The sequence below is a fragment of the Microplitis mediator genome, chromosome 8, assembly GCF_029852145.1.
Source record: "Microplitis mediator isolate UGA2020A chromosome 8, iyMicMedi2.1, whole genome shotgun sequence".
In the NCBI taxonomy this organism is placed as follows: domain Eukaryota; kingdom Metazoa; phylum Arthropoda; class Insecta; order Hymenoptera; family Braconidae; genus Microplitis; species Microplitis mediator.
In genome coordinates this window covers 16,255,473-16,327,561 of record NC_079976.1, presented here as the reverse complement: position 1 = coordinate 16,327,561, position 72,089 = coordinate 16,255,473, and the positions used below count along the sequence as shown (strand labels likewise).

Below are 72,089 nucleotides of genomic sequence, written 5' to 3'. Positions count from 1 at the left end.
GTTGACGCCATTATTTGTCTGATTTACTTGATATTGGGAAATGTGACGGTATACTTCCGTCCACAAAAGATTGTTATTTTTGTAAGAACAAAACAATGATGTAAAGGTTTTATAAATCTAGTGAATTTATAAATATATCTTGAGAATTGTTAAGTTATGTTTATAATTTGAATAATTTCTATACTTAAATTAATTATTATTTATTATATTATGTACATTGTACATTCTATAAAAAATATTTATAGTCATAAGATATGAAAATTATTTTAAACGAGTTTAATAGAATGATTAACAATTTGATTAAATTATAAAATTCAAATTCAAACTATTCCTGCCTAAAAACCACTGGTCGGTATAACAAGACTACCAGTCAGTATAGCAAGTTCATATTTGAATACATACATGTCGCTACTTTCGGGTTCTTGTTGTCTGAGTTTTAGTGGTGGGGGATTCCAATCGTTCTTTTCGCATCCAACCTTCATCGCGTCGACATCATTCGGGTATTTTAATTAATAAACGTAAGCATTTTTTTTTCAATCGATAAACAAATTTATGATGTCAATTACTAAAAAAATTTTCACTAATTAATTATGATTATTTTTATAGTGAAAGTGTAAAATAAAATGTGATAATTTACAATGTTTGTGTGCATGTGAATTTTTGTGTGCATGTAAATTTTGTGTACACGTGTTAGGTTATGTGCATGTTTGTGTATTTTTATATTTTTTGTGTGCATGTTGTTGCGTAAATATCAAATGTTGGCGCCAGAACACTTGATAACTCTACGCTCTACAATACCAGAGGTGCTGCTATCGACGCGCCTTCTAATACTCGGAATTTTAACTCGATAGCCAGCTACGCGGCAACTGCCATTATTCTGCAACACTTATTATAGAACACCACGTGCTACCAGCATTATCAAAATTTATTCACATCGGGCAAATTACTCTGCGTCATCAATTATATCATTCTGACCATAACTCGCTGATTCATCAGGTATTTTTTATCATCTACATTTTTCAATTACATGATTAATTTCATACATAAACTCTGTGATCATTTTTGTGTTGATTGCGTGTTAAACTAACCTGCCGGCTATATCTATATATATATACTCGCCATCACGTGACTTTGCAGCCACAAATAATTTATTTCAAATTCACAATTTACTTTTATTACTCATTGCTTAATTATTTACTCGTACTCGATGCCAACTGGTGTGACTGATGTCATCATTCAGTCATCCAGTCATACTTAATCTCTAAAATAAATATCAAATTTTATTTGTGACTGCAAAGAATAATATACGTTCAGGCTCGGCTCTCTACGCATTTTATCATTACTCGGTTCTTACTCGTACTCTACATGTCGCGTACTAAAATTACTTGTGACTTAAAAACTATACTCGAACTATTTGTGATATTTTTGAAGTATTCATTGTTAATAATTTTATTCACTACTGCGCTTTATATAATTATACTAATTCACGTATACGGTGCCGTGTAAAAATATAGTAAAATTGTATTCTATTAAACTCGATAAACTCAATCTTCACATTAACTGCGCTCTATATATGTGTATATAATATTTCATGTGTACGGTGCCATGTAATTTATATTGAACTCAACGAAACTTAAACGCAATCGAATTATGTTTAATAAGTGCTCTGTTATATACTCGTGCTGAACTCATGTAATCAACGCTATTATCTGTGATTTATTTTTATTAAATATGGACAATACACCAAATCAGTGATTTATTATTGCTTTCACCATCCCGATCCAGCCAAATAAATTTTAGTGTAGTTTTTTAAGTTAATATTTTACACATGTGAATATTTTTGTATGTTCGTGAGCTAAAATAAAATTTTTGAAAATGTATTTTTTCCTTTCCCTTTCCAATAATATGCTTTTTGGTTTTTTTTTCTGGTTTCTTTTTTTTGGCCGGTTTTTGTAGGCTTGCCATGATTTTCGACCTAAAAAAAAAAATGGACGGTATAACTCAATTCAGTTTTGTAATCCCAGCACGCTGGTTAAGACACATGAGTGTAAACAATATATACGATATATTGAAGTCACAAATTGAGGCCATTGTTTTCAAGGACGAGTGTTTGCAACGGCAAATTTTCATTGTTCGCAATATTGCGACTGAATTGATAATGCCGTTGCACCAATACTGGTACTTCAGGATACCTGAAGTACCAGATGACCTTGTCATCCGGAACAATTATCTTGTAAATCGTACTGTGAATTATCTACTTTCAAAGCTCATTAACGATCTAACTATCGAATTTCCGAATTTGAGATCGTCATTCAATATTCTTAGCAATCATGATCCCTTCTCCGGAAATAATCGATCTAGTCGACGATTAGGACAGGTAATTTATTGTTATTCTCAATTAAATTATTTAAATGCTAATTATTATATTATTTTATCGTTAGCTTATCATTAACACAATCTGGCATACCGGGCTTCAATCATCACACTCATTCATTCTTCAAAGCCTATCCTAATGTCAATAACCCATACATAAAATCAATAACCTATACATAAAATCAATATCCCATACATACATACATAACCCATAATTCAGTAAACCGCAAATGCTAATGATTGTTTTATTATATTCAATTTTTTTTATTTTTTCCCGATTTATTGTCTACTTCTTTTGTAATATTTTTCCTGATCTTTTTATTACCAATTTGTGTAATTTTTTTTCTTTTGTATAATTTTTTACATGTATTTCTAATCATATTGTATTTGATAATTAAGTTATTAAAAAAATATAATTAATTTGACGTAACATTAAGTTAACTATAATGTTTAAACAGTTATATTCAAATGAATATTAACCCTTCGTCACCCGCATCACTTTTTCATCCTTCGTCACTCGCGCGGTGAGCGCTGCGCCGCCGTGTTAAATCAAGCGCGCTGTTGCCACATTTTTCAGATTGCTAAATCTATATAAAAAATAATCTAAATGAAATTTTTTTTAATAATTAATTCATCGAAATTGAAAAATAAAAGATAGATTTTCCGTTTTGTTTTTAATTTTTTTTATTAGGAATTACTCCGTTTCAATTAAAATTAAATTTTTTTTGACAACAATTTTATTAAAAAAATCCCTTGCTCATAAAATTATTACTCAAATGTATTTTAATAAATTATTTATTGTTGATATTATTATTATTATTATCGTTAATATTATTAATTCTATAATTATTAATAATGCTTCTATTGTTACTAGAATTTTTTCATTACTTTAACTCAAAATTAATTAAAAACAAAATAAAATTCAATTACCTGTTGTGGTTATAACCTCGGAATTCTTCTCGAATATTATACACAAATGACATATAATATAAATATATATTTGTAAATATAATAATTAATATTTAAATAACATATTTTTGTTTGTGACAAAATACTTATTACGCGTAGAATTATTCTTAATTATTAATAAAAAATGTATCTCTATTAAGAGAGAATACCTAAATGTCAAACCTAAATATTTATATATCTATATCGTACAAGAGAATATTACCACACACAAGTTGGCAGCAGCGCGCGGCGGACATTTACCGGTTACTAACTCGCACTGGGCGGCGTCGCGCCGCTTTTCAATTTCTTTCGCATGAAAATATTTTTTTTAACAACATAATTCATTTCTTAGGAGCAGCTAATGCTAGAAATTCTTTTAGAATGTCTAATTCAAGCATTCTAATTTTTTCGACGTCATCCGTCACCATAATTATGAGAAAATTGCATAATCGTAAAAAAGGCGGCGCCGCGCTCATTGAGCGAGTGACGAAGGGTTAAAAAAAAATATTTAACAAACAAATGAACAAAAATATGTTGTAAATAATCTATTCTCTTAACCTATATTTTAATCTATCCTTTGAACTTATTTTTAAGTCAATCTTCCTAATTAATTTATTGATTAATTCTGTCTATTCTTATAACTAGAGGGTGTCCCAAAAGTTCCGGCCCAAACTTTAAGGCCAGATAAAGGACGAAATTCTGGGACGAAAAGTCCTCTGCCGTTTTTTCACCTGACGAACAAGTAAAATATTATTAATTGAAAAAGGTAGCCAATCAGAAGAGAGCATTAGCCCGAACCAGTAAAGTGGGGTGAAAAGTCTGGGGGAAGCTTCAATGCGTGAGCGCTCGGCTGTCGTTCAGCGGCTTTCACAACGCGAGGTGCACGCGAACGGAATTTTTAATTATTTAATTTTTGATCTCTTCGCAAGAATCGAGTCCTGCAAAAAAAACTAATTTTTATTTTCTTATTAACTGACAAACGGTCAGCTGACTGCTACCAGTTTGAAAAATAACAAAGGATTTCTTTAGGAAAATCTAGATTTGCAATTATTTCGCACTTATCAACTGACTAGCAGTCAGCTGATTGCCAACAGTTTCGAGAAAAACTGAGAATTTTTTAAAAATAAGAGTCCAGTCATGCAAAAAAAAAAAAATAATTTGCTCTTATCAACTGATTGGCAGTCAGCTGGCTGTCGACAGGTTAAAGTACGGCTGAGGATGTTTTATCTAAAATTCAGTCCCGCAAAAGAAAAAAATTATTTTGCTCTCATCAACTGACTGGCAGTCAGCTGACTGCTAACAGTTTCGAGAAGAACTGAGAAGTTAAAAAAAAAGTCCAGTCATGTAAAAAAAAAATTATTATTCTCTTATCAACTGACTGGAAGTCAGCTGAGTGCCGACAGTTCAACAATCACCTGAGAATTTTTTTCTAAAGTCCAGTCATGCAAAAAAAAAAAATTATTTTTCTCTTATCAACTGACTGGAAGTCAGCTGACTGCCGACAGTTTAACGAACGGCTAAGGATTTTTTTATCTAAAATTCAGTCCCGCAAAAGAAAAAAATTATTTTGCTCTTATCAACTGACAGGCAGTCAGCTGACTGTCGACAGTTTAACGAACGGCTGAGGATTTTTTCTTTAAAAATCAGGTCCCGCAGAAGAAAAAAATTAATTTGCTCTTATCAACTGACTGGCAGTCAGATGACTGCCGACAGTTAAACGAACGGCTGAGGATTTTTTTCTAAAGGTCAGTCCCGCAAAAAAAAAATCAATCTGCTCTTATCAACTGACTATCGACAGTTTAATGAAATGCTGAGGATTTTTCGGTCAAAATCTAGTCCTACAAAAATTTTACAAAATTGATCTAAAATTTAATCGTTGCATTGCGTGAAGACAGGATCATTGGCAACCATCTCCAAAATACGGTTGCAAAAAGCTATCTGCTGTTCAAAATCACCAGGTCCTAATTTTTGAACTTTAGTTGCGTGGAATGGATGCAATTCTCTTGCTTGAGTTATACGATAAGTTGGCGTATGAGAAATCTGCAACTGACGCTCAAGTTTACGGACACTAGTGTTAGGATCGTTCAGCACTGCGTCAACCACACGATCTTCATTACGCAGATTACGTACGTCTCGAGAACGACCTACACGCTCGGCGCGGGCTGGCAAAATATTCCCAGTATCCCGAAGACGTTGAGCAGCACCGAGAATCACGTGATGGTTTGGATGACGAGCACGGTTTGGGTAACGTTCAGCATACACACGACAAGCATCCCTAGCGTTATAGTGACACTCGCCGTACATCATAATCATGTCCGCATAATCCGAAGCAGGATACTGATTTTCACGAGGCATAGCGAAAAGTAGTGTAGTTATTGAAGATTCAATAGAGACTAACGTTTGTTAATAGTTTGCATCGATAAATTTTGAAAACAAGTGAAAAACGATGAACAGAGAGGAACAATAATTAGTGAAACGAGAAAAAGACAGCGAGTGCCTTGGACACAGCGTCAAATTTCCAAGAAAAACAATTAAATAAAGTACATTGGAGAAGGCAACAAACAGTAAGGAGTAAAAGAGATACAAATATATACTCAGTAGCATTTGAAGAACTACTCGTAAAAATTATACTAAATAACAACTTCGGCAATCGTCCTCTGGGGACTTGGCTGTCGGCATAATGCTAGAAGTGAGTTAATAATAGAATGAAGAAAAAAAACAATCTGTCGCGAAATTTAACTGAGATGAAATTAAATAAAAAATTTCAAACGTCTTATCATATCATGCCAATCAGTCGATAAGAACAAAAAATTTTTTGTTTTCAATTCATGCGAGACTAGATTTTCATAAAAAATCCTCAGCATTTCATTGAACTGCCGGCAATCAGTTAATAAAAGCAAAATAATTTTTTTTTTTGCATGACTGGACTTTTATTTGTGAAAAATCCTCAGATGATCGTCAAACTGTCGGCAGTCATCTGACGGCCAGTCAGTTGATAAGAGCAAAACATTTTTTTTTCTTTTGCGGGACATGATTTTTGAAGAAAAAATCCTCAGCCGTTCGTCAAACTGTCGGCAGTCAGCTGACTGCCAGTCAGTTGATCAGAGAAAAATAATTTTTTTTTTTTGCATGACTGGACTTTAGAAAAACATCCTCAGGCGATCGTTTAACTGTCGGCAGTCAGCTGACTGCCAGTCAGTTGATAAGAGAAAAATAATTTTTTTTTTGCATGACTGGACTTTTATTCTTTAAAAATCCTCAAATGATCTTCAGACAGTTGGCAGTTATATCCGGCTTGCCGTATATTTAAAGGGGCCTCTTTAACGCGCTCGCTGCAAAGTGTAGCGTTAACAATTTTAGGGATAGCAACTTCGGCCAACATCTCGTTGCACGTCGTCAACGATTCCTCCAATCATAGAATTACACTTGACTGTATTTTAAATTCATCCAATTATATATTCTAAATTATTTCCTCCAGAACCGCGAACCGAGGTGATAAAAACAACGAACACCAAGGTGCGGCAGCCTATGACGCTTGAGAAGTTAATGTATCTTCCTTGCTGGCCCGCGTGAGTTCTAAACCGTGTTACGTTTAGGCAACCCTCTTTTCTATTTTCTATTTCTCTTAAAACCGATTAGTTTCGTTTCCATTAATAAAATCTAAACAGTCAAGTATACTATAAAATCCCTCGGGAACATCGTCTCGATATTGCACTCGAGGAGGCGTGGCAAGTTGCTTGTTACCGTTAAAGTTCTATTCAAAATTGTCTCTTTTTAAAAATTATATTTCCTTTTCCGAAAATCACCACACGGGAAGTACCGCTCGCGTAAACACGAGGAGGCTTGGGTGATTTTTATAATAATTGTTAAGTGTATAAACAGCGATTCTCGTCCGAGTGCATTGCTGGAGTCGGGGATTCATACCGAACTCATATGAGCTAAAGACTCAACAAATTCAAAATGTAAAACCTGTAAGTTTAAGTTCTAATAGTTAAGTGCAATCTTTAGAGATTTAAGTGACAGAAAAGAACCTTAGTGTTAAGAACAATTTAACATCTTGTGAACTGAGTACGGCGAGCCCGTAGGCAAATATTGAATAAACATTCATCATTGGGAAAAACCTGCATATTAGATTATTTCTAATATTAAGAACCGCATCCCTTCTTCCTGAACCAATTCATCTTTCGACCAGAGACCAACAGAAGCCGTACCCAGGAGTTTGCAGTCCAAAGGCTACAAAGACCAACTTACAAGTAAGCAGCGAACAACGATAGGTAGGTGAAGTTACCAAATTCTTTAATACATTGCATCCAAATTCTGCATCGAATACACAGAGAGGCCCCTACAGGGTTTATCGTTCGAGTTCTCACAATATAAATAAAACCTAGAGCTAATCCTTTAGGAAAATCACCCTGTTTGCCCGGTGCCTCCCACTTGAGGCCCACGCGACCATTTCCAATAATTTATTATTATTAATTAATTAAATCCGGACATAACAGAGCTGATTTTTTGTGGCAGCGGTGGGATACGAACGATTCTCTCTCCTTCGATCCCGAAATTGGAAGAAAAATCAAAAAATTTCCAAAAAAATTTTTTTCCTTCTCCTTTTGCTAAATTTAAAATTTTGAAAAATTATGAATTTATTTTTTTAAATCCTCTTTGGGTGTGGTCGGACACGTATTCATAAAAATTCTTCATTTATTAAGAAGTCATTTGACTCTTCTTGCTACGGTAATCCGACCCCGCTTCATATTTCCTCACGACAGTCACTGAAAATTGAAATATTATTCTTTAATATTTTATTATAATAAATAAATTTATAAATTAAAATAAAAGTGACCTTCCTACGTTTTCTGCTGACTAAGCTGGTGGTAATCACGTCGTCGAACCATCTTACCCTGTTGGTAACCGTTCAATTATACTCACCTGCACAGGTGCTTATGCACTCACGTTGCTGTCGCGGCTATCCTTGACTTGTAATTGGAGTATCTTCTTTGATGTTTTTTTTTCGTATGCGAATTGGGCGTTGGCACTAAACTATCTGTTCTCCCCTATAAAATTTAGACATCTTTATTCCCAAATTTTTTTTCGGATTATATATTTCTAGAATTATCAACATTTTGTTTTATATATTTATTTTATATGAGATTATCTCAAAATTGATTGAGGTACATCATACGAGTTGGTCACGATCGACTTCTCTGCCTATTTTTGACTAGCTGAGTTGGTGCTTTGGCTAGCACATCTCGGCAGTGAATTGACGAATCACCGCGTGGAAGTTGGGTGCTTAACCAGCACCAATTCTCACTCAGTGAACTCAACTCATGGTTGGAAAAAATAGACATGCGGGTCGCCGTTTCCAATTACAAAAATTGTACCTCGACTATTTGGAGGGTAGAGTGTACCATCAACCTCTAATCGAAACGTGTTAATGGGAAGAAGATTCACCGATTTATACGCCTACAGACCTTAGCTCTAAGAAAAACCTCAACGAAATTCATAAGTCGAAATTAATTTTTAACGTTCTCCACACGATTTGGACTCGGAGCTTAAAGGAAAAAATTTCCCAGTAAAAATCTTAATACAACGAAATTCTCTTTTACATCGTTCTCCCTCTCTCTCTTTCTCAAAACTAATCCACACTAGACTTTGCTTTAAAAATGTTTCTACCTGGAGGTGCCCTCCCAAATGATAGAGAAGACGAAAATCCTGGAGGGGGGGATGAAAATCAAAACGATCTACTAAAAATCTACTTTCACAAATTGACTACCATCCAGAAGGGTACTTTCGAAACACTAGAAAGCTTCTTCTATAGATTAAGAGCAATTCTTCATAAAATCGAATTTTCCGTTCCTGTAGGAGATCGCACGGCAATAACCAATCAAGCACAACGATTCGCGGTCGACACGTTTTTCGACTCCCTCCCAGACTATCTGCAATGTTTGGCCTCTACTCGGGATTACATGAATCTTTCGGAGCTCTTTGAAGCTATTAAAAAACACACAAGGAAATATGATGCGCAAATGCATCAACAGCGAATGAGGCCAAAACCTCAGGCTTACCGACCCGATCCTCAGACCCAGCAGAGTAGGTATCAATCCTATTTTCAAGGGCAGAGCCGAGGGCCCGTCCAAGGCCCCAGCTGGGTGACACAGCCACAGTCTGAATTTTTCGCGGAACCCAGGGCTCTGGCATACGGAGTGATGCCTGAACCCATAAACTACTATGGACAGTTAGGAGGTCCTCAAAACCTCCCTGGCTATCCATACCAGCAACCTCAATTGGGAGCTGAAGAGTTCATAGATCCCGAATACGAACCGGACCAAGCATTGGCCTTCTCGGTAGCGCCTTTTCAAGGTCAACTCCCACATGCCATAATGTACACCTATGTAGATTATCGGAAAGAGGTTTTTAGTGGATTTCTTAGAGAGCTAAATAGTCTTAGGCGCAAGAAGGGTGAATCTCTAGTCAAGTTTTACGTTTATTTGCGAGGTTTACTTTCTCGCTTTAGTCAATATTCTCGTCCGGAAACTTGTGGCTTTGTAGTAAAGAGAGCAGATATAAGAGCTAGTAATGTTTTCTTCGAGAGTATACCACCCTCCTTACAGCCTTTAATTTTAAAATTCGAGCCTCGAAATTTAGAAGACATTTTCAAGACTTTTGTCCACGTATGCTTAACAACCGACTCCTCCCTACCACCATTAGACGAACACGGAAATTATCTCATTGATACATCGTTTGATCAACAGTCGGGGGGACGAACCGATTCGGATAATAATACGGAAGTTCCATCGTTAGGTCAGCAGCTGGGGGGACGAAAAGATTCAGACAGTGATAAAGAAATTTCGTCGTTAGATCAACAGCCGGGAGGACGAACCGATTCGAATAATAATACGGAAGTTCCATCGTTAGGTCAGCAGCCGGGGGGACGAAAAGATTCAGATAGTGATAAAGAAGTTCCGTCGTTAGATCAACAGCTGGGGGCACGAACCGATTTAGAGAGTGTCGAGAGAACGATTTTTAGTAACTCTACGATCCGAGAGGACCCTGAAGCGAAGGAAACAGCCCTTTCGAATACATTTGAATATCACTGTCCGATTTCGCCTTCTGATGTTGGCTTCAAGTCAAATCAAAATTTGGGAAATCAAAATTCCCACGTAAAAATTTATATATCGATGCCGGAAGTTGGTACTAAATCGGAGAAACCAGTTATTTTAAAAGCTTTTGTTCATTGCAAAAATTCTTCACATACTAATAAAAATTCGGATTCCAACATGAAAAATATTTTGAAATGTCAAAATCTTTCAAAAACCACATTAAAAAGATCAGTTACAAGCCCTTTGATTGAAATGGAACAAAGCTCTTTTCAAAATTTAACAGTTAATTCAAGCCGCGTAAAGAATTGTTCAAGAATAAATCATACGACTATTAAACGCTTCCCAATCATTAGCGATTCTACAAAAGTCGGAAAACGACAGAAATCACTTAGTAGGTTAAGCTAGAAAAGAAGTATACGAAACTGCAAGAAATTGAAATTCTTCCTCTCGACTCTATTTCGGGCACCCTTTGGAACATTCAAAATTCGAATGCGTGGCCCTCCAGATCTATCTTCCCTGTTGAAAATCACTCCTTCGAAGAATTTTTCTTTCTGATGATCCAAGGATTGCACTATTGAAATAGTGGCATCATCAGAATATTGAAAAGTTTTAAACGAAATAATTAATTAATGTAACGTGGACCTAAGTCCGCCTCCGCCGACCGGAGCCGAGACCTCACCCTTTCGGGCATACTCGCGTTGCGTAATCCCATCTTTTCTACACTTTCAGCGATACTCTTGGCCGGAGCCTAGAGTGGACATTTACCGGAGGTATAATAAAAAATCCTCATTACGTGTGGTATCTAACCACAGCTACTACGAGTCCAACCGCACGTGGGCCCATAACACTCCGCCCATCTCAAGAAATATAGAGACTCTGGTCGAAGTGGGGCTTGGAATGGGCCCCCCATAGTACCAATTCTGTATTAGTCGACATACCACTTGGTCAAGAGGGGACGTGGTACTCTTTCCCCTGCCTCCCGAAGGAGACACCCAGTTTTGTTTTCATTCATTCGTCACACATTCTCACACACATTCTTTTGCACATTCTTCACACATTCTTTACACATTCTTTACTCATTCTCACACTCACCTAACTTCGGACTAACAACCGAGATGCACAGAGTCCTCACAAGTCGTGAGTTCTGTACACCTATGCCCAGATGCTCCGACAACACCTGGGTGGGTGCCAGTTGAACCGCGGTCTAATACTCCTCTCCTCCTTCCTCTCTGTGTTGAAACTGGCTACTGAGTTTTTGCGACCCTTTGCAAGAATTTGCGACCCTTTGCAAGTCCGTACTTGAAGAGTCTATCCTTAAAACAGCCATGACCGGTTAACATCTGGGTAAGCCAGAAGTTAGGACTGATGTGTTTGCTCGCTAGACGTTCAGTAACGTCTGGGAAAAAGTTGAATGTCATACGTCCGTCGTCCGCTGTGGACCACTGTTTTTGCCATCTGCGAATGGTTTCTTTTCTAAGGGAGACAAGGCCTTCTTCGTCATCTGGCTGCATGGTCACGGTTCCAAGGATTGCCTGTTTGCCAGTACGAAGATTGTAGCGGGCGCAACGTTCATCAATCACAAGCCGAATGGGCACTGCCCCTGCAACTACACAAAGTCCATCATACGATGCCGTCTTGTATGAACACGTCATCGTTACCAGGGCTCGACGTTGCAGGGCCCTAAGAGCCTTTCATTCCTCCACTCCACATAGGTCACTCCAGCCTGCTGCCGCATAAGTGACAACGGGCAGGAAGTAGCCCTTGTAGATGGTGGACATAGCCGGAAAGCGCAGTCCCCATTCAATTCGTGCGAGACGGCGTAAACGACCAAAAGTTTTGTCTAATTTCGCGTGCCTTGTCTTTATGTGTGTGGTTGGTTTGAGGTCCTGGTCGAAGTGTACCCCTAAGTATCTAACGCTCTTTTTGAATGCTGTTTTCGTTTTGCCTATTACGATTTTCGGTAGCTTTGAATCATACTTGGGCTTTTTCTGTCTTTTGTCCTTTCTGTCCTTGTGCTTTCCTTTCGATGTCCACTCGTGAGGCTCCCTCTATGATAACGAGGAGGTCGTCAGCATAGGCTACAAATTTACTTCCGTGATCTGATGATTCTAATTCTTTAAGTAAGTCGTCGAACATAATGTTCCAAAATAGTGACCCTAAGACTGATCCCTGTGGACATCTCCTTGTTGGTTTTTTCTTTTCCCACCCGAATCCCTATGACAGTCCTACTGTCCTATCCTCAAAGTAACTCTGCACTACCTTGTAAACATTCTTGGGGCATTCCCGTTTCTTCAATCCCTCGAGCACTCGCGGCCACCACACGTTGTCAAAAGCGCCGGAAATATCGAAAAGAAGTCCGATTGCCAGATTCTCTGTTGTCGAATCTAGCAAGCGGCGCATCTCAACGATTGCATCTTCAGTCGACCTTTTGGCTATGAAACTAAATTGTTGACTGGAGATCTTGTCCCCAGCTAAGACTGTGGTGGTGAGTCTCGACTTGCCACTCTGGCACTTCTTCGAACGAGCGTGGTGTTGGTCGTCGTCGATGATGATGATGGTGATGTCCAGGTGTCTTCCATTGGTTTGATTTGTTTTAAGACCACCATGGGATTCCCCTCCCATGCGGACCGATCCCGCATATCCAAATGCCGGTCCAATGCGGATAATTTTACATGAGAGGAAAAAGCCATGGTTATTTTTGCTGTTTGAGTCGCTAAACTCTTAGTAGTACCTGTAGGAAAGAAAGTTTGGTGTGGCTGCTACCTGTGAAAGAGAAAAGCATGATTATTAGTGTTTTGGAGAGGGAAGGATAGGGTTAAGTTTTGTCTGTGGACTGATACTTAGACGAGATTCCCCTGAAAAATTTTATACTTATTGCTTTCGCAATTCTATGATAATCAAAAATTTTTGCAGGGCCTGGGCCTATTGGAGGTGGTATCGGTCCACTGTCGACATATAATAGCTTTTGACTATCATTGCATTCAAAAAAATCGATTAAAGTGAAAAAAACTGCCTTAGGTCCAGGGACCATAAGACAGTAAATCCACATATAATCAATTAAAATCGATTAAAGTAAAAAATTTCGCCTTATGTTGCAGGACATAACACTAGTTAATCACTTATATATTCAAAATCGATTAAAGTGAAATGCCTGTCCCCGAAAGGTACAGGCCTTATGTTTCACTACTATTCATTCAACAGTCATTCAAGTTTTCCATATGTTTTGAGTGATTGGAATCACCTTTAGGGTTGGCAGCGTTGGGCTGCCTACCCAAGCCGATATGCGTTCTGCTCTGCCCCACTAGAAGATACTTGTACATCAGCTGATACATACCACTTCACTACTTCCTGCTTGTAGTTTCCGTAACAGAGGCCCACAGCGTTGTACAAGTACAAATTATAACATGCTCATTTTCGGATTGGGGCGGCCTAGAAGCCTCCGAAGTAAACATGCGCCGTTCCTCCTAAGTTACTTACACCAGAATTATTTGCGTGGAAGGAGTAAAGTAGAATGCCTTTCCTGACCCATGTCTCTCCTTCCAACTAAAAGTTGTTCTTTCTAAGGAAGAGACTTGGGACGGCTGAGGAGTACCCGCTCAGGCTTGCGTGATCCTTATGGGTCCGAAAGATCGTGATACTTTGAGGTTTCTAAGCCTCTAAACTTCTAATTGAATACTAACTCAGGTCTGTGTAACTTTCTTGAGTCCACAGAATCGTAGTATTCTTTTGGAGTCTTAGCTCCACTATCGCATGTGTAGCCACACTTGTGTAGCGCCTAGGCCCACAAGATCAGACTACACTTCACTTTAATAACCAATTGAAGTATCTTTTTAAGGAATTCATTAATGTACAAGTACGCCAGTCTTTATATGAATATTGTTCATTCATAAATAATATATATATATATGCGCGCACGCACACGCACACACACACCCCAATGTATTTTTCTCTGGCCCCGACGTTTTTGGGGAGAGTTGTTTATATTTGCCCTCTCAAGAATTTTTAAACTCTTGTTCTTATTTAGTATCAGGAATAATATTCGAAAGTCATAAGTCGTTTAGACGAAGTAAACGACATGACGTCTTAGTTTATTTCCTTGATACACTTTTCACATCAAAGTGCGCGCATACGCATACACACACACACACACACACACATATAGGTATTTTATACCTTTTCAATATATATATATATATATGTATATATATATATATATATATATATATATATATATATATATATATATATATCCTATTATTTATCTATCTATCTAGAACCCTTAGATAGTTAAGTGGACTCTTAGAGACTTCCACTTTCTTGGACGCCTTACAACATCAATAAATCCCTTTGGATCGGCAGTGACATCGTTAGTTTCCCTTTCGGTAATCGTAGTGGCACCACGAAGAGGTCGATGTTTGCTTGCCCGGCCCATTTTAGGCCACTTTTGGGCCTTGCCACCAGTTTTAAACGAAAAGAAGGTGAATTTTATTTTGAATCCCCTACGTTGGTATAAGCTTTATCTTCTCCCCACTCTCTCTCTCTCTCTCTCTCTCTCTCTCTCTCTCTCTCTCCATTCGCCGCTGAGAATTTATAAATTTCGGGAGGATTTATCGAAAGAAGAGTCATTTTTGAGACGAAGTCAGTATCCAAATTTTACTTGTCATGAGCAACTTTACACCAATTCAACATGAACCGATTGTTAAAGTCTCAAATTATTGTTATTATTACATTTTCACGTAATATTAAAATTTTATTTTACACACTTGAAAGAGAAGGGGGGATAGTAATAGTCACATCTAGAATGGATTAATTGACATGTCCCCCATAAATTTTCGAAGGGTAGATTATAAATTTTGATGACTCTCCAAAAATTAAATCTTAATACACTTAACTTCATACCCGAATTTTTTTTTCTCCTGTCGGAAGAGAAGATAAAGAGGGGGGGGGGGGGGTGAAGCTCTATTAGAAGTCTGCTCGAATCTGACCGTATTAGATCCATAAATGACATTTCCCGTAATAATCTAACTCCAAGTTTTAGTTACAGATATTAGTATCACCGGTTAAATTGGATTCTAAAATTTATGCAGCTGAAATGGCACTGCCTGGTCATAATTCAACATATTTTTTTGAGTTCCAAAATTAAAATTTACTCGGGAATTCCATATTGATCAAGGACATTGTGGATTTTAATTTCTGTCTTCGAGTTTCTGCTGACGTTAGAGTTCAATGACAGTCATGGTACAGTCAAGAGAACAATATGACTTACAATCTGTTTTTTATAACCAACAAGAAAGCTGAGGAGGATGTTTCTATCGTATAGGTGATATTGGATAACACAAACAGGAAAGATTGAAACGTAAAATAATCACGGCCACTAACACAGGTATCATAATAGTACTCACGTCATGCATGGGGTAATGATCCACACATGCGAAAAGTATCATCTTTTTCGTACAAGAGTGTAGCCGTAGAGACTTTATAACACCAGCAAGATCTGCAAGAAAAACATTAATAAGGAAAAGTTCTTGGAGAAGATAATATTGGATTCAAGCTTACCTCAGCGATCGTTGAACCGCCAATAGAATTTCACGATGACTTCCAACATTCAAAGAAAAGCAGTGCGTCGCTCTCGACCAGCTACAAAAGGAGTGTTGGGACTCAGACGAATGCACCGCTTAGACGGGCTTCGCCCATGCCATTAGCACGAACAACAGTGAAACGGAGCCCAAAATATTCAAGCCGAAAAAATGATGTCCTCTACCGGCAGTCCACTAGGAATACAGACGTCATCCACACGAACAACCTTGTCGGTATCTCTCCAAAAGAAAAGTATTGCTTGCCTTCCTCCGAAGCACCAGGTTAACAACATCAACTCGAAATTAGAAATATGAAAAAAAAAAAAATAATAATAATAATAACAATAGGCTCAATCAGAAACTATTTGGGACTCTTACCATTCAAAATTATAGAAATGTTTGAAAAAAAAAAAGGAAATAACAAGCATTAAAATTTTTAACAATTTAATGTTAAAATTCTTAAGTAATTAAAATACTATAGATAACTTAAACAGTTAAAAACTGTACAAAATAAAATATTATACAAATTTGGATATAATTTTAGGATTTAGTTAAAAATTCAAGATTTAATTGATTAAATTATTAGAAAATAAGTAAAATAGTTAAAACTATTTAAATAGAATTTTTTTTTTTCTTATACAAAATATTTGTAACAAAATTTAAAACTTAAATTAAATATTTAATTAATTGGACTATAAAAAATCATTTGAGCTTCTGATTAACCAGATTATTATAAATAATTAAAACAGTTCAAAACATGAATTATACAAATTTTCAAACGAAATTCAAGATTCAATTAAAAATTTAAATATTTAATCAATGAAATTATTGAAAAAAATAAGAATAGTTAAAACTATTTTAATCTAAAAATAAAGAAAAAAAAGGTTCATAAAACAAATTTTTGACTTGAGGAATTTAACTAAAACAAATTCAGAAGATCAAAATTTAAATTTTTAATTAATGAAAATTATTGAAAATAATTAAAACAGTTAAAAACTGTTCGAAATATAAAATAATAAAAGTTTGAAAGAAATTTTAAGATTCAATTGAAGATTTAAATATTTAATTAGTTAAATTATTGAAAAATAAGAAAAATAGTTAAAACTATTTCAATTTAACTTTTTTTTCTATAAAAAAATGTTTGATGGAAACACATTTTTTTTTTTAACTAAAGAAATTCAAATTAAAATTTAAGTAAATGATAATTTAAATTTATTATTTATGATGTAACCAATTTAATTGATACGAAAAATGAAAGTAATAAAAGTTCAAGATATAAATTAATATGAAAAACATAACAAAATTAGAAATTTGAACTAAAGATTGAAAATATTTTCCTTTATTGAGTTGAACTCAATATATTTTAAATCAAAATTTGAGTTTTGGAAGTGGTTCAAAAGTAAAGTCTTACCTCTAAAAAATAACCTTCAGTGAATCCTCATGCCGCACAGATGCGAAGTCAAATCATTTTGGGTTACCTAGAGTCCGGGTATTGGCTGTAGAAGTTCCAAAACTGGACCACGTTGCATTTTTCATTTTTTTTTCTTTGTATAAAATACATTGTGTGATGAATTCGTTTTTATATCTGTTTGTTTTTTTTTTTTCGAATATACAACACTGAGAATAAATAGATCACTGTACACTATTTGATGATACACTTACACAATATATTCCAAAAAAAGCAGAAAAGACGCAAAAGAAAAAAGAAACGTCTAAATTTCGGTGAATATTGCAACTTGAAATTTATGTTTCTGTTAAAAGGATTTTAATGGCAATGCAAATCTACTTTCACAAAGATTTCAATACGAATGACATTCATATCGTAAGAGCAGTAATTAGATCCTCAAGAATGTATGATAAAGCCGTGAAACTACAATGCATCCACAATCTAAGTCTGAGTTTTTCATACATTAGAGAGAATGAGAGGCTAAATAAAATTTATTCTAAAGGAATATAAATAATTATGAGACCAAATGTAATGTAAGATCCTGAGTTTAAACAACATTAATACACACAACAAAAAGGCAAAACAAACAAAAAGCAATAAACGCTTCTGGTTCACGTTATTTTCAGGTGATATAAATATTAGTAGTATTCCGAATTCCAAAAATGCAACGGGGGCTTACGATCCCGAGGGATTCAAGGGTGTCAAAATTCAAAATAAGATAAATGAAGAAATTAAAAAAAAAAAAAAAATTATTCATAACCTTAAAAAACTAAAAAAAAAAAAAAATTCAGAATTTCGAAAATTTCTTCAAAACCTTGAAATTTCTTGTCGTGAACTTGAATTTTTTTTTAATTATTGCAAATAATTAAAAATTTTTTCAAAAATTCGAAATTTTTTAAATTTATCAAAAAATTAAAACTTTCGAAAACTAACAAATTTTCCAAAATACTTGGAATTTTTCGAAAAACTTAAAATTTCGAACACTTTTCAGAAGCTTGAATGTTGTTATTTTTTTCTTCAAAAATACTCAAAATTTCAAAAATTTTTGCGAAAACCAAAAATTTTTTTTCAAAAAACTCAAAATTTTGATAATTTTTGGCAAAAACCGAAAATTTCTCAAATAACTTATAAAATTTTGAAAAACTCAAAACTTTTTTTTCAAAAAATCAAAATTATGAAAATTTTTACAAAAACCGAAAATTTCTCAATTAACTTAAAATTTTTCAAAATTTTGAAAAACTAAAAAAATTAAAAAAATAGAAACTAGATTTTTAAATATCTAAAGGTACATTCGTTTTAAGCAAGAAATATTGCGTTAATACAAATATTAAAACCAAAAAGATTATACTTTATATACTTATAAAAAATCATAAAACTATCTTGGTTTTTATTATTATTAAGATTATAGTACATACAAAGATAACAATATTGCCGACCAAGGCAAACATAAATTTATAGAATAGTCTTAGCTTTAATTGTAACGGAACGCAGTACTCAGCAGTTGCCATATCTATTTTCACTTAAGTCAAAATTGACGCTGAACTTACCAGCGGGCGAATCCAAGAGACCCCATTGTACAAAGAAAGGTCACTAAAAGTACCCTTTCTTTGAGGGGGGTGCTGTTATATCCGGCTTGCCGTATATTTAAAGGGGCCTCTTTGCCGCGCTCGCTGCAAATTGCAGCGTTAACAATTTTAGGGATAGCAAGTTTGGCCAACACCTCGTTGTACGTTGTCAACGATTCCTCCAATCAGGGAATTACACTTGACTGTATTCTAAATTCATCCAATTATATATTCTAAATTATTCCCTCCAGAACCGCGAACCGAGGTGATAAAAACAACGAACACCAAGGTGCGGCAGCCTATGACGCTTGAGAAGTTAATGTATCTTCCTTGCTGGCCCGCGTGAGTTCTAAACCGTGTTACGTTTAGGCAACCCTCTTTTCTGTTTTCTATTTCTTTCAAAACCGATTAGTTTCGTTTTCATTGATAAAATCTAAACAGTCAAGTATACTATAAAATCCTACGGGAAGATCGTCTCGATATTGCACTCGAGGAGGCGTGGCAAGTTGCTTGTTACCGTTAAAGTTCTATTCAAAAATGTCTCTTTTTAAAAATTATATTTCCTTTTCCGAAAATCACCACACGGGAAGTACCGCTCGCGTAAACACGAGGAGGCTTGGGTGATTTTTATAATAATTGTTAAGTGTATAAACAGCGATTCTCGTCCGAGTGAATTGCTGGAGTCGGGGATTCATACCGAACTCATATGAGCTAAAGACTCAACAAATTCAAAATGTAAAACCTGTAAGTTTAAGTTCTAATAGTTAAGTGCAATCTTTAGAGATTTAAGTGACAGAAAAGAACCTTAGTGTTAATAACAATTTAACATCTTGTGAACTGAGTACGGCGAGCCCGTAGGGAAATATTGAATAAGCATTCATCATTGGGAAAAACCTGCATACTAGATTATTTCTAATATTAAGAACCGCATCCCTTCTTCCTGAACCAATTCATCTTTCGACCAGGGACCAACAGAAGCCGTACCAAGGAGTTTGCAGTCTAAAGGCTACAAAGACCAACTTACAAGTAAGCAGCGAACAACGAAAGGTAGGTGAAGTTACCAAATTCTTTATACATTGCATCCAAATTCTGCATCGAATACACAGAGAAGCTCCCACGGGGTTTATCGTTCGAGTTCTCACATTAAAAATAAAACCTAGAGCTAATCCTCTAGGAAAATCACCCTATTTGCCCGGTGCCTCCCACTTGAGGCCCACGCGACCATTTCCAATAATTAATTATTATTAATCAATTAAATCCGGATATAACAGCAGTCAGCTAACTGCCAGTCAGTTGATAAGAGACAAATAATTTTTTTTTTTCGGAACTGAACTTTAGAAAATAATCCTCAGCCGTTCGTTTAACTATCGGTAGTCAGCTGACTGTCAGTCAGTTGATAAGAGCAAAATAATTTTTTTTTTCTTTCGCGGGACTGAACTTTAGAAAAAAATCCTCAGCAGTTCGTTAAACTCTTGGCAGTCATCTAACTGCCAGTCAGTTGATAAGAGCAAAATAATTTTTTTCTTTTGCGGGACTGAATTTTAGATAAAAAATCCTCAGCCGTTTGTTTAACTGTTGGCAGTAAGCTGACTGCCAGTCAGTTGATAAGAGCAAAATAATTTTTTTCTTTTGCGGGACTGAATTTTAGATAAAAAATCCTCAGCCGTTCGTTTGACTGTTGGCAGTCAGCTGCCAATCAGTTGATAAGAGAAAAATACTTTTTTTTTTGCGGGACTGGACTTTTATTTTTAAAAAATTCTCAGTTCAAAAATTAAATAATTACAAATTCCATTCGCGTGCATCTCGCGTTGTGAAAGCCGCTGAACGACAGCCGAGCGCTCACGCGTTAAAGCTTCACCCACACTTTTAACCCTACTTTACTGGTTCGCGCTAATGCTCTCTTCTGATTGGCTACCTTTTTTAATCAATAACAATTTACCTGTTCGTCAGGTGAAAAAACGGCAGAGGACTTTTTGTCCCAGAATTTCGTCCTCTATCTGGCCTTGAAATTTGGGCCGGATCTTCTGGGACACCCTGTATAAGCAGATATAAAACTTGATACCCATGCAGATATGCTTACATCCAAGCATATATAAGTATTCATAGTTATATCTGCTCAGATCCAACTATATATAAGCAGATATAATGATTTATATCCAAGCAGATATACTTATATCCAAGCATATATAAGTACATAAAGTTATATTTGCTCAGACCCAACTGTATGTATGTATATACACTAATGCAAAAAATTACAGGAGCAGAAAAATTTTATAAATTTTTTAGTGATTTTTGGAAGGCTGTAACTTGGTGAAAAAAAATCGTATCTAAAATTCAAAAAAAGCATTTTATAGCTTGAAATCTCTAGTTTAGGTGTATTTTTTTCAAAATTTTTTTAAAAGCTCCGATTATTGCGCAAACATGAGAAATACCGCGAGCCAAAAAATTTCTAAATTTTTTTTTTTTTTCTGAAGAGCCCACGGACCGCGGAAAAATTCTTTCAACTAAACGAATGAATACATCGTTTAGCAAATTTATTCAGCTTCAATTTGGTTTTTTTTTTTAACCTCGTAAGACGATTTGTCGCAGAGATATCAGCCTTTAAACAGAAAATGATCCTTTTGGCTTTGATCTTCGATATTTCAGGTACCAATGATCGCACAGAAAGTTGACAGGGTCTTGTAGGGAATTTATTCAAGTTTTCAACGCCGCCCTTCATCATTTTTTGAATAAAAAAATTTTTTTTTATTTTTAACATCCATTAGAAGAAAGTACAAAAAAATGACTTTTTTTGGTTTTTTAGTAAATCAACCGCTTCTCTGCAAATATCGATAAAAAAAATAATGTTGCCAGGGACTTTTTTAGCTTAATGTACCCCCAAGACCCCTGTAAATTTTTAAATTGATCTATCGAACCGTTTTCTGGGAATCATCGATCAAAGTTTAGCTAAACAATTAAAGGAGCAAGTTTTGTTCCTTGAATTGTGTTATCATAATCAAAATGAAAAATTTTTTTTTTCGACTTTTCTCAAATTTTTGCGTTGGTAACTCAGCAAATGCAAGGAAATGACAAAAAAAAATATAAAATTTCCAAAAAATGTCAAAAAAAAATTTAGAACACAAAAAACAAGTTTCAATTTTTTTTTTCTTCGATTTTTTTTGACATTTTTCGGAAATTTTATATTTTTTTTGTCATTTCCTTGCATTTGCTGAGTTACCAACGCGAAAATTTGAGAAAAGTCGAAAAAAAAAAATTTTTTCATTTTGATTATGATAACACAATTAAAGGAACAAAACTTGCTCCTTTAATTGTTTAGCTAAACTTTGATCGATGATTCCCAAAAAACGGTTCGATAGATCAATTTAAAAATTTACAGGGGTCGTGGGGGTACATCAAGCTAAAAAAGTCCCTGGCAACATTATTTTTTTTATCGATATTTGCAGAGTAGCGGTTGATTTACTAAAAAACCAAAAAAAGTCATTTTTTTGTACTTTCTTCTAATGGATGTTAAAAATAAAAAAAATTTTTTTATTCAAAAAATGATGACAGGGTCTTGTAGGGAATTTCTTCAAGTTTTCAACGCCGCCCTTCAACTTTCTGTGCGATCATTGGTACCTGAAAAATCGAAGATCAAAGCCAAAAGGATCATTTTCTGTTTGAAGGCTGATATCTCTGCGACAAATCGACTTACGAGGTTAAAAAAAAAAACAAATTGAAGCTGAATAAATTTGCTAAACGATGTATTCATTTGTTTCGTTGAAAGAATTTTTCCGCGGTCCGTGGGCTCTTGAGAAAAAAAAAAAAAAATTTAGAAATTTTTTGGCTCGCGGTATTTCTCATGTTTGCGCAATAATCGGAGCTTCTAAAAAAATTTTTCTGCTCCTTTAATTTTTTGCATTAGTGTAGGTATACAGATGCCAAAATAATTCGTATCCAAGCAGATATACGTATATCAAAGAATTTATGACTATATCCAAAAATGAGTGCCTGTATACATACATGTAGTCTGTTACGTGTGAGCTTACACCTTAATGTTCTTACTGCGTAACCGATCTTACCGTGCCTAGCTAAGCGTCTCTAGAAATTTAATAGGATGTTATAAAGGGTGTGGATCGCTCAGTGAAGGAATGACTATATGTGAATTTAATGGATATTTATTTATTGGGCGTCCCCAAAATATGGGAGTACCCAGAAAAGGCCCTGAGAGTCTCTTTTACAAATCTAAGATAGCATAAATGAATCGGATACATATACAATATTTTCATTCAACAATAGCGGCATTAAACGTATTCTTATAGTGATCTGTAATTAAAGCGGTAAAATAAGAGAGATATAATATTTATGCGCGAGCAGACGACTATTCGAATCAGCTTAACTATGGTAACTCACTCTTCTTCTGCAATTGCATTCTCTGCTTCCAAAATATTACTCCGCCGTTTCCCATGAGAACTCCTTTCGTGCTGCATAAGAAAATATCCCTTCGCAGTCTCCAACGGAACTCTTTTCTTCCCACAGTCAAAACTGCTGACCACGCGAAACGTCTGCTCATCGCATTGTCTTTATAAAAGTAAGACTTAATACAACTAATGTAATGCGATATTTATGTGCAGCTGTGTAGCGCCTAATGAAACTACTATAAAATGTATTGCTTTCTGAACTAAAATATATCTATCTATTATTTGTTAATTAGTATTAGACGGATGGGCGTCAGCTCACCCGTCACACGCTCCCCCGGCTCGAAAAAGAAAGCTATTCTCCCGAATGGTAAAAGGGACAATCCTATTCACAGGGTAAGTCGCATGTGAACTCCCTGATATCACCCGAGATCACGATTCTCCTTCTCGATCCGTTGGAGCTCAGGTTAATTTTCAGCTGCACAACGGTATACGTTGCATACTTGTTCAAAAAAAAATATAATACTCGAGAAAAAAAAAATAAAATGATTACTTATCTCTTAGGATACCCTTCGGATTATATATATATATATTAACGTAAGCTTATGTTCCCTGAAGAGACTTTCTACATACTAAGGAAAATAGAATATTTGTTGAAAGAACAATGCACAAGAGAATAATAATGATTGATAATTAATGATAAATATAAAAAAAAATTGTAATCTGCATTCCACTGCCTTGCACGTTGTAATTGGGCTTCATCGACCGCAGTCTTCGTGATCCTGAAATCCAATAGACTTGAACGACCCGGCATGCTAGCTGCATCTCCCCTGTGTGGCGTGCCTGCAACAAAACAAATAGGTTGGGAAAAGGGAATACGGAACAGATGGGTTGTTGATGGCGAGCTCCTCTACAGTCTCAAGTTCTCATAGTGCCAAATGCTCCGACGGGCAGTAGTAGCTCTGGTCAAACCTTCCGATTCGCTGTTGTGGTGAGGAAGCTGTGTTAACTGCATCATCTCTAAATCCGCATACGATACCCCTGATTGTTCCTGTGCCTCGTCATTTCCAATAGCGATGTGTCCCTCTTTCAATCCGGTAGTGTCCACTTTCTTTTCTCTTTTCATCCGCCTTGATTTTAGTGGTGGCATCAGAATGCCTAACTCCTTATCCTTTTGCTGAACTGGTTCCATCTTAGGTTCTTCGATAGGTGTCGCTCTTTCTTCTTCCGTCTGCTTTTCGTTTTCCACCCGAAATCTTCCTTTTGTAGATACCTCTGGCTCTTCTGACGTTGTAATTTTACCTTCTTCTGCTTGCCTCTCATTCTCTGCTTGAAGTTTTCGTTTTATGTATAATCTTGAACACAATCCACACAAAATTAAAAATATAACGACGCCTAGTCCTATGCAGAAATACACGGCCAAGGTCTTGATTTCCACAATTTCAGCTTGTATTCTTTTAATCTCTACCATGTGGCGCAACTCCTGTCGCACCTCTGCTAATCTGACACCTCCTTTTTCCACAGTGGCTTCATCACCTTGCATTTGTCCCACCGCGGCCATTAAGTTATCCAGGGCAATATGAGTTCCTTCCAGGATCTTTTCCAACTCTTCCCTAATCTCTGGCCAGCCCAACTCTCTATCCATAATCTTTGCCACGACGTGTCTTCCTCGAGTTGGAGTTAAGAATGTTTCACCTGTCACTCCCTCACACTCTTCCCGCATCCACATCACTTCCGTTCCGATCACGGTCATTTCCTCAGTCTTATTTCCAGCGCAACCAATTTTTAAAATTTCATCGCCCATGGCAACAAACAGCCAGGCATTCGTATTATTTAACTTCAACCAAAATGTCTTTTCCAACTTGACCACTCTCAATTCACATTCGTTGATATCGACGTTTTTCCTTGCATACAACCTCGCTTCGCAACCCTTTCCACCTTCCAGCTCATGTGCGACAACTCTACTAACTCCAAAGAATCGATCACCGATTACCTTACTCTTTTCGATGTCATCCCTTGTAAGATATATATATTCACCTTCCCTTATGGCAGTATATGGTGTAGTCGGCATTATGAACATCCCATACATCGGTGCTGTTGATAGCATGGTGGGAAATGAATAGTGTTTGATCAGTCTATATTTCGTTCTTAACATAAGCGGCACCCTCCAGATGTATATAATTCTTTGATTATAAACTTGTACCTCTGCATCTATGATCGCCAGCAATGTTTTTATCCCATCTGAATCCGTTCCTGTAGGAAGTTCCATCCCTTTACTGTCTTCCAAAATAACGCCAATGGCCCGCTGAAAATCCGATACCGACAATATCCTATTGAAAATCTGGCCTTCAGTTACCATAAAGGAGGCGAAAAACACTCTTTTACTAACAGACTCGCGGACTTCTAACTTCCCCTCACACTGAGTCAAATCCACCTTGTCTTCTTCATTTCCTTTTCCAATGCTGAATTCCTTTTGGTGCCGGAGTATGACCTCGTTATCACCTGTCCTTACTAAACTATTATTATTTTCCACAAAATTAGATATTTTCTCATAATAATCCATTGAGTCGGGCGTTGATTCCGCTGCTCTCCGCCTGCACCAATCGCTACTTTCTTCTATCCAGGTTTTTATTTGGTTAACTCGTTTTTCCAATTCCATGAGGCCCTCCTCACTCTTGACCTGCTCCCTTAATTTGTCCAATTCCTTCACTAACCGATCCGTCTCAGCTTCTTCCTCATACATATCTATGAATGTTATTATTTTCCACTCATGCGATAAAACCCTGTTTTCCCCGATATCCTCTGAATACAATCCCCGTCTGTTGTCTAATCTTATCATCCTTCCTGTAGTCCCTTCTCCCGTCCTCATCGTGGCACTGCAACCATTTAATTCATCAAATTTAAAATCATAATCACCCTTCCTTCCTTTTTTTTTTGTTTTTTTTTTTGTTTATTATTTTTTTTTCAAGAGAGAGAAAAAAGAAATGTTTTCAAAAATAAAATAACCGATCTTTCAACTAATTTCCCTCTCGTTTTTTCTCGCTTATCTTAATTTGCGGTTTCCGAAACCGGCTTCCCTCTATTTTTACGTTCCCTTGATTTCTTCTTCTTCTTGCTTTTTAACGGTTCTTCCGCCAATTGTAACAATAAATGTGTTACTGACGATAAAATTGCACCTACTAAATGCAAACTCCAGCCGTATGCTCGATGTAAAATGTATCCATGTACTACCGTGTCGATTATTATTTTCAGCATTTTTATACTTATCATTATGCCTATCAATCCCGCATTTGCCGTTCCGAATATTAAAAATCCTCCCCAAAATTTATCCCATTGCTTCTTTGCATAATTCTCAATTACTAATTCATCCATGAACTGCGTCATTGATATTCCCGTACTACCAACAATAGTGCGGCCTGTTGCCCCTCTTATTATGGTATTAACCAAAACTGGAGTTTCTACCGGCAGCATTATTCTATTCCACAACTTTTCCAAATCCTTTTCCGTGTATATCCCACTTGTCGCCAAATATCTTGTATCCTCATAATCCCAAGTTGGTATGGTCGTTGGTTTTAGCATTTGTGGTTCTTGTATATCTTCAAATCCCGGTTTCACAACGATCCATGCCCCATCTACTTCATATCCGACCGATAGTAATTGGTTGCAATCTATAATAGTACCTTGCTTAGTCAACATTCTTGATCTAGCCGTGACAAACCAACTCTGATTTTGATAAATCACCGGTAACTCCTGATAAAATTCTTCACTTTTCTCAATTGGACATCTACCGGTATGCACTTGATTAGGTCAATAATTTCTCCTGCAACTGTTGCGTAGTATCCTGGTCCTTTCATTATCGCATAAGCGAATTCCTCTGGTTTTAGTCCTGATAACATCAGCGCATTTAATATTACTTGCCTTTCGACCTCGCACTTGTGTGTTAATATATCTCTGTAAAGAGATCTTATTTGTCGTTTAATGTGTTTTTCTACATACACAAATTTTGAATTTATGTAAGCAAATATGTCAAGGTCCTGCGTCAAGATTGATTTTACTCTCGCCGTTTCTTCACCTGGTTTGAGTACCTTAATTAATAGTTTGGGATGTTCCGTTTGTATTAAGGTGTAACCGCATATTTTCTTCTCCATTTTCTTCGCTAGAGCAAATGTTATATCCTCTGTATTGATCGTATAAATTTCTGGTTCTCCTTTTTCTCCAGACAATAGCGTGCCAGGTCCCTCGTACAAAATTGTGTGACTCGCTGTTTGACATGATTCCTCCCTTATGACCTCCCAAAATGTATTACCTCCTGTTTGATCTATGCACCCTCCTTCAGCCCAGTCGCATCTTGCTCCACTGCTAAGAACTACCTTATTGCTTGCACGTTCCACTGTGGCAAAATAGTTCCTAACTGTTACTCTAACGGTCGCTTCCACAATCACTTGACTCCAAGTACCAAACGGGTCACTATATTGTGTTCCCGCACATTTTTCATCCACCGTGGTAGTGCCTGCCAACATAATTGTCGGATAATGTGTTGCGTTTCTTGTTAATCCCTCCAATTCTGCATTATAACCCAATTTTAAGCTGCCAGTCTCAGGTAACCTTTTGCATTGTCTGTACTCTAATTCATAAATACATTCTCTTCTCCCATTTGCCACTACGAATGCATGATACCAATCTCCACAATATGTTATCACTCGATTTATTTCTACCCGGCATTCAAATACTGCCGTGTTACTAAATTCTGCTAACTGAAGTAATTGAAGCGATACTGGCTTTTCCTCTGGATTCTTCAACGGTATGTCACACTCGCCCACTTTATTTGCTGATATGGTAGTGACGTTCATAGATATGTCCCCACAATCGTACCCCAATAGTGCTTGTAGGGGTTGAGCCAACAGGATTATTGCAAGCAGTACCATTTTATTCTTGCGCTCCGTCCTGTATTCAAACAAATCTTTTTGTAACTTAGCAAAATTCTACAATACTTTGCGATTCACATATATACTTGTCACAATTATTTTATTACTAACTTATCATTTTCACCCTCTGTTATTTAGTAAAACCGATTATTATCATTTATCATGACTGTGCATAATTCCATTGATTTACCCTATTATTCGAAATATTATTTATTGCTTTACTATTTATCTAAAAAAAATATAATTTCTTTACTCTGTGTTTTTTTCAATGCTCTTTAATTAGCGTCGAAAAGGATAAAGAGAAGGAGAAAGAGATGGCGAAAAGTACGAGGAAAAAAAAATTCTAAATCCGCCTAACTGACCTCTTTCGAATTAATCTATCAATCCTACTGATTCGGTTTATTAATTCGAACAACAACGAAAAATATCATCGATTCAACAATATTTACCACCAATTTAATCGATACGATACTCTAACTCCCTTATACATAAGTGATTATGTGCAATATTCCTAATTACCGTGTAATTTACAGGTAAGTATTTTATTGTATCTCTTACGATCCCAGGATATATATATATATAGTCCAGGTGCACGCAACTGCTGCATTGTTAAAATTATTTTGAATTCCGTCCGTGAAACACCATGAAATTCCAATTGCCTCCCGCAAAATCGGTTTATCCAGGTATTACTAGAGCTCTACAGTTTGGTTTAAAATTCCAATAGCAGTTTCGCTTATTTTAGAGAATTTTTTTTTTTCTAAAAAAAATTCCAACAAAAGTAATTTTTTTTTTTGACTTTCCGGAAAATGTCTATTTTTAAAATTTAACTTGTATATCTCAATTAAGTAAGCGATCTTGAAAATTCATCAACAGTTTTGACTGAAAATAAGACTCGTAAAAGGTGTATTTCTTAATTGCTTATAAACTATAAAATTTCAATGTAAAATTCCTAACAAAACATTTCTTAATTGACAATATATATAATGTCGTCGTATTCTAATGAAGGATTTAATATTTTTTCTAAAAGTTTAAAATCATAATAAAAAAAAATTCCTTTTAAAATCGTACATGTTTTGCCGTCTATTTTATGCAATTCGTTAACCACAATTTCACGCATGTATAATTACTACTTAAGAAAATTTATAATGTATATATATTTAAAAGAAAATAATAGAAGTATGAGAAATAAGGATAAAGAAAAATTGTTCTAATTAATTTTGAGATTTATTCTAATTTCCTTCCGGATTCCTTTCTCATAAATATAAAATACGATCTTTAATGTTAGATTTTTCTAATATTTCACGTGCTTCCTGTGCAACTTACTCGATTTTTTCAAGAAGAGAAATAACTTATCTGCATATTAATTTCTTTCCTCTGAAACTTCATTTTGCACGTGTGCGTCTCGACAATCCGCTTGTCGTTATCAGCCTCCTGAGCTGATGCTGCGGTTTTCGTGATATCTTTTCTGCTCTCTATGTCTTTTACCGTTGCAATCATTCATTGTACCGAGTTAATTGTTCTAATACACTGGTGGAGTTTAACAAAAAATTTTAACATGGATCAACCCCTTACCCTCGAACAATGTTGCGAGCGATTCGTTCCTGTCGATGTAAGTTACATTTTTATTTTTTTGTTTTTCCTAACTTGGTGATTTATCTTGAGTACAATGAAACCTAGCTCTTACTACATATTTATTATTTTATATACTCTCTAGATCATCCTCCGTGTTTTCATTTATCTCCGAACCCTAACTTATGATCGACATTCTCCGCAACGGGTTGTTTTCTTGTGTGACCAGGTTGACCAACTCATTCGTTCGTGCCTTCCTCCCGGTCAGCAATATGAATTGTCCGGGTCAGTCATTCGAACGCGGTTATTTTTCAATGCTCAAACACTACAACCGGGGGCTACACCTCGTCGAACTACCGAGTTCCAAGGTCTGCATCGCTTGTCATCTGACCTTGAAGTTATTGCAGTCAATAAGATTTTTAGCGAACAGTAAGTTTCAAAAAAATAAAAATAAAAAAATAACATAGCGAGAAAGACATAAGTAAAAATTTCAACTCCTTTTTTTTTTGTGTTTTTCAGGGCCTCGATTTCCCGTCTCGCTGTATTAGACGCAATCGATTAGTTAAAATCCTTTATACATATTTTCTACTTTCCTTGTAAAAAAAATAAAAATCTATAAGGTTGAAAGAAAATAAGTTTCAGAAAAAAAAATTTTTTTTGCATTCAAAACGGACACTCTTTGTTCAGTCACGAGCTTAGGCAATTTGAAAAGCTTCGTGCATTTCCGCTACGATCGGGAGTAGCCGAACTCGCTACTGACTTGAGTGTCAGTATAGTGCCGGGTCACTCGCTATTTGGGCCCGACACATACAATTTCTTGCTCATGACCGTGCTACGGTGGCATGAGAACCCGCTACCAGCCAGCCAATCAGAGAAATTGGCGGCTAACTATTTCCTGTTGGCGCGCTTTTAAGCCAATGGGAAAATTCGTTACTGCAGCCATGCTGCCACGTCACCACTGAGCAGCCACGAAGGAAGAAGACGCCGTCTCAATAATCAATCTACATCAGGCAGTCTTACTAACCACCACGCGTTTTTAACCGCTTTACTTGTCGCATTCGCTATCGCTTATCTATGTAGTTGCATTCGCTCTTAAGTATTTTTCTTACAGTTATTCAGTGTACATATTGTTAAATAAAGATCTATTCTGTTATCTGTAATTTTTGTGTTAATTGTTAGTTATTGAATTAACCACACCTACACCAGAATCCCACAGAGCACTCGCTCATTTTACACTCATTGTTTTTCCTTAACTTTTCTTTAAGGTTTTTAGGATGTGATAACTATTAATATAATTAAACGGCAAGTAATTATTGACTTAAAGGTATCAAAAAGGTTTACTCTTAAGATTCATAGTTTGTTAAAAAAAATTCCCAATTAAAGTTCTACATCGCCCGAAAACCAAAAACAGGTGATTCTTATCATTCCCTAACTTTTTAACTCCAAGCCCTAGAATAGAGTGATTATAAAATAATTATAAGAGAATTAATTACGAGTTAACAAGCATTCAGAAATTCAATCATATTATTCATGGTTTACCTAAAAAAAAATTGGTTGAGTTAAAATTTTCCACTCTGCTTAAAATCTGGAAGCAGCCGCTCATTATTTTCCTTAACTTTTCAATTCGATGTCTTAGAATAACTATAAGATTTTTATAAGGTAATTAATTATTAACTAAAAAGTGTTCCAAAGCTTGACCGTAATATTTATAGTTTATTCAGAAATAAATTATTTAGATAAAAATGCTACACTGTTTAGAATTCAAAAGCAGGTGCTTATTATTTTTCCTAACTTTTTACCCCGAATTCCTACAATATAATAATGACATTAAAATTTTTTTTTTTTTAATCACAACATTTATAGTTTATTTTCAAAAAAAAATCATCCGAATAAGATTCTTACGCTCTCAGAAAAAGTAGGCGCTTATTATTTCCCCCAACTTTTTCCTTCAAAAATTCTAAAATACAACAATTATAAAATAATTATAAGACAGTTACTGTTACTAAAAGCATCTTAAAGTTTTATCATGTAATTTAAAATTCATCTGAAAAAAAAATTATTTATTCTAAAATTCTACGCTGCTCAAAATCTGAAGTAGACACTTATTATTTTTCCGAACTTTCCAATTTAAAATTTTATGGTACTATACTTGTAATATAATTATAGTTATTAATTTTAGACCAAAAATCATTTAAAATTTTTCTCATATTATTTATAGTTTATTTAAAAAAAATTCATTTGCATTAGATTTCCACGCTATCGAAATTCAAAAGTAGGCACTCATTATTTTCCATAACTTTTTAACCCGAATTTTTGCAATATAATAATTATAATATTATTATAAAACAATTAATTCTAAACTAAAAAGCATTTAAAATTTTAATCCTATCATGTGTATTTTGTTTGGAAACTTATTTATTCTAAAATTTTATTCCACTTAAAATCTGAAAGCAGCCACCTATTATATTCCTAACATTTTTCAAAATCCTAGAATGCAATAATTATAGTATATTTACAAGGCCATTAATTTTTCTAAAAAGCATTTAAAAGCTTAATTGTGTCATCTATAATTTGTCTGAAGAAAAAAAAATTATTTATTTTACAATTCTACGCTACTTGAAGTTTGAAGTAGATACTAATTATTTTTCCTAATTTTCCAAATTGAAATTCTATGGTACTATCTTTATAATATAATTATAGAGCAATGATTTTTGGACTAATAATCAACTAAAAGTCTAATCATAACATTTATAGTTTATCCAAGAAAAATTCATTTAAGTCGAATTTTATTCATTGCTAAAATTTCAAGGTAGGTGCTTATTATTATATTTAACTTTTTAACCAGGAGTCTTGGGGTAAGATAATTATTTGACAATAATGGAGTAATTAATTATAAACTGGAAATGACTTTAAAATATCGCCGTAACTTTTATAGTTTAAACAAAAAAATTCGAATGTTATACTTGTGCCAGTACTCATGTACAACAAAGAGAAGAGAAAAAAAAAATCCGACAATATTTGTTATTTTTCGGATAAAAATTACTATTTCGCCGAGGCAACTAGAAACGGTCCAATGATATAGAAATTTTCTTTTAAAGGAGTAGAAATTTTAGTCGCTTAATCCTATAAATTACTAAATTATAAGTAAAATTACTTTGAGTTTTTAGAGTACAAAACATAAGCATTCAATAAAATTTACTCTTTGGTTTAGTAAAACTCCATTTCCGAATAAAATTTTTACTGCTATTGAATTTTTACTAATCCAGATTGTAAAAATTGTTTCCTTGCGTATAATAATAAAAATCTTCAACGACATATATATATATATATATATATATATATATATATATATATATATATATGTATGTATACTTGTTGGGATCTATTTGTGTATGTATTTATGTATCAACTCATTATTATGTCACTGTTATTATTATTTAACCCCTACAATTTTGGTAAAAAAAAATTAGTAAAAAAAAATTAATAACAGTTTCCGAAATTGGAAAAACTAATCTTGTAAAATTAAGGATTATGATTTGAAAGAAAGAGAAAAAAAAAATCATTTGAATTTTATAGAACAATTTATAAAAAAAATTTCATTCTGAAATTCAATAGCTAGTTTCGAATTTCCATATGAAATTTTGAAAATTATAATTAAATTTTTTTCATTCATTTTTTTTCAAAATAAATATTGAAAATTTATGTAGCTGATATTAAGATCTATTAATTAACTTGAATTTTCACTCTTTTCAAGTCGATTTAACAATAATCTGATGTAACCAAAACAAAAAAAGAAAGAGAAAGGAAGGAATAAAAAAATCAACCTAAAAAAAAAATTTTATAAATTCCTCCTTCTTTTAAAATTTTTAAGTTTTTATTTATCTTCATTTTAATTCTAATTAATAGTAAAATAGAATATAGTTACTTAATTTATGGTTGTCAGGAAACGTATCACCCCTGTGGAAAAACTCTCATAAACTCTGATAAGATATTGAATATTGATGCACCATCTATGAGAAAATAATTGTATAATGAGATTTTCGCGGACAAATACTGATCGTTTTCTCATAGCAAATTTTTTTTATGAGATTCCATAAGACCCTTTCCACAGGGACATTTCTATTGTTCAATACGATTTCATATTACACAACTGAAAAATTCCCAAGGAATCGAATTCGAATAATAGTTTATTATCATTTTTCTATTACTAATTATAATCCTATTTCCATTACTGCCATGAAAAAGGAGTGTTTTCTTTTCGTCATTTTCCTCATTTTTATGTATATGCATACCTAAAATTTAATACGAATATGTAAACTGCCTGTAATTCCCATTTGGATATATTTTTCTTAACGTTAACTAAATATTTTCGAAAGAAAGAAAAAAAAAAATATTTCTTCATTACATTTGCTCATTCAAGGTCTTACAATTGAGATCCAAACTCCGTTGAATGGTCCCATTATCTTTTCTATAATGTATCATATTACTGCATTCCGAAGTCATAAAAAATGACTTCATTCGAGTTCTGACTCTCATTGTCGCTGTATTCAAAGAAAAAAAAAATTCTCTCTTTTCTCTCCTGGTTTTTTTTTTTTTTTCATTTGAAAATTTACGAAAATCTTATTCCGTGGAGTATTGAAACTAAAAACTTTAGAACTGTGTTTCATCCCAAGTGCAAAAAAAATTCTGTGTCTCCTATAAGTGTAACATTAAATATAACCATTCTATCTAAGAGTTAAACGTAAACTTCAACTGTGAAAAACAAATTCTGATGTACACAAGTGTATTATCAAGTGTGAGAAGAAGGAATTACTTTCTTGCTCTATATAAGGTAACAATTATCTCTTTTTTTTTTTCGTCCTATAACTAAAAAAAATTTCGCTTTTCTTTCTTTTTTTTTGGTTGCTTTCCTCTACTCTTTTCTTTTATAGCAATAAAAATTTTCAATATACTGTAACCGTGCAACGGCAACTTTAAGACGTGAGAGTGCGGCTCTCTCGCCTCCATTCGTTCTCTCTCTCTTTCTCGTATAGTTTCCTCGTTTACGAGTTCAGCTGAGTCTTGGCGGTAATCTCAGCGCAGCAGATATTCGAAAATTGGTCACTCCGCATAATTGGGAGGGGTCAACACGAGGTGCTGACCCGAGACAGTAAATCAGGAGACGACACTTGAGCTCTAGTGCGCCCACTGATCGGTCACTCTTTTTCTCGCATTACTTTGCAAATTCTTTAAGTATATTTTAAATTTAATTCAGTGAATTTTGAGAGTTTTCTTTTTGCTGTGTGGTTAAATAAAACCAAGTGCAACAGTGTCGTTGGATACTCATCTACAAGGACCCGTTTGTCGTCGAGCCTGGACTCTATCTACTCCTAGGACACTACAACTGGACCAGGAAGATGGAGCGTCGACCGATTCCCGCAATAAGTCCCGATATTTGCTCGCCTATAAATATATATATTCTATAATGTTTTGCGTATAAATTCTCTCTCTTCAACGTGATTAATAATTCCTCAAACTCTCACTCGTTACCAATAAATTCCCGCGCCTTTCGAGTCGACGAATCCCTTTGAATTATTTGTAAAGTATATAAAATCACATTAGTATTAAGTCAAAGGGGTAACTGTACAAAATAAGGGATTGGGTTAAATAAAATATATAAATCAAATTTACATCAAGCATTTAATCTTAATCATCACCAGAGTCCCGTAGATTTTAAGTTTATTTTCAGCCGCGTGTCCGGCTCAGGACGAGCCGACTCACCCCCGAGAATATCAAGTTCCCGATTCCGGAACCAGCGATAATCGACTTAAATCGATAATTTAATAACTAAGTTCGGGAATTATAAATTAACAGTGGTTCGTGGCTGCTAGACACGGAGCAGTCAGGACCCACCGTTATATTTGGCGCCCAACTCGTGTTCCTCGTCCTGAAATTTTGAGACCTGGTGATAGTCATAAAATATTAATTTAAAAATTATGAAAAGTACAAAGAAGTTCGGGAAATTTTTTCTTCTATATATTCCCTTATTAACCGTTGAAGAGAGAAATTTTTTACAACCAGAAATTGTGTGTTTTATTGCATTGGTTGCCCAAAAAAAAAAAATTTGTATATATTATAAAATTAAAATGTTAATTAAAATAATAATAAATAAACGAGAGAAATAAAAATTTAAGTACAATGCGTGCAAAAAAAAAAAAATCGATAAATTCCAGTAGCGCCGGTTAGACAAAGCGATACTCGCCGGCTTACGCATTGGTCGCACGCGTCATCAGTAAACAAACGATAAATACTGGTAGAGAAAATAAAATAAAATAAAATCAAATAAAGTAATTCTTTTGTAGAATAATAAAGTAAATAAAATTTCTTTGGTGACAGTGTCAGTCAAAATAAAATCTTAAGAAGAAATAAAATTTTGCTGGAAACAATTTTCAAAATAAAATCTTAAATAAATAAATTAGTACTTATCTAGTTTATTCTGGTTTAGAATAAACCATTCTTTCGAGTAACCGGTAATTTGAATTTATTCGGTATATGAGTCACCATAAATAAATTACTCTAGCGTAATATATTAAAATCAGTAATTACCGGTCAAGAACATTCGTTAAGATATTTGTTTTCGGAAGTTTATTTTAAAAGAATAATTAGATTTAGTATAAAATAGGTAATTAAAATAAAAACAATACTGTCACCGTAGTATTGATAATAATTATCCAAGTAATCGGATAAACGTTTGCCGGAAGTTAATTCCGGTAAAATAATAATTTTTTTTTTTTTTCGGAACAAATAAAATTAAAGCTGTCATTTAGGGATTAAATATTAGTCATCGGTTAAGATAAAATAAAATTTTAATCCGGAAATAGAGATTATCCGTTTATATATTTATATTTGATAATTGTGCTTCGGCAATATTTGTTTAAATTTAAGTCTATTTGGGCTCGTAAGCTGATAATAGCTATCGAGTAATGTAAGTAATTGAGAATTAAGTTGTTTTGAAAAATGAGTAACACGCGACCATTGACATGCCAAAACTCTAAACAACTGAATAGGCAGGATAGCGGTAAGGTAATATTTGACGGGGTTGGTTCATCGAACCAGAGTAACCAATCCAGGGTAGTACACTCACCACCTGCGACAACGAGCACGATAACGTCCAGTACTACCGTTTCGTCCGCGAACTCGACAATGTCGGTTCCCCCTCCCTCGGTACCCAATATATCAAGCCTGGTTGTCACTGCAGGTACGCCACTACAGAACAGACCACCAGTTAGGCGTAGTCTAGGAAATAATTTAGCGACGGTACCTAGTACCACGTCAATGGTCACCACGATGACCACATCGATCGTAACAACTACACCGGTTACAATAACAAATACACCGATGACAATTACTACCGCATCGGGGTTAGTCAGAACGAATAATTCACCGGCAATTAATTCGAATACGCAAATAAACCAAAGAATAAATAATATTACTTCGCAAGCGTCTGTGGACGGGGTAAATTTAGGAAACTCCCCACCGGTACAATTTCCAGCAACTCAGCCTAATGCGGGACCCGCTTTTAATCCTGGCACTGCTCCAGCTTCCGCACAAGCTGAACAAGGGGTTTCTCAAACAGCGATAACTCAACTTATGAGTTGCATCCGAAATTTGACCCTTGCTTTAAATTCGCAGCGGGAGAATACTTTGCAAGTGCCTGTACAACCTAACACACAAACTGTTCGCACCGTAACTCACAGTTTTGGCGACGGGGAGTGTAGTACACGACACTTGACACAAGATACTAGGGCTATGACGTCTTCAGCCCTCCTGGTGTCCGAACAACCTGGTACCAGTGGAACCATGAATGTCCACAGTAACTTGGCAGGAATAAATAATAATATAAATAATAATTCAAACATGGACACGAATAATAATTTAAACAATTACCCAATCGGAAACAATAATTTAAACAATAATATAAACGTTGATAATGATATTAACAACAATAATTACCCGATCGGATCCCAAATTAATAATGCCAACCACAATAATTATCTAGGCGAAAGAAATAATAGTAATTTAAATAATTATCACCCGATGAATAATTACGGGAATAACGGTGATGATAATTTCGATATATTGGGGGAAAATTTAGGAACCGGTGGCTACAATAATAGATATTTGAATCATAATGGCAGTGAGAGATGCCAAGGGTTTTTCGAGCAACCCAGAGCGAATAATTAAGCATTACCAGATGTCGCGGCGGTCTCGTTACGTAAATGGCGGGATATAAGAGAAATCGTGAGAGCTTGGCCTGTACGATACCCGCAAGGCGATTTATCAGCCAATAGTTTTCTGGCTTCATTTGAAGCCATGGCGTTTCGCGAGGGTTGGTTAATAACAGATTTAATTAAAATTCTTGGTTATCTTTTCGTGGGAAAAGTCACAAAATGGTACGATACTTATAGTAGGCATTGGACAGATTATGGCCATTTTAAGCGGGAATTTTTACGAGCATTCGGCTCACATAAAACAGATACGCAATTGTTAATGGAAATTGGTCAGTTAAGACCAGAAGCCGGTGAATCTTCAACCGACTTTGTATTCCGAGTACAACAGAAATATGGTGAAATGCGTAACCCCCCTCCCGAATCAGAACAGGTGACGTGTATACGCAACCATTTACCTAGAAGCTTATCAACGTTGGTATTTTCTAGGCTAGTAAATAATTACGATGACCTGTTATCGGTATTACACGAGGCTGCTGTATTATTAGAGGAGAATAAACGCACGTTTGAGTCATCTGAAAAGTCGAACTCCAAAACGAAAGAAAAATCGCGTTTCTCAGCAGTACATACGTCATAGTCCAAGAGCCCGTGAGTGCCAGACCTTCGGATTTTTATAAAAGCTGAAAATTTTTCTATGTGTGTCCCTAGTACAGGTAAGAATGATCCCCACCCATGAAGCTGAGGCAGCGGTGGCTTTGGCAGGTAACAGGTAACAAAGGTGTATAAAATTCCATCTCAAATTTATCATAAAATAAAACTGAATTTTTTTATATTTGATTCATAATAATGTCAAAACTCGCGTTGCTCATTGCCAGACAGTTAGTATAGTTGCAACCCTCTGCCGGACACCCTTAAACTATTATAATTTATAATTATACTTACGTTATATTATAAAACCTAAATTTTATACATAATTTTTTGGGGGCCTATTAATCTATGTTTACATAATAGCCGGACAGTTTCGACGGTTCTATCATCTTGCCAGACGCATTCAAAGTGAGCAGTAGTTCGGAGAGCAAGGAGCGTATACAGTAACTAGTGCGAGTGAGACAGAGCGCTTGGTCTATTACGGCTCTTCACTGCGCATCCACTGTTATTAAGTTCAAATTGTGCAGTTTATTTTTTTTTTTAATCAAGAAATTTCATTAAATAAATTTTTACAGTTTGAATATCAAATATTTAAAACAATACTCAGTAAAATTGTTCTAATACAACTTCAATCATATCGAAACTGTAATAATTTTATTTATATTATTTTTCATTTTTACGAAGTTTATTATTTTCAATTCTATCGAAATTGTAAAGTCAATGAATTAAAGTAAATCAAATTTTATTGTTTATTATATCAAAGGGCAAATTTTTCTTTAAATAAAAAAGTTACAGGGAAATACATTTATTTTCATTAAATCTTTAAACGTTTTCATCATTTTCATCGTCGTCGTCAATACATCCATATTCCTCGTCACTATTATTCCATTCTGTGGATTGATCGTCTTCAATATCGCCTTCTTCATTGTTTTCTGCAATAGTAAATCATCCATATGTTGTCAATTTCCGTGTTTATTTGAGAGTCTATACATTCTATATCATCGACTGATAATTGTAACTCACTCGTCATTTTGGGTTTCTTAGGGTATGGCATTTCATCTATATTTATTTCATCAAATGTTCTTCTTCTTCTTTTTTTATTCGGCGAAGTATTTTCACTTGAAACTTCAGACATCTCAGGCTCGTCAGTTGTATCAGCATCGATATTTTGGTATATTATTCCGACTGTGTCGTGTAAAGTATCCTTACCACTAGAAGTTTCAACGAAACGATCAAAATTATCGTATGCCACACCAGTAAAAAGCTCTGGCTTTTTTTTTATTTTTTCTGGACATAAGCTAGACTTTTCCATTGATGTAAATGTAGTTTCAGTTTCTAATTCTTCAACGCCTTGATAACTAATGCAGTGTCCATATCTGTTTATAATGTCAATTATTTTTCTGCTCCTTGTTAAGCTTTTTAGAGTCATACCTAACATGATATGCTTCGACGTTTTAACTCGACCATCATGAACTCCGAAAATAACATCTTGACAATAAGAACGAATTAGACGAGAACATTTTTGGCCAGTCTTTCGTTTTTGGTTACATCCACCAAGAAGGGTAGAATAAAAGTCTGATAATTCTTCTGGTATTGAAACTTCTCCGGATATTAAATGCTGTGATGTTATATTTTTTGTTGATAATTTTTTTTTTCCTATTTGGAGTATTATTTTTCTCAGAATCAATGCAGATTTTTGTAAAATGTTTTCTTGTTGTAAATTATCCAGTACTGAATCATCGATGGCTTCTAGATATTTTGGAGCTAGTATTTTTTTATTACGAACAGTAAAGAATTTTATATCCTTAGAGAATACTTTTAAAATTTTTTCTTCAAGGTGGTGTGCTGTGAAAGTAGCTGTCATTTGAATAGAATTTTCCTGAAAAATTTTTTCTAATAAATCGATATATGATTCATGTAAATACACTAATAAAAAACACCGCCCTTTTTTAATCACGTCTTCTTTAATGATTGTACTAATTTCATTAAAAACTGTTTGATGATACTCCCGGTGATAATGCCACTCCTTTTTGCTAGGCGTTGCTTTTAATGAAGATAACTTATTATTAAAATCAACTCGGCATTCAGTATGATAATAGATTTTTGAGCCAGAAAAATTATCCAATTTATTAGAAAAATCTGTAAACTCTTTATGACTTTCAATATTAGGTTTGACACTATCTTTAAATTGCTGAACATCAGCTGCATGAAGCGGAAGCATTCTCGATCGCACTTTTTTCTTCTTTTTATTACAAAATATACAAACAACTTCGTTATCATTTTTCCAGCAATATTATCAGTCGAAATATTAACATCTTGAGTTACAAAATTATTATCACTAACTTCTGGTTCAAAAACGTCAGAAATATCTTGAAGAGTTGCAGATTGTAGATCTATTGATTCACAAATTGGAGCTGGCTGAGATGTCGTGGGAGATTCTGTGGATACAGACTGTAAATGAGATTCATTTTCAGATGTCGAAGGTTGTGTTTCTGTGGACTGGGATAGTAAAATTAGTTGAGATGAAGATTCTGTTGACGGAGACTGTGGATCAGGTAGTTCGGAACTCAAATCTCGTATCGACGACAAGGTTGAAGATGAGTTGCTTGTAATTACACAACTCCCTTGTTTTTTTCCTTTTTTTTTTTTCAGCACTCAATGGTTGAGAGGTGAAATATTTTTTCATAAGACCTGTAAATAGTTTGTAACATACTCTGTGATAACCACTCTCGGTGTATTCACTGGGTAAAATAATGTCTCTGTACTTTAGGTTATGTATTTTTCGTAATTTAAGAATAGTCTGGCATTTTTTTAAAGTTTCCTCAGAAAATATTATTATATGTTCATCACTTTTCTTACAAACAAAGCAAACTATTTTTTCGTCACTCATGATAGCACTTTATTACAACTGATCACATTTATTTTATAAACTGCACAGAAAAATAATATATTTATTATGAGCATAACCGTTCACCAGATAGGTACAACAAACAGCAGCTGACGCGCAATGAAGGGCCGCAATAGACCAAGCGCTCTGTCTCACTCGCACTAGTTACTGTATACGCTCCTTGCTCTCCGAACTACTGCTCACTTTGAATGCGTCTGGCAAGATGATAGAACCGTCGAAACTGTCCGGCTATTATGTAAACATAGATTAATAGGCCCCCAAAAAATTGTATATAAAATTTAGGTTTTATAATATAACGTAAGTATAATTATAAATTATAATAGTTTAAGGGTGTCCGGCAGAGGGTTGCAACCATACTAACTGTCTGGCAATGAGCAACGCGAGTTTTGACATTATTATGAATCAAATATAAAAAAATTCAGTTTTATTTTATGATAAATTTGAGATGAAATTTTATACACCTTTGTTACCTGTTACCTGCCAAAGCCACCGCTGCCTCAGCTTCATGGGTGGGGATCATTCTTACCTGTACTAGGGACACACATAGAAAAATTTTCAGCTTTTATAAAAATCCGAAGGTCTGGCACTCACGGGCTCTTGCTCTATCACCGCGTAACTCTATTTTGGTTGATATGATGAACAGAAAACAACCACTCATTATTGAAGAAATTCGTGAGGGTGAGGACGGTCAATTTATCGTTTGTGCGTCAGCAGCAACGTTGCAACCTCCTCAACAAAATTTTTCATCCTATCGTCCTCAAAATAATAGGGCGCGAAATTCAAATAACACGAGTAACAACGGTAGTTTTAACGTCACACCGCGCTCGTATAGTGAAGCTACTGCTGGTCGAAACTTAGACCAAGATTTCTGTCACAATTGTGGACAAAATGGTCACACATTTCAGCAGTGTAACAACATTAGAGTTGATGTCTGCAATTTTTGTCTTAGAGCAGGTCATATTAAACAAAACTGCTTTCAAGCAAACGGTGGTCCACCCAACAATGGGTTTAACCAAAATTTTAATTCCCGTCGGTCGAATGGTCCTGCCCGAATAAATTATAATAATAGAAATAATTATAATAATAATTCAAATGTAAATAGAAATAATTATAATAATAATTCATATGTAAATAAAAATAATTTTAGTCAAAATCGTGGGCAATCTAATTTTAAAAACGCTAACAGATCAAACCCGAATTTTATCCCGAGTAATTTTAGAGTAAATGATAACCGCAATGATAGCGGTAATCAGTTTCATGATAATAATCGGGCAATTTCTAATTCTCAAGGCGAAAATAATGTAAATAATAATCGTAATAATAACCACTCTAATTGCGTCGAAGTTCAGCCGACCAGTGCTGGCGATGCCAGTTACCCTCAGTCGTCAAAAAACTAATCTCGCCCTCCTATTCCCCGAGGAGAAAGGGCGCGAAATCCAGAAAATCGGTTAAACGAATAAGAAGGGGAAATCGAAGCCCCAGTAATTATCGCGCGCACCAAATCTGGTTAAACAAACCAAATAAATTTAAAAGAAATTCTGTAAATACTTTAAATAAAAATTCTGAACCTGACGGCGTCTTAGTGAGTACTGTCGGTTCGGTCGAAAATTTATATTATGAAAATTTAGTAAATAAAAACTCGGAACCTGACGGCGTCTTAGTGAGTACTGTCGGTCCGGTGGAAACTAGTAGTTATGAAAATGTCGTAAATAAAACTTTGGGACCAGACGGCGTCTTAGTGAGTACCGTCGGCCCGATGAAAGAAATTTATAATAAAAATTCAGTAAATGTAAAATTCGGTAAATGAAGTTTATGATAGTAATTTGGTAAATACAAATTCAACTAGACCTGACGGCGTCTTAGAATTGAGTACTGTCGGTCCAGTTGTTCTAACCAGTGGTGAGCAAGTAGGCGATATTATATTAGAAAGTCAAAGTTTAAATTTCACTGGCTCTGATATATTTAATGATAATAAATTTGAGACTGAGATCGATTTAATCGACCTACGCAACCCAGTTACGGCCGAAAATAATTCTAATCCAGAAGTAGATGATTTGATTAGTTTCGAGAATGAGGATGATATTAGTAGTAGTGATAGAATAGAGAATAGGAGTGTCGAGGAAGACACTTTCTCGGAATTTTGTAAAATATACGATAACGTCAACGGTTTATCGGTTTTTAATAACTTGTCTGTCTTGAATGAAGATTGCCCTATTTTAAATAATTTATTTGTTTTAAATACTGACGAAATTAATCGATGGGAAGGCTTGAGGGAAGAAGCACAGCCCACGGTTAATTTACTAGATTCTAATAATTTTATTGAAGATATTTATGAAAATTTTGATCGAGATAATTCTTATGAAATTCCTCTAAATCTTTTGGAAGATTTTGAAGTTAGTGATTTTATTGAGTCAATTGGTTCTGATGAATCTGAGGAACCAGGTTCCGTTAATGTTCCTGGGGTGCCATATTTATGTGGATTGGAGCCACTTGAAAATAATGAGGAGACCGAAGAGACGTGGGAGGAAGAATTGGATCCAGGTTATGAACCTGAAGATCCCGCGTTAACTGACTCTCCACCATCTTGTCCTTCATCCCCACGCGCGTCGTATTTACCGGACATATTTAAAGATAAAATATTACCCTCACGTATCGCGAATCGTATTGCATCTCGGACCAAATTTTATTCCGGTACTGGTCCAGCACCACCTATGATTACAGCACGAATACCTGTATCTATTTGGATATTCGGGGTGTAAGTAAACGGTATAATTGATACGGGAAGTGAAAGGTCCTATATCAATCGGCGAGTTTATGACCAAATACGTGAGCTAAGCTCTGGTCAATTACAATCAGACGATACGAACCATCGGGGAGTTCTTCTCGCGAACCACACCGAATGCAAAACTATCGGCGGGGCTCCATTCATTATTCAAATTAGTACAATAGCCGGAGAGCAATATTTGAGTGTCCTCGAGGACCTGAGCTATTCAGTAGTCCTGGGCATGGACTTCGCTCTTCAGTTTGGGTTATTGATAGATTGTGCAGCTAAAACTTGGAAATTTAAAGGCACTGATGAAAGTTATCCTTTTCAATTAATAAATTGTAATGATAATAAAACCCGTTGTCAATCACTAACTTCTGATCAACAAAAGGATTTCGATGAATTTTTAAAATCGGAAATGTCAAAATTCGCGGAGTTACCGAACCAAGGTTTAACTGACCTCGTGCAGCATACGATCACTTTACAGCCGGGAATAAAACCCATACAAATCCGTCCATATCGGCGTAGTCCTGTTATATCGGCGGAATTAAATGAACAAATAGACGAGCTGCTCGAGAAGGGTTATATAAGGCCCAGTAACAGTTTCTGGTCGTGTTCTCCGGTCATGGTGACCAAAGCCTCAGGTGATTGGCGTTTTTGCGTCGATTATCGACCAATCAACAAATATACTATTTTACCCGCTCACCCTCTTCTAAATATGCTACGTATTCTAAGTGCTTTGCATGATGCGAAATATATAACTACGATGGACCTCAAGGAGGCGTTCCATCAAGTTTTAATGGCACCGGAGTCCATTCCTTACACTGCCTTCTCCGTAGAGGGTAGGGGGCAATTTGAATGGGTTCGTATGCCTTATGGGCTCGCGGGTGCACCATCAACGTTTCAAAAGGCGATGGATAAGCTCCGCGAACGGTTTGTAGATAGAGTACACAAAAGAAATTTACCAAGGTCTTGGATAGATAAAGTTTTCGCGTATCTGGATGACTGGGTAATAATAAGCGAGACCTATAGTGAACATAAGGCTATCTTAACTCTTGTCTTTGAAATATTTCGCGAGGCTGGATTATTAATAAATCCACGTAAATGTAAATTCGCGAGATCTGAGGTGAAATTTCTTGGTTTTATAGTAGATAGAGAGGGTCTACGACCTGACCTTGAAAAAATCGCACCCATTGCGAATTTTCCGCGTCCAACGACTAGAAAACAGGTACGCAGTGTCTGCGGATTAGTAAACTGGTACCATAGGCATTTGCAAAACGTCGCGAAGGTCCAATGACCTCTAAATAAATTATGTAGCGTAAATACTGAGTGGAAGTGGGGAGATGAGGAAGAAAAGGCTTTCCAAGATCTTAAACAAGCTCTTGTTAACGCGAAACCTTTGGCAGTACCTCAGCCAAATCTTCCATATTATTTATACACCGATGCGAGTGATACGGGTCTAGGCGCGTTCTTGGTTCAAAAGGAACCAGATACCGGGAAAGAGTTTCTTATAATGTTTAAGTAGACCGTTGCGAGGTGCCGAAACACGCTATACTACAACCGAGAAAGAGTGTTTGGCGGTTGTATGGGCCGTAAGAAAATTACGATGTTATCCAGAAGGATTTCCGTTTGTTGTGGTTACTGACCACGCTTCGTTAAAATGGCTCCATACCTTAAAAAACCCGAACGGTAGGCTTGCCCGTTGGGCAATGGAACTTTTGGCCCACCAGATCACGATTGAACACCGTCGTGGGACCGAGAACGAAGGCCCGGATGCCTTATCGCGCTTATACGAGGACCAGGAGCCCGTGGAGTGGTCCGAAGTCCTCGATGAAATTAAAAATAAAGGTGTAGATTTTGTACATATTCAAGTTCGCTCGTGGTACGACGTGAAGAAAGCAAATGTTAGAAAATACCCGGAAAATTTTGTTGATTGGCGAATAAATAATGAGGATAAACTAGAATACTATAAACTCGATTATTTAAAAGAATGTATAGATGATCAAGACGCGTGGAAATTGGTTTTAACTGAAAACGAGATTCCCGATATTTTGAAAGCAAACCATGATGTGCCAGACGCGGGACATTTGGGTCGCGATAAAATGTACCATCGGATACGTACACGTTATTATTGGCCTGGTATGTATCGCGATGTAGGCGAGTACGTAGATAATTGTGAGACATGTAAAAAGGTCAAATATAAATAGACCTCGTCTCAAGCGCCGATGCGCACGCGACAACCAATTGAACCCTGGGCCATAGTTGCAGCTGAAGTGACTGGCCCATTTCCGCGATCTAAAACTGGCTATCAATATGTGTTAATTGTACAAGACCTATATACGCGTTTTATTGAGGTCTTTAGACTTCGTAAACAGACTGGATTAAATGTCAAGAAAAGTTTTCGTCGCGTTTTTTCACGTTGGGGATACCCTCTATTTTTAATCAAAGATAATGGAAAAGAATTCATTAATCATGAGATTAAAGATTATTTAAAAGAAACGGGAATAAAATCTGTACCTACAGCGATCGCGCACCCGCAAAGTAACCCGGTTGAAAGAATTAACCGCACTCTTAAACCAATGATACGGGCATTTATTTCGAAAGATCAGACGTCGTGGGATGAGCACTTAGGTGAATTCCAGCTCGCCTATAATAGTAGTTACCATGCTTCATTACATATGTCGCCATATTATTTGGTTCATGGTAAAGAACCACGGCTGTCGGGTAAAATAACCGAACTAGAAATAGATGACTTAGATTCAGATGATAATTCATGGCGCGATCGGGTAAATCGTCTTGATCAGTTGCGACATAAAATCGAAGCTATAATGAAAATAGAAAGTGAGAAACAAGCCGGATATCATGATAAGGGACTTAAGGAGCCACCTAAATTACAAGTGGGTGATTCGGTATATTACCCAAACCGGAAGTTGAGTAAGAAAATCGATAAATATTCGTCTAGTTTGGCTAACAAATTCTTGGGGCCAGCCATTGTCAATAAAATCATCAGCCCTTTAGTTGTTGAGTTAAAATCAGATACTGGGAAAATTTTGGGCAATCATTATGTACCTGATTTAAAATTGCCCAGGCGCAGTCAGAGGCTGATGAAAACCGTTTAATTTGGTTCAGAGAGACGTACGGGACCGTCGGGTCCAAGAAAGGATGGCCCGAGAGCCAGAATTTTTCCGCGACGCAACACATTGTCGTACTGTCATGCGTCGTGAACGGAAAAATGCCTTCATCGCTAAGAGGTTACGTTTGGGGCTGCCACTCCCGCCATCTTACCGACCACGTCCACCACGCCCGGAGGTCGGCGAGCCAGCTGTGCCCAGAAGAGGACCCGTGCCCTGCCACACTGTGGTCGCTCCAACAGCACGACCAGATCCTTCTGCAAGGTGGCGAAGGCGCTGTACCTTAGCCCAAGCTGTTGAAAAGTTGGAGGGTCGTCCATCACCAGCCCGGCACGTACAGCCGTTTTACGTGCCCCCCACACGGCCGTCATCATCAACTGAGGTCACTAAAGCCCTCAACCGGACCCACTGGGATTTGTTGGGAGACGAAGTTCTCACCCCAGCTGAAGCAGAAGAGCTGGCTACGTACATGCCCGTAACTCCCGCACCCGGGCTGGTGATAGTAGCGCCCGCAGAGGACTTGATCCTGCCTAAGCCAGGGACAGAAAAGGATCCCTTAGCCGAGGACGGAGAGGAAACGGACGACCAGTCGGAAGGTTCCGACCTACTCATTATAGATGAGGAGGTGGTCGTTGACCCAGCTGAACCCGCACGTTTAGCGGAAGAGTGATTTGTTTACTTGCCAAAACTTATATGAGTTAATAAACTTTTCACTACCATCCAATTTACTTGTCAAAATTTCTTTAATTTGCCCTTTTCAGCTTCCGAGCCCCAATCTCAAGTCTGGCGACGGGGAGTGTAACCGTGCAACGGCAACTTTAAGACGTGAGAGTGCGGCTCTCTCGCCTCCATTCGTTCTCTCTCTCTTTCTCGTATAGTTTCCTCGTTTACGAGTTCAGCTGAGTCTTGGCGGTAATCTCAGCGCAGCAGATATTCGAAAATTGGTCACTGCGCATAATTGGGAGGGGTCAACACGAGGTGCTGACCCGAGACAGTAAATCAGGAGACGACACTTGAGCTCTAGTGCGCCCACTGATCAGTCACTCTTTTTCTCGCATTACTTTGCAAATTCTTTAAGTATATTTTAAATTTAATTCAGTGAATTTTGAGAGTTTTCTTTTTGCTGTGTGGTTAAATAAAACCAAGTGCAACAGTGTCGTTGGATACTCATCTACAAGGACCCGTTTGTCGTCGAGCCTGGACTCTATCTACTCCTAGGACACTACAACTGGACCAGGAAGATGGAGCGTCGACCGATTCCTGCAATAAGTCCCGATATTTGCTCGCCTATATATATATATATATATATATTCTATAATGTTTTGCGTATAAATTCTCTCTCTTCAACGTGATTAATTATTCCTCATACTCTCACTCGTTACCAATAAATTCCCGCGCCTTTCGAGTCGACGAATTCCTTTGGATTATTTGTAAAGTATATAAAATCACATTAGTATTAAGTCAAAGGGGTAACTGTACAAAATAAGGGATTGGGTTAAATAAAATATATAAATCAAATTTACATCAAGCATTTAATCTTAATCATCACCAGAGTCCCGTAGATTTTAAGTTTATTTTCAGCCGCGTGTCCGGCTCAGGACGAGCCGACTCACCCCCGAGAATATCAAGTTCCCGATTCCGGAACCAGCGATAATCGACTTAAATCGATAATTTAATAACTAAGTTCGGGAATTATAAATTAACAGTGGTTCGTGGCTGCTAGACACGAGCAGTCAGGGCCCACCGTTATAATACCTTACAGAATTTAAAATACCTTTACGGATTATATGCAAAAATAAAAAAAATCGTAACTTAAACTCAAATTCCAATCATCTTGATCAGCTATTCCTAAAAATTCAAAATTTCCACGCTAAGATTCAAAATGCTTTTAAATCGTCCGTTTCTTTCAACCAAAAAAAAAAATTTTTTTTTTTTTTTTTTGCATATAAAAGCTAAAGTTTCAAATATACTTCCCTCTTCCTCTCTTCTTTTTTTTGTTTGAATACCCCTAAGTAAAAGCATCAATTATCGACAGGTGTCCAATTATTGATACCCTATCCTATTTTAAAATATGTTTAATTACCTACTTTATTAATAATGATCGCATACATTTTTAAACAATCTATTTAATTTAAGAAATTGAAAAAAAAATTATTGTTAGTGAAAAATATTAATTATTCATTAAAAATAATTCAGTCGTGTCCATCGGAACAGCTTGTGAGCGTCAATTTCCTTAATTATTGCGGTTAGAAAAGCGGTCTTTTGAAACAGTGATTTACACTATTTTTTTTTTTCCATCTAATTGCATTAACTTTTTCCTTATAAATAAATAAAATATAAATTCGGGTAACTTATTTTATTGCTTTAAATTAATTAGTAATTTTAATTTATTATTATATAAAAAAAATGAATCTGTTTAGTTAAAAGACTAAATACGTCAATATGGAAAATAAAATTTTATAATATAAATTATTAATGTTTTTTTTTTCTCTTTTTTTTTTTTTTTGAAAAAAAAAATGGAATTTCAATTTTGTATCTTACAGTGTCAGTAATTGGTACTTTTACCTTATTTCCCTTCTAATATTCCATTTCCTTACTTTTACAAATCAAAATTCTTCTAATAAAATTTAAAAGCATAAATTTTCGTATACTAATCCAAAGCAGAAGTCCAACTAAAATATTTTGGACAACCAGGGGAAAAATAATTCCTAAAAAAAAATTCCTCTTTTTTTTTTTGAATATCTTTGTCTACACCAACCAAAATTTAATCTCTATCTATTTCCTCTAGCAATTTCCCACTATGTTCATCATCATTTTAATTTAAAAAAAAATTTTTTTTTATCAGTATTATTATATTATTTTTTTCTTTTAGCACTATGTTTCAACAGGGCGTAACCTTGGATGAGTTCTGCCGGCGTCACGCGTCCCTATACGTAAGTTCCGATATTTGGACATCTTTAATCAACAAAAGAAAACAAAAATTTTTCTTTCGTTGTTTATTTTAATTATTTTATCTCTTTCCTAGATTATCCTCCGGATCGTAGCGTACTTACGGATGCTCATGGACCCGCAGCCCCCAACTTGCGGTGTGTGGCTATGCGATCAAATTTAGACGTTAGTCCGGTCACGCCTTCCTCCCCACGAGCGCTATGAGCCGGAGGGCTCATTGGTTCGGACTCGGGCGTTTTTTTATGCCCGTACCCTGAGTGCCCCGTTGCGGTCGTTCCGGTCTCCGGATATACACACCTTTTGGCAACTTTGGCCCGAACTGGAGAAGATCGCCATCCGTAAGATCATCGCCGAGCAGTAAGTATCTGTTTTAATTTTCTCTATCTTTTCTCTTTTCCCCTCCATATATTTTTAACTTTTAATTTCGTTTCTAGGCTTTCGTCGGAAGCGCCGCCTACCCTTCCCGACGTAGTTGCGTAGGAATTTATCATCCGGGCGACCTGGGCCTCATCAAGGAAATTCCCAATGTTACTAAATACAAACCGGATAAACTTTTCGAAAAAAAAAATTTTATTTTTATTATTAACTATTATAAGCATTTTGTTCAAGCTATACATTTTAACGTGTCATTCAGTAAAAATCGTCAAGTATGACATGTATGGTTCTACGAAGTAGAGTTTAATTTATTTTCAAATGAACGATAGAAAAAAAATCAAATCCCAAACTGTTTCAAACAATGAAATATAATAATTATATAAATCAAATTTTCTTATATAAAATAATATTAATTTATATTAAATTCAATACTTTTTTATAAAGTCAAAGTAATTTTTTTGATAATTCTTCTATTAATGAATAAAATTTAACGCCTTAAATATTAATGAAGCTAATATTAAAGAGTAAAAGAAATTCAATAAATATAAAGTGTATTTTTATACACTTCATAAAGTTTATATTTTTGTTTCGTAAATTTTAGTATACTTCAGTGAAAATATTTATTATTTACATTAATAATAAATACGTTCTAAGAGTTATTTACTTAAATTTATTTCATTAATTTAATCTGCTAAGCATTAATAAAATATGTGTAGGACCATTTTTTAAAATTTACCGTTTAAACAATAATAAACATTAAAGTTTTCATTATAAATATTAAACTAATACTTTGTTCATTTTATTATTTGAAAGTAATTTTCGTAAGCTGAACATCATATATTCCAGTTTCAGCTACTAATTTTTACAGATGCATTTTTTTTTTTTTTTTTTGACAAGTGTCTTGTAGTTTTTTTCTTTTTTCTAAGGTTTAAGTAGTAATTTTAAATAGTCAAGCAGTATATTTCAACGATTCACTGTTAATTATAGCAGTTTAACATTAAAATCATAATTTTACTGATTGAAACGACATTAGTTATTGAGCATAACATAAGTAATTACAAGTTGAACTTCAATTATTGTTAATCATTTTTTTCTCGTGTATTATCTTTTTTTTTTTATACATATTTTTTTTATATTAATAGTTATGCCTTTCTGTTATAATACTCCGAGAGAGAAAAAAAAAATAGTTAAGGTGCTATTTATCTATCGATTTATAATTAGATTTACTGGATTCTTCTCTCAGTGTATTAAATTTATACTTCAAATATCAATTGATTATTAAAAATATAGTTGAGGTATCTTTTTTTTTTCTAGAATTTCCTAGTCGCACATTCCAGATTTCCCTCTGGGTGCAGCCAAATATAAAAATGGATATGTAAATTAAAGTTTTACGCTATTATAATTACTTAATATTATTATATTCTTATAGTGGAGTACATTTATAATTAAATTAATAGAAATTTTTATTTAATGATCTATGTCAAACTCTTCAGTTAATTAATTTGAAAATCATGATAATCTTATTGATAAATTTTATATTTTTGAATTTTTACAGAGTCGCTCGAAATCGCTGATTTTATTGCACATCTTCATTATTGAGCTGTTCTATTATTTACTTTTATATTATCAAATTACAATTACTCATCATTTTTTTTTTTGAAATTGTGAAAGAAATTCTCCAGCTAAATAATAACGTCAAGATTGTTGTAGATTGTCACTACGCAACATCTACATGTATTTATTATCCTATTCTAAAGAGGGAAAAAAAATTTGAATACTACAATTTTTGTAGCTATAAAAAAAAATTTAATTTTCCATTGATAAATGGCAATTTAATATTGTTGGGAATTTAGGTATGGTAATCGTGAATCTATTTATTAAAATACGCGCTCTAAGGTATGTCCTCACTCGTAAGAGATTTAGCTTATTCTTTTAATATTATTTAACACTGAGGTCCACCAACCTCTCCTCTTTTTGTATAACAAAGATCTCTAAGTTCAAAATATATGAGTGCAAATGAAGAAAAACATATTGCCTTGCATTTACTTGGAATCTCTCATCGACCCGAGTACCTAAGGTCATAAAATTTGATTCATGCTAGCTTTCTTTTCCTTAAGTAAACATATACATATTTTGAACTCAACTTAAATATATATACTACGACTTAAATGCAACACTGTTCGAAATAATATTTCGAACAGAATATTTAGTAAAGAGAAATAATTAAATAAAGTATATATAGTGATAAGGATTGATTTTTGTACAGAGAATCCAACAAATATTTATGCAAGTCACCTATTTACCATTTTCAATTTTTTTCGTGTTTGTAAATACTGCTTTTTTTTTTATAACAAAAATTTGAATCTCTTATTTCTAAATTTTTTTTTTATATCCTTGGGTACCACTTTTTATTATAGATTTTTTTTTTTTTTTCGTATATTTGGGTACCACTTTTCTTATGAATATGTTTCAATTTTCAGTATACATCTTTATATATTAATATGTACGTTCTACTAATTTTTGTTCCTCTATGTATATCAGATTTTTAATATAACTAATAGCCATTTGTAATATATAACGATCCTGGCTTGAAATTAGTATACAAATATACCAATTTTTGGTCAAAAATAACCTGTAACTTAAAATTTTGAGCATTATTCCTTTCTTCGTGTAAAACAAAACCCCACGTAGTTTCGTTCGATTCTTCTAGTAATTGCTTTAACTATCTTTTGCTCGAACGCATACAATTAAGCTTCGATCTCTCATAAATGGTCTCTTAATCTCGTTGTAAATATCTCTTATTACCGAATTCCAAAGCGAAAGAATAATAACTACATTTGTTGAATTAGAGGATAAACTAATTGGATCTGGTGCAGGTGTTGGTAATTTTAACAATTAAAAATTATACACTTTTTAGGTAAATTAAATTAACTATTTATTTACACTTTGTACAGAATTATTGTGAGAAATAATTATAATTATTAGCGAATTCAACTTTATTAATACGCGAGAGCGAATGCAACGCAATAAGCACGTATAAAAGCAACACGTGGTAGTTTGCGGTTAAACTCACGGAAATTACTTTAAGTAATTTATTAAGAGCGGATGACAATTTATTTACATCCAATAAATAGCAGCCTTGATATACTGACTAAGTATTGAATATAATTCAGCACAAGATTTAGTTTAATAACTCAAGAAAGCGTTTTGGAAACAAAGCGGTTTTAGAACACGAGGTGAACTTTTGAAGAGCACGTTGTGAATTAATGAGGAAACGTCGTAAAGTGAAAGCTCACAACGGTTTCTTTATGACGTCAGAGCGGTAGACCAATAAGAAAATTAATAGCCGACGCTGACGAAATTTCAGCCAATAGCGAAAATCCACGTAGCTTGTAGAAATCTTGAGCCAATGAGTGCTTTTCATGTCGCAACTCTTTTGTTCAAAGTTGGAACTAATTATTCAAATGATGGAGTTTCCTCATTGGCCAAGATTTCGCGCGTAAGTTCAAATATCGAAGGTGCTGCCGACCTATTGGTGAGGCTCGGCGTTCTCAGGTGGTAGCGAATTGGGTCTTGACTGAACATTCTCCCCAGCGCTGGCGACGGTGTCGACAGGATTGTCGTCTGGAGAGTGAACTGGCAGCACGCACAGTTTAGCGATTGGTCTAACAAGTTCAGTGGTAGCGGTCTTCAGGGTGACGACTCGAGTCAACCCATCTCGTCCTGGATGTAATGCGAGTACTCTAGCGAGTGGCCGTTTCGATGGTGGGAACCTCTCATCAGTCAGCAGGACTAATGAGCCCACTTTGATGATATTAGATGGATGATGCCACTTTGATATTGATTGGTGTCGTTGTAAGTACTCAGACGACCATCTTGTCCAAAATGTCTGGAACATTTGTTGTAATTGTTGCCAGCGTGACAACGTAGCGGTATTGTTTTCCAGTAGCGAAGGTCCTGGCACAGCGATTAGAGGTTCACCGATGAGAAAGTGTCCAGGAGTCAAAGCGGTTAAGTCTGCAGGATCTTCGGATAGCGGAGCGATCGGTCTTGAATTGAGCACAGCTTCAATCTGTGTTAGCACTGTAGCGAGTTGGTCGTAAGTCAATAGCGATTCACCAATAGTTCGAATGAGATGGAACTTGATTGACTTGACGGCTGCTTCCCACTTGCCACCAAAGTGGGGAGCACTTGGCGGGTTGAACTTCCAGTCTGTGCCATCTGTAGCGAGTAAATACTGAAGTTCCCGTAGCTGTCTCGATCCTGCTGCGAATTCTTTCTTTAGCGTAGCGTCTGCTCCTACAAAATTTGTACCACAGTCCGAGTATAGGGTACTGCAGGCGCCTCTCCTACTAGTAAATCTTCTGAATGCTGCGACGAAAGCGTCAGTAGAATAGTCGGTGACAATTTCAATGTGTATAGCGGATGTAGCGAGACATATAAAAACAGCGATCCAACCTTTATAGGTTTTCGCACCTCGACCTTGAAATGTCTTCAGTGTTACTGGCCCAGCGTAGTCTATCCCCGTGTGTAAGAATGCTTTCGATGGTCTTACACGAGCGGATGGCAATTGTCCCATTAGTTGTTGTGCACGAACACCTCTATGTCTCGTGCACACGACGCAGCGAAGAATGTGAGACCTGACTGGAACACGCCCACCTTCTATCCAGACAGATCTCCGTAGATCAGCGAGAGTCAATTGAGTTCCCCCATGGAATGTTTTTCGGTGCGAATGTTCAATGAGTAGCGTACTTAAGCGTGATGATCGTGGTAAAATAGCTGGATTTTTTTGATCATCATCCAGTAGCGAATTCTTCAAGCGACCGCCGACTCTGAGTACTCCATTGTAGTCGACGTAGGGAATCAATTTAGCGAGACGATGATTTCGATGTAGAGAATCACCATCCTTCAGTAGTTTCAGCTCTTGCGAATAATACTGACTTTGCGTATACTTGATCAGCAAAATCTTAGCGAGTTCTAGGTCAACTGTAGAGAGTGGTGTGGCCAGTGTGGACTGTGGCACTTTTTTAAATTTAGCGATGGCACGTAGGCAGATTCCAAGCGTGCGAAGTAGTGGTGACAACTTAGAGAATTTATCCAATAGCGTATGTAGCGGGTGTGAATCTGCCTTGTAGATGGTAAAAACCAGACCTGGACGTTCTTCAAGATGTGATACCGTCTGAGTAGGGATGTCAAAAGATGGCCAGTTTTCTTTTGATTGACTGAGCCACTTAGGTCTCGTCCACCATAGCGAATGTTGTTCCAGTTTAGCTGCTGTTAAACCTCTTGAAGCGCAGTCAGCTGGGTTAAGTTTCCCAGGAACAAAATCCCAGTTGACACTTGGTAGCGATTCCTGAATCTTGGTAACTCTGTTGCGAATGTAGACCTTCCATCTAGCGGGGTTGTTTCGTATCCACGTAAAGGATACAGCGGAGTCTGTCCACATGAAGATTGGTACTTTTTCAAGTTTCAAGACTGTTTTTACGTAGAGTACCAGTTGAGCGAGTAATACAGCGGCATTGAGCTCCATTCTTGGTATAGATATTGGTTTCAGTGGTGCAACTTGTGTTTTGGCACACACTAGCGAAATATTGGAGCTTCCAGTAGCGTCAGTAACCTTTAAGTAGACGACAGCAGCCATAGCAAGTTGAGAAGCGTCAGAGAATCCATGTAATTCAATCGATACACCAGTTCTTACATGATTCCAGCGAGGTATCTGAATCTTCGAGATCTGATGTAGTTCATCTCGAAACAAATTCCACTCTTGAAGCAGCAACGGTGATAGCGTAGCATCCCAATCGAAGTTCTGCAGCCACAGCTTCTGCATGAACATCTTGGCTCTTACGATGATAGGTGCCAAAAACCCAAGCGGGTAGAACAAGCGAGCAATTTAAGATAAAATTGTGCGTTTAGTAGTTGGAGATGCTTCTGGTAGCGAATCACCGAACTGGAATTTATCTTAAGTAGAATACCAGGTTAATCTGAGCACTTTTACTGTAGTATCCCCAAGTTCTCGTGGTGTATCTTCTTGGGTTTCCACTGGAGCGACTTTAGACAATAATTCTGTTGAATTAGTTGCCCATTTTGCAAGCGGGAAGCATCCTGCGGCACACATATTTTTTGTGTCGAGAGCAACTTGAATTGCCTCAGCGAGTTCATCTGCGCCTCCATAGATGTCATTAACGTAGCGGGTGTTTGTCAGCGGTTCAACAGCTTTTGGAAATTTATTTCCTTCATCTTCAGCGAGTTGTAAAAGTGCTCTTCCAGCGAGATATGGAGCTGATGTTGTTCCATACGTAACCGTAGCGAGTGCAAATACTGTTGGTAGGTCCTCTTCGTCAAACCAGAGTATGCACTGTAGATGATGATCTTCCTTGTCAACTGCAATCTGACGAAACATCTTAGTTACGTCAGTAGCGAATAGATAACGGTGACAGCAAATTCGAATCAGTACATCACTGATGTCAACTTGTATCTTGGGGCCAACATGAAGTATCTCGTTGATTGATACGCCTGATGTTGTTTTCCATGACCCATTGAATACCACTCTGAGCTTGGTAATAGTACTCTGTTCTTTAAGAACCCCATGATGGGGCAACATGTAGCTGTTTGGTGGTAAATCCTTTAATTTTACGCGTCTCATGTGTCCCAAGTCTTCATATTCTTTCAAGAAGTCGTAGTATAACTTCTTGTAGATTGGATCATTATCCAGACGTTTGCGAAGACGTAGTAAAGCGTATTGCGCAGCTCGTAGCGAGTCACCCAGTTGACTTGGAGAAGATTTAAGCGGCAAGCGAACGACATATCGACCATCAGTCTGTCTGTAGTGTGTATTGACAAAGTGTTGTTCACACTTTTCTTCATCTTCATTGTAGTGTATAGCGAATTCTGTCTGTGATTCTTCTTGGTACCAAAACTTGCTCAGCAAGTCTTGTAATTGATCATCAACAGTGACATGATGACCATAAGCTGTTAATTTTGATGTAGCGGTGTCCACAGATCCATAGATGATCCAGCCAAGCGTCGTTGACTGAGCGATTGGGTCATTGGTATTACCCTTCCTTATTTTAGCGTTGATTATGTGTGCAGCTGGTGCTGCACCCAGAATGATGTCAATAGGTCGAGATGTCAAGAAGTCTGGATCAGCGAGTTGCAGACCTTTTATATGCGGCCATTTCTTGTTGGTTAGCGTGAATGACGGCAAGTTCACCGTCAATAGAGCAAGCACATGAGCTTGGATAGTAATAGAAGCGGAACTATGTAGCGAATGCAGCGACACCTGGCATGATCCAAGTGAGTGTCCAGCTGACACATTACCAATCCCTCGTAATGGTATAGCTGCCTTGTTTAGCGGTATATCCAACTTCTTAATTAGCGAATGCGTCACAAAGGATAACTCCGATCCTCGATCAATAAGTACACGGGCAGTACATGTACTTCCTGTTAGCGAATTCAACTTGACAAGCGCGGTAGCGAGTAATACATTGAGCGAATGAGCTGAAAGCAGACTAAGTTAGCGAATTCAAAACAAAAGTTACCAAAACTGGAACTATTTGTTACCTGGAGTCGGTACAGCAGGTTCCTGTACCGATTTAGCGGAAGTCTCATCAATGTGCGTGGACGTGTGATACGGCTTCTGACAGTGTTGACATCTGTCCTTAGTCTTGCAGTCAGCAAAGCGGTGGCGTCCCAAGCAGTTGTAGCAAAGCCGGTAGTGATAGACCATCATCTTCCGGTTTTGTGGCGTCGCCTGTTGGTAGGTTGGGCAAAACAACACAAAATGTTTTTGCTTGCATATCGGACACAGTCCTGGTTCACTCGTCTTCTCTTTCGGAGTGAAAGCGTTGTAACTAGCCCCTTCTCTTGACGTAGATGCCTTGGAGAGGGGAGCGGATCTACTGGTGGCGCCTCCTGTCTTGCCAGTAGCGGCAGACCTAGAGTAAGTTTTTGATGCTGGTGGTCTTTCAGTTCCTGCCTTTGATTGAGCTGAGGGAGCTCTTGCGCCAACGCCAGAATTTTCCCAAGCACGTACTTTTGCCTTCAGCATGTCGTGCAGCTGCTTGTAGGTCGGGAACTCGTTAGAGAGTCCTAGCGAGGCCATCCACTCCACACGAAGGTCTTCTGGCAAACAGTGTACCGTCAAGCGAATCAAAAATGGATCAGAATCGCTAATTGGTACTCCCAGAGCAGCGATGGCGTCCAGCGACTTCTTATTAGCGAGTAACAAGGCGTCAAGTTCGGCAGCGGAGTGGCCAGTTAGCGGTTGTCGGTACAGTATTTCATCGACATGCATGTCGAGTAATCTGCGTGGGTTTGTGTAGCGAGTGTTCAATAATTCCCAAGCCGATTGGAACGCATTATCAGTGACTTGTATGTTGGCGATTAACGAAGCGGCTTCCCCTTTAACCTGAGTTTTTTCAGGTAGTGCATTTTTTGCGCGCCAGTAAGCGAGTCTTCATGGATGACCAGAGAGGTGAACAGGTCCTTGAATGAGTCCCATTCGTCGTATGTTCCCTGGAAAGTTGGTAGCTTGATTTGGGGCAAGTTGGTTTTGTGCGCGCCTCCAAAATATGCGGTTTGATCATGATTGACCGCATGGGCATCATGAACAGGTTCTGGAGCGGGTTTCGCAGCGGTGAGTCTCACCAGAAGCTCCGTGTAGACTTGACTAGCGGTACCAAATGCGTTGCCAGTATGGTATTCGTTTGCAACGATCTCTGGAATATCCTCGAAAAGTCTCTCATGAGTTGTGTTGAAGCGAGACCACAAATCATTGAGGAAAGCGAGTTCAGCGTCGATAACGGGTGCACCTTGGGTAGCGAGAATGGCGTCGGTCAAGCGAGTAGACATATTGCGCATCGTGTCGATGCGGTTCATTTGAAGAGCGACTTGGGCTTCGGCGGCCATCTTGATTGCACGACACTCACAAAATGGACGCGACAAGTGAAAACCGACGCTAAGTTTTCGATCTTAAAATTCGAATTGTCTTTATTACACCGGTGTGTAATATCGGTCACCACGGGCAGCACTCTAGCAGTGCTCAGCAATGCCCACGGCACTTAGCGATTTCACTGCACAAAAAACTGGTCACTCACTTTTTTCTCACAATTTTTTAGATGTTTTAATTTTAATAATTTTTAATTGTTAAAAACCACACCAAATCCGGCTCGATGGACCAAATGTTGAATTAGAGGATAAACTAATTGGATCTGGTGCAGGTGTTGGTAATTTTAACAATTAAAAATTATACACTTTTTAGGTAAATTAAATTCACTATTTATTTACACTTTGTACAGAATTATTGTGAGAAATAATTATAATTATTAGCGAATTCAACTTTATTAATACGCGAGAGCGAATGCAACGCAATAAGCACGTATAAAAGCAACACGTAGTAGTTTGCGGTTAAACTCACGGAAATTACTTTAAGTAATTTATTAAGAGCGGATGACAATTTATTTACATCCAATAAATAGCAGCCTTGATATACTGACTAAGTATTGAATATAATTCAGAACAAGATTTAGTTTAATAACTCAAGAAAGCGTTTTGGAAACAAAGCGGTTTTAGAACACGAGGTGAACTTTTGAAGAGCACGTTGTGAATTAATGAGGAAACGTCGTAAAGTGAAAGCTCACAACGGTTTCTTTATGACGTCAGAGCGGTAGATCAATAAGAAAATTAATAGCCGACGCTGACGAAATTTCAGCCAATAGCGAAAATCCACGTAGCTTGTAGAAATCTTGAGCCAATGAGTGCTTTTCATGTCGCAACTCTTTTATTCAAAGTTGGAACTAATTATTCAAATAATGGAGTTTCCTCATTGGCCAAGATTTCGCGCGTAAGTTCAAATATCGAAGGTGCTGCCGACCTATTGGTGAAGCTCGGCGTTCTCAGGTGGTAGCGAATTGGGTCTTGACTGAACAACATTCGAGTCCCGATTCTCGTCGCTGCTGCATATGGTTCATAACAAGTAACCCGTGCTTTGTGTTTCATATCGTTATCTGAGTTACGGATAATAACAAGACTATTTTACTGCAGGTAAGGTTATTTTCTATCAATTTATTCCATACTTCCCTGTTTTACTACTTATCTTTTCTTTTATTTATTTATTTATTATCTTTTCCAAAATATTTTTGCTTCCTTTCGCTGATGTTAACGAAATCACCCGTATGGAAATACCATATACTGTCGATAATATATATATATATTAAAAAAAAAATATGGTAAATAACTGAACATATATGGCGGCAAAATTATTAATATTGATTAATATATGATTTATCATATATAATAATCTATACGTTTAATATTATAATAATCCATATCATCCATAATATATGTGATTATATACATGTGATATTGTATCAAGAATTATATGTCCTCTTTATATATTAATTTATAACGCAAAATATATGTTTCATCTTATAAATTAATTTATAATTTCAATTTATAGCTTGAATTCCGAGTTTTGTATTTGTGCAAATATACACAAATATATATCTATAAAAATATATATTTACATACATTCACACAAGTATATGTGAACATATATCTATACAACTATACATTTACATGTATAGATTTTATATGTCAGTCATATAATTAAACCATATATCTTATCATATAACTTAAGGTATAGTATAAAATATTATAAGCACTATTTATAAGTTAGCATATAAAAAAAAATATTTTACCGATATATATGTTGCAAATCATAAAATCATATAATATTTCGGCAAAATCTTGTATATGGCTCCATATATGACTTCCTACAATTCCATATAATTTATCATATATTTGAATTATACCGAAGCTCATATATTGTCTTTTCATACGGGCATGCACACCTATATATTAAAATTCGTTATTCATTAACCCTCTCGTGAAAATTGTTGAAAGGAGAGAAGGAGAAAAAAAAATCAGGAGAAAAATCAGAAAAAAGATTTAGTTATTCATTATTTTCTCTCTTCTTTTTTTTTTTGCGAAATAATTTTATCTAATTACTCCTTTCAAAATTAGTAAAAATAGAGATTTAATACCTCTGCCTCCTTCTTTTTCAGATTACCCCTACGAATGAGAAGAAGAGAAAGAGAAAGAAGAAGAAGTGAGAGAAAGAGAAAAAAAAAATCATGCCGAATTTTGTTTCAATGCGTATTTTCGACAGTCGCGTGGTCCATCTCTCGGTGGATGTAAGTATTCTAAGTTTTCCTTCTTGACTTAAGACCCTGCCCCTTAATTTACCCTTATTCTCTTCTTTTTTTTTTTTTTTCAGGACACCCGGCGACTCGTGGCTATCTTGGGCTTCTTGTGCCAGGCCTGTTTTCCGCCGTTAACGGCCTTGGACTTCTTAGATGAGATGAGCGACATTGCCGGCATTCCCGATATTCTTTCCGGTCTTTATTATTTCTTTGAAGGTATTAATGACGTGCGCATCCGACGGTATACGCAAGCCCGGATCACACTTGAGGAATATAATCGACCTTCTTATTATCCGAGTGACTTGAGCCCTGTTGAAAATTTATTATATTCCATCTGGCTCCTTTTACATTCCCTTGTCTAACCAATTTATTATCAGTTGTTCAAGTTTTTCTTTTCTTTTCTTCCTTTTTTTTTTGTGTTCGAATAATTTACCGCCATATTAATAATAACGTTTCCTACTGTTATTTCCCTTTTTCCTCCTCCTTTTTGTTTTATATAAATATATAAAAAGGAAGAAAAAAAAAAATTTATATGTACATGTATGTGTCCGAGGGACGTAAGTATCTTAACGAGAGAGGAAAAAAAAATCTATAATTTAAAAGCCATACTGATTAATAATAAAATATACTCAGTGAAATGTAAGATATTTATTACGACTTTTAATTTGTTTTATCCATATGTAAAAAAAATATAACTAACCATCCCTTTTTCGTTGGCCTCCGAATAAGTTTTTTTTTCTAAAAAAAAGGTACATCTAGAGAAAATTATATACATTTTTCAAAAGGACTTGAAGAGTGCAAATCCGGTAAGATTAAAAAAAAATTTTGCTCTCAAGTATTCAAGCAAAACTTATGCACTGCAGACGTACATTTCCTTCGAGTATACTAGCTATTAACTATCGTTTTTTTTTCAAAAATAATAATAAATGTTGCCCATAATAATTAACATTATTATGTTTATAAAAGTTCACTATTATTACTATATAATTTATTCTTGTTAGGTAATAGAGAAAGAGAAGAGAAAAAAATATAATAATAATAATTATCCAGATCTATTGTAATTTAACTAATATTTTTTTTGAAAATGCTCTAATTATAATAATAAACACAGTATTTCCCGACAAACAACAAAAAAAAATTCCAATTAATATTAAATATTTCCTTTTTTTTTTTTTTTTTCTAGATAACGTCGAGATTTTCCTATGCATCATACCAGAATACTCAGCCTGTACGGTTTTCCTATTTGTTCAGTTCCCAGAAAAATGTAATATAATAACTCGTTAAGCGTGTACCGTGCTTTATTTTAGAATTCGATAGCAAAATCTACAGGTATTATTTTTAATGCAAAAAAATTTTCTAGTATTAAATAAGTAAAAATTATCAACAGCAGTAATAACCCAATAATAATTCAAAATATCCCCAAGACAAAACAAATGATATTAATTATTATTATTATTCCTTTTACTATAGAATACGTTTTAATAACATTTCTCGATGAGTGATGCCCTTATCTATTGTACCCATATCCCATTACCGAATTCCTTTTGGCTTTATTCAGATTCAACTCACAACGCTGCCCGCAACAAGTCTTGACTGCTGCATCAATTGCGATCATAAATTTACAATACAAGTATATATGTAAAAAAAAAAATTATTCATTCCTGCTGAGTGAAATAATAATAAAAAATTTTTTTTCAACGTTCTCTGTTCAGTGCTACAGTGATACCAGTTGGTGCGACCAGGTTTTCTGTTATGACCAGAGTAGAGATCACAAAAAAATTAATAATAATAATGATAATGAGATAAAGACGAAATTATTCATAAATATAAAAGAACGTAGAAACAACTAATAAAAATACTGAGATCCCTCGGATAAAGATATGTCTATGTATATAAAAGATGCATATATATATTTTTATTGGTTGACAATTCGTACAATAAGTAACTTAAAACACAATAAATTAAAACAGTATGCCTGTATATATGTATATGCGTATTAAGGCTTATCGTGTTATGACCAGAGTGGAGAACACAGAAGTCTCAATATCAAATTTCATCGTACTCCGATATAAGAAACAATCGCGGCACATAAGCAGTGGTATTGTCACCACAGTAGCCCACTCCTGGAAGGAGGACAATACGCGTAACGATGAGATCTAGAGCGGTGAGAGCTGTGTGTGTTCTTCTATATTCAAATGTAATTTTTGTTTATTGAGAGTAACGATACGGTATTATTATTACAGTAACAAACACAGCGAACACATCAAAATTACAATTATAACTTGTATCACCTAACGAGGTAAACTCTGAAAACACTTCACACAAAAACCGATTCCCCATGAATACATTCATCACGTTTAATAAAACACTAAACCGTAGTCGCAACTGAGCTAAGGTTATGATAATTAAATACTACTAATATACTAAATCTATCGGTAGGAAACTATATATATCAATAAGAACCAGTGCCCGAGTGCCTGCATATACACATAAAAGAAACACATACACATGTTCTCTTGACTATCTGAAAAACAATTTCATAAAGATATAACATAATAGTTAATTCAACATGCACATGTATATCCATATATATGCATGCTTAATTGAGATTATCAAAAACCCTAGAGAAAAGGACCTTTAAACGGTTATTATACTACAAATTGCATTTATCATTAGAGGATCATTATTATTAATAATATAATAGTAAGAATAACTTAACAAGTAAATTCTTTTAAAAAAATATATAATAAATTAAATAAGGATAGTTTGAATAATAACTCGATTAGAGAAAAATAAATTCATATACATCTATTGATATGTGCAAGTGTGCTCCATGTCGGCACTTCCGTTTGCAGAAGGGGAAAGGGGGCAAGAGTCCCAAGTCAACGACTAAGATTAATAAACATCAGTATTAGTTCTTGATTTCTTATTTCTTTATTACCGCAGCCGAGTGATTCATAAGCTTAAACCTTCGGTTCTGACATCGCGCTTGTTTATTTTACCAAGCGACTCCCCTACCACCTCTGGTGATAAGTAGTACTCCTCAAGGTGTCACCCTTCCATCCGTGACCCAAGGGTCAAGCTTCAATGACGCGTGCCGTGGTACCAGTACGGATGAGGCTATTACTTGACCAATCAAGTGCCCTCATTTTAATCACCAACAACTCTTTTTCTTTTTCTGCTCCCGACCACGATCGGTGGTCGCCCTACCACCTAGAACTCTTTTCCTTCTTTTCTTTTTCACGATATTACTCCTCGGACCCACTATTTTGGGTACTCTCGTAGGGGTCTAACAATTCTTTTACCACCTTTGGTACCAAGCGGTGTCTCCTAGATGACACCCTTTCATCTATCAATTTGGAAGTTAAACCAAGATAACTTATGTCATCAAGGACAAATCTATATTTAATTGACCAAGGTGATCGTTTCCAGAACCTTCTTACGCCAAATTATACAATTTCTCACTTCTCAGAGGGATGTCAATTCCTTCAAGTAACTGTTATTCAAATTAGAGATATGAAAAGGACAACTCGAATTTAAATAATTAAAAAGATAAATTAAATATCAATTATACTTCTTTTTCTGTTTTGTTTTTTTCTCCTTGAGTTAATCTCTATTTATCCTTGGCTACTGTACGTACAGGAAATGAATCACTAGCGGAGAAGTGCTCAGAAGTCACCAGAGACCCAAAAAGAAAACTAAATGCTGATAAGACTTGCAGTTTCTTTTATTACAAGAGAAGAGGGGGCAGTCACAGCGTATGACATTTCCCCTCGATTTTAGTCTATATAAACTCGCGGTTTTTCAGTCCAGCGGGTTGTTCTCGGTTCGGTCCAGTCGAGTCTAAGCCTCTGTCGCGATTTAACATCTTCGCTCGCCTCTTTTAAAATGTTATTCTGTAAACCCCTCAACGATTTAAATATTATTAATCCACGCAATCAACCTAGAGGTACTAATCAAACAGAATTTAAACGTGGAATCTTTACCTCGGTTTTCATACGGTCGGCAATAACTGAACGCTCTTCCAACCAACAACAACTTAATTGTACAACAGAATCTGAATAAACTTCATATAATCAACTGTAAGTTCTCAAGCTTGTTTATTATTTTTAAAACAATTCTTCATACTGATTACTATTTCATACTCATTACCGTAACGACGAGGTCTCCGTCGCCCGAGTAAAGGACTTAAGTGTCTTGACTCAAAATAAGAGACTGTGTTGTATGTTAGACGTAACATTTTCCCCATTGTTTAAAGAAAAATAAATTGGTGTTTAGTGCCAGTGGTGTATTTAACTGTTAAGACCATTTCAGCGATTTACTTTACAACTTGTGTTCCTACAAGTACGATATTTTGAAATCTGAACATCTTGTAAGGTAATAATTATCTTTTCTTTGCTTTAAACTCTATAATAACTTAAAATTCTCTACGAAATTCAAGATTAAAATGTCTTTAACTATCCATTTTTCCAATTTTTAACTTCGAATTTTTTTCATTTTTCTTGTAATTGCTAAATTATTATACCCTTCAGATAAAGAAAAAGCAATTCTAAGTATCTATTGATAAAAAAAAAAATTCTCATTTCCCAAAATATTTTCTTTACCGCACAATTAAGAAAAATTTTATATCTTTCCTTTACTAGAGGGAAAGGAAACAAAAATAAATTTCAAACAAAATTTTTCCAACTTTTAGTTCATCACCCCCAAATTTAGAATTTCCTTAATAATTTAAAAATTACCTTTAAAAATTTAACTGTTATCCCTTCAATTCGAGCAGTAACTGTAACTGCTTAGAAATGGATTACGCTTACATCTACTTTATAAACTTGAATCCTTCATCGCCCATTTATTCCCCCTTTTTTTTCGGATGACAAAGTAAATTTTATCCATTCTCTAGTTATCTATTTTTTTTTTCAGATTATTAACTACCGAAATATGTCGGATTTTGTTTCGATGCGAGCTTTTAACCATCGTGTGCTTCATCTTCCACGAATTGTGAGTATTTGTGTTTACCTCCTATATAATTTTGCAACATGTCCTTAAATATTTCTTTCCTTTTCAGATCCTTGAACAGCTTAGGGATACCCTATGGTACCTGTGCCGTGCCCGCTACCTGCCGATTGTGGGTTTAACTTTCCTGGATGACGTATCCTGCCTCACCGGGTTACAACTTCCAGTTATTCTCAAGGACCTTTTCACCACCCTCACTCGCGTAGTTGCGGTGCGGAGAAGGCGGTGGATTCGGGCCGATATTGCCCTGGAGGAATGCCACCACCCCTACCACTACTAAGGTGACCTGAGCCCAGTTCGAAATCTTCTAACCAATATCCAGGACTTACTTGATAGAACCGCCTAGTTTTTCCTTCCTCTCTCGTTTAATAATTTTTCGCACCCGTGATCATTGTAATGAATCTATTTATAACAATAAAAATTATACATAGCTCGTTACCTACTATTATTAATAAAATTTAATAGTTTTATAATAATATTTTTTTTCTTGTACCCCTTTTTTTTCGAAAAGATTTATAGTTTATACTTTTCTCGTTCTGCTTAATTAACATTTTACTTACTATAACCATTCCAATCGTACCTGTTCGCATGCTGCGAGAAAGAAAAAAAATAGTGAGTTTAACAAGGGAAAAAGATCTAATGTGTACATTTCCCATTTATTTGTAAGGTTGATTCCTTTTTTTTTTCAATATAATGTGGGTAAGTTACAACCTATACTACAATATCATTTTTTCCTTTACTCAACTATATAATTACTACCTTAATTTGTTACTATGCCCACGATATAGATGCGAATAACACCTATCTCTGCCACGCATTGACTTTAATTAAAAGGGAAGAAAATATGGGTTCACGAATGAGGAAAATAAGAGAGACATCAACAACCGACCAAACCTAATGAGGAGAAAAAAAAATACTGGGGAGAAAGGGGATGAATTTCAAGCCTGTATTGCGAAGGAAAGGGTGAGGGAGGTAAAATCCCGCAAGATCGGTAAGTTATTTAATTTTTCTATTCCTCTTTTCCAGACCAAGTTAATCATATTTAAAAAAATTTTATTTAGATGAACTGGACTGTCGTCACTCATCAACTCTGGAACCGTGTGTACCGAGGATGATCAATCTGCAACGTTACACTATCCACAACCAGTCGTATAGTAGCTAATTAATTATCATCGCTACTTACCACTATCACTTACATCTGTCCTCATAATAACTTTATCTTTATAATAGTATACATTCTTTTTCTTATTTATTCCCCGCTCAACTTTATTAAATATCCGTGGAATTATGCACAGTCATTCATAATTTATATTCTTAACTTAAATAATTGAAGAAAAAAAAAAATATCTCTTACTATTATTGCTTATTCTTTAACTCATTGAGTCGGAGAAGGAATTTATCAGAGGTTAGATAGAGTAATCTTAAGCCATGCAATAAAAGCAGCCGAAGTAAAAGTTAAAGAATAGATACCGGTACCGGGTTTCCATGCATTGAAATATAAAAATTCCTTCTCCCACTCTCTTATTCTAAATTTACTTGTTATTATTACGAACATCAAAAAAAAATCAGAGGGTGAAATTCGAGTTAATTATATTCTTTATTAATTCCGTACGCAATTATTGATACATTCAATAATCATATTTCATTATGTATATATATATGTCGGAGATAAAATAATACTTGGGTTTTTCCTGAGACTCGGGAAAGTCCCAACTATATTGAGTTCGTTTTTAGACAATAAAAACTTAGTAAAAATATTTTACAATTCAATCCGCTTAAGATTTTGTTAGTTTTCATATTTACGTTTATGACGGTAGACTTAAGTCGAAGGAGCCCGTCTGGGCATCCAACGTAGACACGATCGAGAGATAGCAATATTTTCGGTGTAATGAGTTTTCACACATATGGAAGTAATTGTACGAGTTTGTAAAAATTACCTGAGATATAGTTTTGATCGATTCAGGGATTCAAGAATATTGGGTACAGAGAGTTAGTTCTAATTGAGCAAAGGAACGGACAACATTGCTATCCGACCGATCGTGTATTCGTTTCGATTTTAATTTTACCGCCGTATACATTTTACAACAGTAACTAGAATATTTTCAATAGTTGTTATTCTATAGTAAACTAATCGCTTGTAATAATTTGTGTATTTAATATTGTGTAATATTTGATATTTTGTAATCTTTGGTAATTTCTCGGATACTTTAATATTGTGTAGTTGTCCGATACTAATATTATTGCTTGTAATCTTATTGTTTAGTGTATACGATATTTGTGAGTAGTAATTACCTGTGTGTGTTCGTTAAATTGTTTAATAAATAAGATGAGTGGCAAAGATAACGGCGTAGACCCGAGTCTCATTAGTACCTCAACGGGTAATTCGACATCTATATATATATATATATATATATATATATATATATATATATATTTATACACTAATGGAAAAAATTAAAGGATCAAAAAAAAATTCTAAAATTTTAGGCGATTTTCAACAGGCTCTAACTTTGAGAGAAATGGTCGTACAAGAAAAGAAAAAAAAGAAAATTGTAGCTCCAAGTATCTACTTTTTGGATTAGAACTTTAAAATTTTTTAGCGTCAGCGGTTTTTGAGTAATCTTAGAAAAACCAACGACAAAAAAATTTTCAAATTTTTATAATTTTTTTTTTTTGGTCTCCGGGCGTGGAAAAAATTATTTTTGCTTAACCACTATGAGGATCGGATAGCTTTATTATTCAGCTTCAATTTCTTTTTTATGGACCTTGATACGTTCACTTCTCGCCGAGATATCGGTCTTCAAATGGAAAAGGATCCTTTTGTCTTTGATTATCGATATCTCAGGAACCAATGATCGCACAGAAAGTTAATGGTGGGTTTTAAAAACTTGAATAAATTCCCTTCAATGATTAGCCATTGCTTTTTCGAAAAAAAAATTTTTTCCTATCGTCACATGAATTTAAAAATGCAACAAAAAAAGGAATTTTTGTGGTTTTTTGGAAAATCAAGCGCTGAAACAAAAATATTGTGGAAATCGATAATGTTGACTGTGCATTTTACAGTTCAATATGTTCACAAAAACCTTGCAGAAAGCCAGATTAATCCAACCAGCCGTTTTTTTGTTTCACGTGATCAAATTTTTAAAGAAATAAAAGGATCACGTTTTTTGCTCTGAAAAGCTCATAATCTTTAACAAGATGAAAACAAACATTTTTTCGGAGCTTTTTCTACAATTTTATTGCAGACAGTGCTTGAATTTTCAAAAAAGAAAAAACTTTTTTTTCGAAACAAAATTTGCAAAAAAAAAATTTTTTCAAAAAAATTTTTTTTTGGAATAACTTTAGAAAATTTACAAAACCAACACCAAATAATTTTTAGCACGTTTACGTCGCTGCATTCCGTGATTTTACTGATCTCTCAGTCATTAAATTGAAAAAAAATTTTTTTTTTTTGAAAATATTGTTTCAAACAAAAAGTTTTTTCTTTTTTGGAAATTCAAGCACTGTCTGCAATAAAATTGTGGAAAAAGCTCCGAAAAAATGTTTGTTTTCATCTTGTTAAAGATTATGAGCTTTTCAGAGCAAAAAACGTGATCCTTTAATTTTTTTAAAAATTTGATCGCGTGAAACAAAAAAACGGCTGGTTGGATTAATCTGGCTTTCTGCAGGGTTTTTGTGAACATATTGAACTGTAAAATGCACAGTCAACATTATCGATTTCCACAATATTTTCGTTTCAGCGCTTGATTTTCCAAAAAACCACAAAAATTCCTTTTTTTGTTGCATTTTTAAATTCATGTGACGATAGGAAAAAATTTTTTTTTCGAAAAAGCAATGGCTAATCATTGAAGGGAATTTATTCAAATTTTTAAAACCCACCATTAACTTTCTGTGCGATCATTGGTTCCTGAGATATCGATAATTAAAGACAAAAGGATCCTTTTCCATTTGAAGACCGATATCTCGGCGAGAAGTGAACGTATCAAGGTCCATAAAAAAAGAAATTGAAGCTGAATAATAAAGCTATCCGATCCTCATAGTGGTTAAGCAAAAATAATTTTTTCCACGCCCGGAGACCAAAAAAAAAAAATTATAAAAATTTGAAAATTTTTTTGTCGTTGGTTTTTCTAAGATTACTCAAAAACCGCTGACGTTAAAAAATTTTAAAGTTCTAATCCAAAAAGTAGATACTTGGAGCTACAATTTTCTTTTTTTTCTTTTCTTGTACGACCATTTCTCTCAAAGTTAGAGCCTGTTGAAAATCGCCTAAAAATTTAGAATTTTTTTTTGATCCTTTAATTTTTTCCATTAGTGTATATATATTTTCTCTAATTCACGTATTGACGACTATTTTTTTTATTTTCACACATTTTTTTTTTCACATTAAGAATTACTGGTCCATGCGTGTCATCTTGATGAGCTCTTCATTATTAATATTACTAATGATTTCATCCAATACATGTTTTGGCAAGTCTTCTAATGGTATCTTGCTGTTTCTTGTCGCACTATTTAACACCCGAATAGCCCGTTTGATAAGCTTCTCCCTGTATCTTGCCACCACGATTTTTTTCAACATTTCATTCCCATAGTGGCCGATCTTCTCTCGTTGAAGATTCTGAACAAAATCCTTATGCTTTATGAATCGCCTCATCTCTTCTGTTGATGCTTTCCATACGTCGATAGGTGTTACTTCTTTTCCCCCTTGACGTATTAACACAGTTTTCTTCATTTTCATCACTTCCTCTCTACATTTCACTTCATACTCCTCTTCATTTTGTTTCAAGTATAGCAATTCCAGCTCTAGATTCTGGTTTATCACATCTCCCATAACTCTTTTCTTTATGAGGAACTGCCTGATTATCGAATGCGTCCAACTGACATGTCCCTCAGTGGTTGACCATATTTCATCCAGCTCTTTCTCGTATCCTGCAGGCAAATCATTATCTTGTCGCGCATATCTACAATATTGTACCACATATCTTCCCTTTTTATCTTTTAAATT

General features: G+C 35.3%; 3 protein-coding genes across 3 annotated transcripts; 1 reads left to right on the top strand and 2 right to left on the bottom strand.

Annotated features, from left to right (window-relative positions):
* Window positions 1–36,890: 36,890 nt before the first annotated feature.
* LOC130673827 (mucin-2-like) lies at window positions 36,891–38,117 on the top strand. The gene is made up of 2 exons (XM_057479037.1): window positions 36,891–37,746; window positions 38,029–38,117. Exons 1-2 carry the CDS (start codon window positions 36,891–36,893, stop codon window positions 38,115–38,117), a joined length of 945 nt encoding a protein of 314 aa, XP_057335020.1.
* Window positions 38,118–54,405: 16,288 nt separating this feature from the next.
* Window positions 54,406–56,709, bottom strand: LOC130673826 (uncharacterized). The gene has a single exon (XM_057479035.1). It carries the CDS (start codon window positions 56,707–56,709, stop codon window positions 54,406–54,408), a length of 2,304 nt encoding a protein of 767 aa, XP_057335018.1.
* A 126-nt stretch (window positions 56,710–56,835) lies between these two features.
* On the bottom strand, window positions 56,836–59,169 carry LOC130673825 (uncharacterized). The gene is made up of 2 exons (XM_057479034.1): window positions 58,437–59,169; window positions 56,836–58,373 (listed from the first exon to the last, which is right to left on the bottom strand). The coding sequence occupies exons 1-2, from the start codon at window positions 59,167–59,169 to the stop codon at window positions 56,836–56,838; spliced, it is 2,271 nt and encodes a 756-aa protein (XP_057335017.1).
* Window positions 59,170–72,089: the final 12,920 nt, after the last annotated feature.

What these genes read in the sequence shown, in the direction of transcription:
- LOC130673826 (XM_057479035.1), bottom strand. Translation starts at nt 56,709, where the DNA reads ATGTTCATGCAGAAGCTGTGGCTGCAGAACTTCGATTGGGATGCTACG.
- LOC130673825 (XM_057479034.1), bottom strand. Translation starts at nt 59,169, where the DNA reads ATGCATGTCGATGAAATACTGTACCGACAACCGCTAACTGGCCACTCC. An exon ending in ACCTGCTGTACCGACTCCAG is followed by an intron (nt 58,374 to 58,436) that starts GTAACAAATAGT and finishes GTCTGCTTTCAG; the next exon opens with CTCATTCGCTCAATGTATTA.
- LOC130673827 (XM_057479037.1), top strand. Translation starts at nt 36,891, where the DNA reads ATGAGTAACACGCGACCATTGACATGCCAAAACTCTAAACAACTGAAT. An exon ending in TGGAACCATGAATGTCCACA is followed by an intron (nt 37,747 to 38,028) that starts GTAACTTGGCAG and finishes GGGAAAATTTAG; the next exon opens with GAACCGGTGGCTACAATAAT.